The sequence below is a fragment of the Pan troglodytes genome, chromosome 21, assembly GCF_028858775.2.
Source record: "Pan troglodytes isolate AG18354 chromosome 21, NHGRI_mPanTro3-v2.0_pri, whole genome shotgun sequence".
Classification (NCBI taxonomy): domain Eukaryota; kingdom Metazoa; phylum Chordata; class Mammalia; order Primates; family Hominidae; genus Pan; species Pan troglodytes.
Window position 1 is genome coordinate 34,986,057 of NC_072419.2, and position 72,089 is coordinate 35,058,145.

A 72,089-nucleotide genomic window follows, 5' to 3' on the forward strand; every position below is an offset into this window, starting at 1 on the left:
CAAAAAATAACAAATGCTGGCAAGGATGTGAAGAAAGGGGAATGTTCATACACTGTTGGTGGAAATGTAAATTAGAGCAATTTCTACGGAAAACAATATAACTTCCAAAAACATTAAAAATAGACTTATCACATAATCCAGCAATCCCACTACTGGGTATATATTCAAAGAATATTAAATCGGTATGTCAAAGAGATTTCTGGACTCTCATGTTTATTACAGCACTATTCACAATAGCCAAGAATCAACCTAAGTGTCCAACAATGAATGAATGGATAAAGAAAATGTGGCATATATGCTGTATTTGGCCATTCTTGCATTGCTATAAAGAAATACCTGAGATTGGATAATTTAAAAGAAAAGAGACATAATTGGCTCCTGGTTCCATGGGCTGTACAGGGAGCATAGTGCCAACATCTGCTTGACTAGTCAGGAAGCTTGAGAACTCATTCACTATCATGAGGATAGCACCAAGTCATGAGGGATCCACCTCCATGACCTAAACACCCCCTACCAGGCCCCATTTCTAACAGTGGGGATTACAATATAACATGAGATATGGGTCAGGACAAATATCCAAACTATATCATATGCACATTTGGCCATAAAAAAGGATAAAATCGTGTCACTTGTGACAACATGAATGATCATAGAGGACATTGTGGTAAGTGAAATAAGCTAACCACGGTAAGACAAATATCACATGATCTCATTCATATGTGAAATCTAAAAACACTGATCTAATAGAGAGCAGAAGAGTGGTTACCAGACTGGGAAAGATAGGGAGGAGAGGTTTTAACAATGTGTCAGGTATCAAAATACCACATTGTACCCCATCAACATGTGAAATTATCATGTATCCACTTAATAAAAGAAAAGAAAAAAGAAAATGGAAGAGTCAAGATACTGGGGCACTGGAAGAGATAGAAGAGAAGGTGAGTTGGCAGTAAGGAAGAGAGAGTCTGAAAGAGCAGGTCACAGAGTGGAACATTAAAGTTTATAACATTAGAAATCAATTTTTAAGTTATTGAAAAGTTAAGTTTATAGCCATGAAAGTGAGTAGCTCAACTGAAGTGAAAGTCAATGAAAGATTAAATTAGAAAATATATTGCTTGGCGTTCAGTAGTTACTTCAGAAATATTAATAAATCTTAAGAAAATTAAGAACACCAAAGCATTCATAGTGGGCCATTATCATAATATGAATCTATGAGGTAATATTTTATTCTTTCCAGTGAAGGGAGTAATTCAACAGTCTTGATTATAGGTTAGAAAATGATTTCTCCAGGTGCGACCCACTGACCACATTCATTGTATTTGAATTGCTTGAGCAATTTGTTTCAGGAGAAAATGGAAAGATTTTAAGATGGACCAACGAAATTACCACTGAGTGTCTTTAATGGAAATCTCAGCCTTGTCTAGAATAACCTGGGTTATCTGTTTCTATAGGGTCTCTGTGTCTTTTGTTTTCCTTGTTATTTGCAATTGTGTTAGTCGTAGATTACTGATAGTAATGCAAATATTCTTGACTATAGACAGGCAAATGATTGATTTTGGTGGAAGTATAATTAATTTTCCTTTTTCCACCTTCCATCAAGAAGTCAGTTTTGAACCTATCAAGCAGATTTATTTCAGTGTTCCTTAGTGCCTAGATATGTGTGGCTCTTTTAATTTTCCATAAAGCTCAGTATAACATCTTACTGGCTCCCTAATTAAATAAATGAGTTAAACAAAAATCTTAGACAAGTGTTCATTTTATATTTGTAAGTTATAATTTACCCTATTTTAAGCAATTTTCCTTTATCATTCCTAAAAATACAGATTCCTATGCCCCATGCTAGACCTATTGAATCAAAATCTCAGGCCTAAGGCACAAGAATTTGCATTGTTAGTAGGCTTTACAAATGATTTTTAGGCATACTAAATTGTATTAACCATTACCATTCTAATTCTTTAAACTTGAATTATTGTATTTATGATTCCATCTTCATCAAAGTAAACTTTTGGTTAGCAAAAAGGGTAGAAACCCCCTTATTCAATCAGATTGGGACCAGTAATAAACAGATTAATCACAAATTTAAGTTAGATGGAGGAATCATAAGAAGTATTAGATGTAAGTCCTTAAAACTTAACTTTAATTTAAAAGACATGTGTAAATAAATTTGCCAGAATTTTGATGACAAGGTCAAAGATTTGCACGGAGTCAGAGTGGAGTTTCTTGTGGAAACTACGCCAATGATATGTTGTCATTGATTTCTTGTTCACTTTCTGTGAAGACAACTGGGGTAAAGCAATCTGAAATCCTAGATTACACAATTTTTCCCATTTGTTTCTAGTTGTCTTGCCAAGAACAGTTAAGCTGAGAGCAGCTGTTTGAGTTTCTCATTTTTCCAACAAATTTAGTTTATTTCTCAAAGAAACAACAATACTACTGTTGTTATACTCATTTTCTCAGTTTACATAATATTTATTTATTTATTTATTTATTTATTTATTTTGAGACGGAGTCTCGCTCTGTCACCCAGGCTGGAGTGCAGTGGTGCGATCTCTGCTCACTGCAAGCTCCACCTCCCGGGTTCATGCCATTCTCCCGCCTCAGCCTCCCCAGTAGCTGGGAGTACAGGCACCCGCCACCACACACAGCTAATTTTTTTGTATTTTCAGTAGTGACAGGGTTTCACCGAGTTAGCCAGGATGGTCTCGATCTCCTGACCTAGTGATCCACCCGTCTCAGCCTCTCAACATAATATCTAATTAAATCACATAACTACAAGAACAAGAACAAATGGTGTAAACATATTTAGGAATGAACACAACTTCCTCTTAGAAACTATACAATTTCTGTGATGGAAGGAGAAATGTACAGGCATTAAGAGTAGCTCAAAGGTTTTCAGTTTGCAGTGGACATCAGTCAATAAGTTGTACAGGGGTAGCAGAAAGTGCTGATTGCAAATCAGTTAAGTGGAAGTCAGTTAAGGCAGCATCCACTGTATCTTAATTTGTGAAGTGAATGTTCTAAAACTGGGTTCACTTTTGCTACAAAGGACCAGATGATAAATATTTTAGGCTTTGCAAACCATACGGTCTCTATGGCAACCATTCAACTCTACCATTGTAGCAGGAAAGCACCACAGATCCATGGATGTGCTCCAACAAAACTTTATTAAAACAGGCAGCTGGTCTGAGGGCCATGTATATACCTTGCTGTTTTCATACAATTTTCTAAGTTAGTAGTTCCCTGCCTTTTTAACAATCAAGGATTAATTTTTATCCTCTCCTCTGATTTTATGTTTCAAAAGCCTTAAGAAAAACCCACAAAATATATTTATTTTGTAATTTTGGGGGGGTTCTTATTTTACTAATAAGTAATCAATGATATATAAAGGATACCCACTAGGTCAGTATGAAATAATCAACATTATTAACTCTAATGAGTTAGTTCTGGATAGAAATAAAAAGTATTCAACTATATATATATATAACTTAAAACCTGTATAGCTTTTTCTGGTGTAAATATATAACTTTTTGAGATTTTTCAAGTATTAAGTACAACTTTTGGGAATCCTCACACCTGGCTCCCTATGATGACATTCAAGAATTCCTTAGGATTCTGGGTATCTTAGAATGAAAGTCACTGCTCTGTAGGAATGAATGAATGAATAAGAAAGGGAAGGAAGAAGAAAGAGCATGTTTACTAAATGTAAATTAATCATCAAGGAACGTTTATTTTATTAATAAATTTGTCAACTTTGGGTTGCCAAATCTAACAAGAGACCAACATGGCATTCATGGTGATCACACCTCTAGTCAAATTTTATTTTAGTTCATTGACTATAGATTAATATCCTGAAATACTCAAAAATTCTGTCCTAATTCTGTGAATAATTCACTTATTAATCACCCTATACACTACTTAATGAATGGAATGGTGCTTGGAATAAAGATAATTACAGGGCTAAAAGGGTTTTCTCTAGAGGCAGGTTATAGGATTTTGTTGTCTGGCTGGAATAAAACAAAATTAATCAATATTTTCTGCAACCGGTGGCTTTTGACTTAGTCGTCTATTAATATCTATCAATCACTATAACCTCATTCCTATTTCCTCCATTCTTCTTTTTGCTATCATAAAAACTTGTCCACTTTTTTCCTGTTAGATCTATATGTTTCTCCTCTTTTCTTTTCATCCAAACAACTGGACATCAACTTAGTACAGATAGTGAAATTGATCTGAACCCTGCAGAACTCACTGTTCCCATTTATATAACTTACATAACTGTCAAGCTGAAATCACTCTCAAATTTTTTTAATTCAAAATTTTAATTTCATTTAATCATGTTTATTTATTCATTAGTTAATTTATTTTGAAAATAATTTTAACTTGTATTTTACATTCAGGGGTACATGTGCCAGTTTGTTACATGGGTGTATCTCATAATGCTGACTTTTGGGGTATGAATGATTCCATCATCCAGATACTGATTTGGTATGTTTTGACTCTGTGTCCCCACCTAAATCTCATGTTGAATTGTAATTCCCAATGCAGGGGGAATGACCTGGTGGGAGGTGATTAGCTCATGAGGGCAGATTTTCCCCTTGCTGTTCTTAGATGGTAAGTGAGTTCTCATGAGATCTTATGGTTTAAACATATGGCACATCCCCCCTGGCTCACTTGGTCTCCTGCAGCCATGGTAGAACGTGCCTTGCTTCCCCCTTCACCTTCTGCCATGATTATAAGTTTCCTGAAGCCTCCCAGCCATGCTTCCTGTACAGCCTGTGGAACTGTGAGTCAGTTAAACCTCTTTTCTTCATAAATTACCCAGTCTCGGGTAGTTCTATACAACAGTGTGAGAACAGATTAATACATGAGCATAGTACCCAATAGTTAGTTCATCAAACCATGCCTTCCTCCTTCTCCCCTCTAGTAGTCCCGATGTTTATTCTTTCCATTTTTATGTCCATTAGTACCCAGTGTTTAGCTCCCACTTATAAGTGAGATCGTGTGGTATTTCGATTTGTATTCCTGCATTAATTTACTTAGGATAATGGCCTTCAGCTACATCCATGTTGCTTCAAAGGACATGATTTTGTTATTTTTATGGCTGCATAGTATTCCATGGTGTGTGAAATGGTTTGGAAGGTGGCCTCTATAAATCTCACGGTGAAATGTAATCCTCAGTGTTGGAGGTGGGGCCTGGTAGGAGGTGTTTGGGTCATGGGGGTGGATCTCTCATGGCCTGATACCGTCCTTGTGATAGCGAATTCTTTCAAGATCTGGTTGTGTAAGGGTGTGTGGTACTTAACCCCACTCCCATTCTCTCTTGCTCCTGCTCTGGCCATGTGATGTGCCTACTCCCTCTTTGCCTTCCATCATGAGTAAAAGCTCCCTGGAGACTCCACAACCTCCATGCAGATGCCGTCACCATGCTTCCTGTACAGCCTGCAGAGCTATGAGCCAATTAAATCTCTTTTACTTATAAATTACTCAGTCTCAGGTATTTCTTCATAGCAATGCAAGAAGGCCTAATAATACTGTGTGGATGTACCACATTTTATTGATCCAATCCACTGTTGATGGACACCTAGGCTGACTCCATGTCTTTGCTATTGTGAATAGTGCCGCGATGAACATGAAAATGCATATGTCTTTTTGGTAGAATAACTGACTTTCTTTGGGTCATATACCAGTAATGGAATTGTTGGCTTGAAAGGTAATTCTATTTTAAATTCTTTGAGAAATTTCCAAACTGCTTTCAACAGTGGCTGAACTAATTTACATTCACACCAATTATGTATTAATGTTCCCTTTTCGCCACAGCGTCCCAAGATCTGTTGTTTTTTGATTTTTTAATAGTAGCTCTTCTGACTGGTGTAGGATAGTATCTCGTTTTGGTTTTGACTTGCATTTCTCTCATGATTAGTGATGTTAAGCCTAATCTTTGCCACCAGAAAACTGGGAAAATACAGTGTTGCTTGTCAAAATAAATTGTTTTACTTTGCTTTAAAAATAATCAATTGAGTAGTATATTTCTTCCAGCAAAATTAAGAAGTAAACATTTAGAAATGTATAGTACCTTGCTGTTAAGTCTTCACACAAGTATACCAATCGAACATAAAGGCCATCTTAAACTTTCATTTGAAATGAAAGACAATTTTTAAGAGGTTAAGGGCTAGTAATTTGTTAAAGTCCTGAAGTTAAATTAGCTCAAGTAAATACAAAGACTTTCCTTTAATTAAAGCCTTTTAAATGAACACTTTAAAGCATAGTTGGTTTCTCCCTCAAATCTTGTCCAAAGCCACTGTTAACAACTCAGTATATCAAAGAAGGTTTCAGACATGATTATGAAGCTCCCTCAACTTACAATGTGCTATTTGCAACCTTAGATGGCTATCATTCTGGCTTTTCTACCTTTTAGCAACAATAAGCACACCCTTCCCATTTCTCCCCAACCCTGACTTACCCCTCTTTGCATTTAATATATAATTTTTTGCAGAGTGTTCTTACACATCTTTAACTGTAAATATGACAAAAGCACACCATATAGTACATGTGTCACACGTATAAATGTTGTATCTAGTCATACAATTTTCCTCTTAAAGAAGGAATATTTTATTTTCAAAAAGCAAAGACTCTAGGAATCTTTTCTAGCTGCCAGTCATAAAAACATAAATTCCTGGTTAGATTCCAAAATTTGCCTGACCATAAGAACCACTTGTGGTACTTGTCAAACACATGTATTCTGAGTCCCATCCGTGATCTTCTGAATCAGAATCAGCAGGTGAGAGGCCTGGGAATACACATTTTAAACAAACGTCCACAGTGATTACGATTAGTCAAGCTTGAAAAAAATTTCACTAGGATCTTTATGACTGAATAACCTCAGAAACGTAGGAAAGTTACTGGAGAAAAATATGAGCAGAATTTCAGAATTCTGCCTTTGCTGAAAGTGTTTGTTCCCTCCTCCTCTACTCATCAAGACCTGACTGCTTATGTAACTCCCCCAAACCATCAACACCTGGGAGGAGTTGAAAATGATTTTAATGAAGAAGAAAAGCTGATGTTTAATTTCAAAACTGACGGTGACAATAAAAGGGAGAGACATGAATTTATCTTGATTCTAACACAAAGCATTGTATTTGAGTCTACAAACGAAATTGGTTTCATTTTTATTTTTTGTAAGTTTTTGCCAAACTCTATGCGTATATAGAGGCTAGGCAAGAAAGAAAGAAATCCAGAAATATGGCATAAGCCATTCCTTATTATTTCCCCATGCAACCAGCCAACAGCTTCTTCACCTAGTCCCTGCTTCAAGCTGACTTTCTGTCTACTTCTCTATCGGAAATGGAGCTTCCCTAAAGACTGCCTCAATGTCAGTTACCCACCGGCCTTTTTTCCATCTTGTGCTCCTAAACTTCTATGATATTAAATGATATTACCCTTTCTAGAAATTCTCCTTAGCTTTGATTTTATACTTTTACTCTAACTCTGTTTCACTCCTTCTTTTATAGCCTTTCTTTTCTCTATCCCTTTACTGCAGACATGTTGTACGGCTTTGTTCTTGACCTTCTGATCTCTCCATATTCGTTCCCTCAGAGCATGTATCCATTTTCTTGGTGTCGGCCTTCCTGACTATCTGATTATTACCATCATATAACGATGTTGGTGATGAACATAGCTAACATATCCTAGGCATTTTCCATGTAGGTTATCATAAGCACCCTATATAATTCGTACCATTTAATTCTTCCACCCTAAATGATACTATTACTAACCACATTGTATGAGGTGAGGAAACTGAGATTTTCATCAAAACCGCGGAAAGCAAACGTGAGGAGCCCCTGTGTGTCTCCTTTGTTAATGCCTCTGGACATCATGGCATGTGGATTGCCCTGGAATGGGGATTAGGAAGTGCAGCACTGTGAAAACACCAGAAAACACGTTATGATAGCGGGTAAGGCCGCTCATCTCTGCACATTGAGATGGTTTTGTTTCTGAGTCAGGTTTGAGATGAGCCAATCCTGACTCCATGGTACCACCAGGGATCAAGAATTTAATAAGATCTTTGTGGATGCTTGGAACCCAACTGGTCTCTGTTTTCTACTTTAGGGAAAGAGCCACAGCTTGAGTGGAGAGGGGTGGTTTTGGTGTCACATACGCGATCAATAATACCCACCGTTTTGGTGTCACATACGCGATGAATAATACCCACCGCTGCAGAGGAATCACCGTGGACTACTCCTCGTTTCATCCCATGATCTTGCGATGGATCCCTCTCACCTGCTTACTGATTTCATTCAAATTCTTCAGCGAAAACAGGACCCCGACTTGCCTTCTCTATCCTGGTTCCCATCATTCTGCTTTACAGGCCTGGCCTGGTTGCGGCTCCTCACACCAGCGCTGCACGGCTCCCTCCACGCCTCCACCCTGTTTCCTCCATCAGACAGGACTAGCTTCCTCCATCTCTATCGGGCAAAAGCCTGCCCAGCGTTCAAGACCCTCCACAGATGCCGCCTCCACGATTAGCCTTCTTCCTGACCTCTGAGCTTGTAACACGCGCCACCATAACTCTCCACCTCAGCCCACATTCCCACAGCACTCGCGACGTCCGCGGCCCTCAACATGGTGCTTCATTCTATTTTAGGGTATTTCCTGCTTGTTTCCTACACACACAGTCGCACGAGGCACAGCCCCGAGTTACCCGCGCACGAGTGGCCCGCGCTTCCAGCCGCTCCGCCGCAGGCCAACGAGGGCAGCCTAAGCCGCTTCCCGCCCCCGCGGGGACCGTCGCCAGCCCGCAGCTCTAGTGGGAGGGCATTTCACAGCGCGCGCGGCAGCCCCGCCACCGCCAGCACCGGCGCCTCGGGCGGACTTTACTCCCCTCGGGGAGGCGCGAATCCTCAGGGGCTCCTCGAGAGGGAGCCAGGGAGCAGCTGCCTGCGGCACCTTTCGGCCCTCTGAGGCCGCCGTAGCTCCCCAGCAGAAACTCGGAAGTGGAAATCTCAGCCATTCAGCGTTTGGGTCAAGACGAAGGCGGGTTCTGGACAGACGTACCCTGTCAGGGAGTGTTTACTTTGCCTCCACTTCTGTTCCTCCCCGCCCTGGTGCTGCTCTGGGTCACATACTCGTCCTGAGCCGGCTTCAGCCTCTCCGCGCAGAAGTCTCCCGGAGCTGACTTCTGCGAGTCGAGTACTCTTATGTGAAGTCTACCAAGCTCGTGTTCAAGGGAACCAAGGCGAAGAGGTGGGTCCTGCAGCGCTGGCGGGAGTCTCCTCAGTTCTTTTCGGACGCACTCCACCCCCGCGAATCCGGTGGAACCCGTGGCGCGGAGAGCTGGCTTTGTGGCATCCCAGGCTTCGCCCTGGCGCCTGTCCGGGCTGGATGGAGGCCGGACCGCGGTTCCTGGCGCCTGTGCAGAGAGGGGCAGCCTCCCGCGCGGACGACCCTGGAAACAGGATAGATGGGCGGGTGACCCGTGGCCCCGTACCCACGAGTTTGGGTCCCCTGAGGCATCTCTCCAGGCCTCTGCCTGGTGGGTCTGCGTTAGTCTGATCTTGTAGCTCATGATGATAACTTCCTTTATTAGGGATTATTCTTTTCTCCATTGTCTCTTCCTGGAAAAGTTATTGATTAATTTTTTCTAAGCTAATATGTAGAGTGAAACCAGGATGAATCACACAGTGGTTGAGGTGTATATGGGCTTTGATAGGGATATGGGTTGGAACCTGCACTCTGTCATTTACTAATTTTGTAATTTGTAGCAAATTGGTTAATATGTCTGAACTTCCATTTACTCATTAAGAGATCAAATATCTTTGAACCTCCGTTTACACATTTATACTTTCAGACCATTTTTTATACCTTTAGAATACTGTGAGGATTAAATGAGAGAACATATATGCAGTAAATAAATGGAGCCAAATGTGAGGAGGAGGTCGTAGTGGTAATTTATTAGCTCTTTAGGAGAAAAATACCTGTGCACTCATATCCCCGCTTCTTTTTTAACTGGCAGATTTGCCCAAGGTTGACTGTACATACAAATATTGAGCATTTCCTCCTGGTCTCCATGATAAACAGAGGTATTGATATTTTTAGGCGAGATGGAAAGAAAGTATCAAGGAGTGAGCTGAAGCCACTGCCCTTGAGAACCCTCTCGAGGAGTCTGGCCTCATGAAGATGCCAGAATAAGTGGCAGGTATATCCTGAATGAATGTGAGATTTTTACTCTGTGAATTTGCTGTGAGGAGTGGTGAGTTATCTTCTGAACACTTTATGATGATAATGCAGACAAGAGTGTCTTAAGATTATCGTAATAATCATAATTAATGCTTGTATAGCACTTTCAGTGTGCCAAGAAATAGTTGTAGGCACTTTGCACATTAACTTTTTTCAAATCGCTCTTGGTTTTTTATTTTTTTATTACGATGTAATTCATAATTATAAAATTTACCCTTTTGTACGGTGGTTTTTAGTATATATTCAAGAGGTTCACCACTGTCTAGTTTCTCAGTGTTTTCGTCATCTCAGAAGGAAATCTCTTCCTACCCATTAAAGCAGTCACATCCCATCCTCCCCTTCTCCTAGTCCTTGGCAACCACTAGTCTGCTATCTATGTGAAATTGCCTATTCTGAATATTTCCTAAGAAATCATGCAACATGTGGCCTTTTGTATCTGGCTTCTTTCACTTATAGCATTCTTGAGGTCCATCATTGTTGTAGCACTTGTTCCTTTTTATGGCTGCGTAGTATTCCATTGTATGGATGTAACATTTTTTTCATCCATTCATCAGTTGATGAACATTTAGGTTGTTTACCCTTTTTGACTATTGTGACTAATGTTAGTGTGAATATTCTTATGTAAGTATTTTTGTGGGAGTATGTTTTCATTTCCCTTGGGTATACATACTTAGGAGTAAAATTGCTGGGTCATATGGTAACTCTTTAACTTTTTGAGGAACGCCAAACTGTTTCCTGTAGATGCTGCACCATTTTACATTTCCACCAGCAATGTGTGAAGATACATATTACCTCTTAATCCTCACAATAGCCTTAAGAGTTAAGTTATTATCCTAACTTTTTAAGTGGGGAAACTGACTCATAGAGAGATTCAGTACTTTTTCCAAAAATTGCAGAGCTAAGAAGTGACAGAATCAGGATTTAAAATCTGGAAGTGTGGCTCTACAATCTGCTTTGAACTTTAACATAATATGTACAAAGCCTGAAGCAAATTCTCAGCGCTGTATTTAAGAGAGCATAGCAATGTAAGTCTTCCTAAATCAATAATTTATAAATGAAACAGCTTAAAAGACTTCCAAGTTTCAATCTTATGATATTTATTTATCACACAAATCAATATACCTAAACTCATCTATATAAATTATGTCCTGTAGTAAGAAGAAAAAGAGAAAAGATAAGAAGAGAAAAAGAGAAGAAGATGAAGAAACCCAGCTTGATATGTTGGTGAGTCAGTTTTCAATGCTTTATTCTGAAAAAAAGTTAACATTTCTTGAGATCTCATTGAAAATATTTTCCTAGTTAGAAATTTATGATGTATTCATATTTGTCTTAAAGTGCTTAAATATTACCTACAGTTGCAAATTCCATTTATTCTTTAGCACAGTAGATGCTACTGATGCCTTTACTTCATTATCAGAACAGAGCACAGGAGAGAAGAATTACAACTCTCTGACTTAGTAGGCACCATTAGACTGCTTAATAGCCAGAGATTCTGATACATAATTTTAAAGGCTTAATGTAAATGTTATTCAACCAAATATATTTTACAAGTTATTTTCTTTGAACATGTATACATTTTAGTTGTAGAAGTCACTTGTCTCTTAAACGAAGTATCTTCACAGGAAAAATCATTATTTTGTGAACTCTGAAACGAATGAAAATTTTAAATACAATATCAGGGTAGCCTGTAAATGATACTGGAAATAAATTGACCCAAACACACTTAACCAGCCTGTTTTCCATTTAGCTGTTTCCATACTTTTTTTTTCTCTTTTAAAACTTGGTAAGTTGCATTTTGAATCTTCATAAATTATGGTAGCTTAAAAAATATATAAAATATGGAATGGTATAAAGCTAATATTCTGGAAGAATCATTGTTTTTGAAATGGCAAATCAACAATTCTAAAATTAGGGTAAATATCTAGGGTAGATATGTAGATGTGGAATTGCTGTGTCAAAGGATAGGTGAATGTTTAACTATATAAGAAACTGCCAAAAATTTTCTAAAGTGGTTGTGATATTTTACCCTCCCACCAAGAATGAATTATTTCTCCAGTTACATCCTTGCCAAGAGTTGATGGTGTTATCAGTCTTTTCTCCCAGTCTGAGTTTTTCCCAGTCTGCGTTTCTTAATGGTGGTTTTCAGATGGACACCTTTTTTTTTTTTTTTTTTTGAGATAGAGTCTCGCTCTGTCACCCAGGCTGGAGGGCAGTGGCGCGATCTCGGTTCACTGCAAGCTCCACCTCCCAGGTTCACGCCATTCTCCTGCCTCAGCCTCCCAAGTGGCTGGGACTACAGGCACCTCCCACAACGCCCAGCTAATTTTTTGTGTTTTTAGTAGTGACAGGGTTTCACCATGTTAGCCAGGATGGTCAGAAGCTTTTAATTTTTATAAATATTAGTTTATTTTTTTTCTTTTATGGTTACTGCCTTATCTCTTTGATCTAAGAGATCTTTGCTTACCTGAAAGTCAGGAAAATATTCTACATTGTCTTTTAGAGGCATCATAGTTTTAGTTTTTACATTAAATCTGTCATTAATCTCAAATTAATTTTTGGCATGGTGTGAGCTTGGTTTCAAGATTTACTTCTTTTTTTTCATTTAACATCTTGATAGCCATTTGTGCCAGCACCACTGGTGTTTCCTTTTTCCATTAATCCAGTTTCGTATCTTCATAAAAAATCAATTAACTTTCTATGTATTGGTCTATTTCTGGACTCTGTTCTATCGATTGTCTGTTTTTCTTTTGGTATATTTCTCTTGATTGCTATAATTTCATGAAGTCTTGAGATAAGGTAGTGTGTGTCCACCAACTTTGTACTTACTATTAGTTTATTAATTTCTACAGTGAAGCCTGTTGGATTTTCTCAGAGAATAGTATCGAGTCCAGATAATTTAGGGGAGAATCAACATCTTAATATTGGGCCTCAATATTTCATAATTTTCAATGTAGCAGTGTTGCATGCCTGTTTAAAAATTTATTCTTAAGTATTTTATAATTTTACACTACTGTCAGTAGAACTTTTGAATTTGATTTTCCAGTTGTTTGCTGTCAGTATGTAGATATACAATTGATTTTTGTATAGTGACTTTGTAGTCTGATAAGTCTGTTTCACTTCTTACTTCTAATGATTTGTTTATATAGAAAACTAAGAGATTTGCAATTATGTTTCCTGTGACTATCGTTTTACCTCTTTCTTCCTAATCCTTATGTCTTGTCTTGCTTTTTATTGGTTTATTATACTGTTCAGGACTTCCATAGTGTTGAACAGAAGTCACGAGAATGGGCATAATTGCATTGTTTCCAAGCTTAGACAGAAAACTTTTAGTAGTCCACCATATGGTATGATGTCTGTAGGATCTGCAGAGAAAACCTTTATCAAAATGAGGACATTCCTTTTAAACCTTGTTTCTTGGGAGTTTTTATCATAACGATGTTTAATGCTGTCCAGTGCCTCTTTCTGTATCTGTTGAGATGATTATACAACTGTCTTCATTCTGCCATTGAATAACATTGGTTTCATTTTCAACTTTTAAACTAACTTTACATCCCTGAGATAAACCCCACTTGGTTGTGGTGCGTTGTCTTTTGGGATATTGCTAGATTTGATTTCTAGGTGTTCGTTTTTCTTCTTTATAAGATTTCTATATTGGTGTTGATGGGAGATATTGGACTTTTGTATCCTTTTCTTGTAATGGCTTTATTTGATTTTGGTGTCAAGGTGATATTGGGTGTCATAAAATTAGATGGGAAGTGCTGTCTTCTTCCCTGTTTTTGGAAATAGCTGTGTAAGATCAGTATGATTTCTTCTTTACATGTTTGATAGGATTTACCAGTGAAGTCATCTGAACCTAGAGGGTTTTGTTTGGTTTGGTTTTAGTTTTTTTGTGGGAGAATTAAGATTTTTTAAGAGATATTTTCAGATTTTTCTGTTGTCAGTTTTGGTAATTTGTGTCTTTTAGGAAAATTTCATTTCATCCAAGTTGTTGGATTTATTGGCATAAAATTTTTCAGAATATTCCTTTAATATCCTTTTAATGTCTGTAGAATCTAATCTGTTTTGCAGTCTCTTCATATTGGTAATTTTTGTTTTTCCATTTTTTCCTGGATCAGTCAGTCTAGCTGGAGGTTTATCAATTCTTTATAAGATCATTTATTTTAGATCATTAATGATCTTTTAGTACAGGGGTATTCAATCTTTTAGCTTCCCTGGGCCACAATGGAAGGAGAATTGTCTTGGGCCACACATAGAATACACTAACGATAAGATGATGAGCCAAAAAAAAAAAAAAAAAAAAAAGGCAAAAAAGTCTCATAATGTGTCAAGAAAGTTTATGAATTTGTGTTCGGCTGCATTCAAAGCTGGCTTGGGCCACATGCAGCCCTCAGCTTGGACAAGCTTGTTTCAACATTACTTATTTTCTCTTTTTTTTCATGTTTTATTTCATTTATTTTCAGTCTTTTTTTTTTCCTCCCTTTAAGTTATTTTCAGTTTACTTTGCTCTTGTTTTATTGCTTCTTAAGAAGGGAGTTAGATCTCCTCATTCCAAGTTAGTTTTAGTTATAGTCAACACATTTTTTTTCATTTTCATTCCATTCAAAATATCATCTAGTTTTCCTTGTGACTTTTCTTTTCATGGACACTTGAGTTATTTAAAAGTGTACTGTTTTTAATTTCTACTACATAGAGATATTATAGGTATGATATTGTTGCTGATTTCTAATTCATTTATAGTATAGTTGGAGAACATACTTTCTTAGCGAATTTCCATGTACACTAGAAAAGGATGTGTATTCTGCAGATGTTGGTTCAGGGTTTTTTTGTTTGTTTGTTTGTTTGTTTGTTTTTGAGATGAAGTCTCGCTCTGTTGCCCAGCAGGCTGTAGTGCAGTGGCGCGATCTTGGCTCACTGCAGCCTCCACCTCCCAGTTTCAAGTGATTCTCCTGGCTCAGCCTCCGGAGGAGCTGGAATTACAGGCACCTGCCACCATGCCTGGCTAATTTTTTAAATATTTTTAATAGAGGCAGGATTTCAGCACGTTGGCCAAGCTGATCTGAAACTCCTTACCTCAGGGGATTCGCCCACCTCGGCCTCCCAAAGTGCTGGGATTACGGGCATGTGCTGTGGCGCCTGGTAGTGCAGTGTTTTTTAGATGTCAGTTATATCAGCTGGTGGAGCTTGTGACTATGGACATCTTCTGTGTCCTTACTGATTTTTCAGTCATCCTACAATGTATTGAGAGTTATGTTAAAATCTCCAGCTGTAATTCTAGATCTGTCTACTTGAGCAGTTTTTGCTTAAAGTATTTTGAGGCTGTCATGTGTACACATTTAGGATTGTTAAGTCTTCCTTATAAATTCAGTCTTTCATTTTCATAACATTTTAACCTTTATTTCTGTTAAATGTCTTGATGCCTAGTTAAATTATTTGACCACCCTTTTGCTCCTGTCAAGCCTGGGCCTTTGTTAGTTTGTGCTTATTTATTAGGTTTTTGCCTGTAGACTTAGACAGTGACTCTTACTCTAGGAAAGTTTCATCCTCATGGGCCTCAGCCACATGTTCTAGGTATATTTGGTGAGTTCTCTCCACTCTGCTATGTCCCAAATTTGTGTGATCTCTGGCATCTCCAGTCAGCCCTCAGAAGTGCCAGCCACTCTGCATGGGCCTTGTGGAGCCTGTCTACTGTATGCACTCCCCCCAGCCCTTGGCCCCAGACCTGCAGAGAACTTTTGCATACTCTTTTGAGGCCTCACCTGTATGTTGTTCCCTCTTCTCCAGCACCTTATTCTATAAACTCCAAACATGTTAGCACTGCAAGACTCTCAGCTTAGTGACAGTGACATTGCCTCATTTTTGGAGGTCTCTACCTCTCTCTGCATGGTCAAGAAACTGCCATTGGGCAGAAAACAGAAGTGTGTGTTAGATTTGCCTCCTGTGTTTTCCTGTTCTCAAATATCACAGTCCTGTTCTGCCTGTGTTCCAATCCCCAAAAACAGTTCTCTCAAATATTCTATCCAGTTTCAGTTTTCTCATTGGTCATGGTGGGAGGGGAAGTCCATCTTGGCTGGAAGAGGAAGTTCTGCATCTTTTTCTCTTTGTCCTTCCACCTTCTTTTGCATTGTGGATTTTCTAAACTCGCCGTAAAAATAAGCATGTGCCTATTTGTGAAGGGAAAGAAAAAACCTTTTAATTTTTTAAAGCTGTTCTGTTGGTTCCTCACAAGGATCTGAAAGGATTGGTAAACAGGATGAAAGAAATTCTGTTTTTCACATGGAGAATACCATGTGTGACATTAATAAAAATGAGCATGTCTGTAAGCAAATAGTTTCACTGAGCTCTGCTAGATTCAGAAGCAATTGACTTACAACATCGTAGTTTGCAAAACACAGATTTGATTTACCCAGGAACTAAAGCTAAGTAAGCTATGGGTTAATAGAAGGTCTGTGAAGGGTACTTAGACTACAGTAAGATTTGGGAATAAAATTCCATTTCCAAATCTAAGATATATCATTCCTTTGTGCCAAGCACATAATGAAGGTAGAGATTTAAGGGGGCCCTTAGCACAGAAGCACTGGGTTAATCAGAAGGTGAGGTGAGCTGTCTCACAGCCTTGATGCTAGAATGAGGGTGCCCTGGGAGTATCTTATCAGCCATGACACTGGTGCGTCGGGCCATTTTTTTTTTTTTTTTTTTTTTTGAGACAGGCTCTTGCTTTGTTGCTCAGGCTGGAGTGCAGTGACGTGATCATGGCTCAGTGCACCCTCGACCTTGTAGGCTCAAGCCATCCTCTCACCTCGCACTCCCGAGTAGCTGGGACCACAGGCTTGTACCACCATACCCAGCTAATTTCTTAATTTTTTGGTAGAGATAGGGGTCTCCTTTTGTTGCCTAGGCTGATTTTGAACTCCTGGGCTTAAGTGATTCTTCTGCTTCCACCTCTCAAAGTGCTGGATTACAGGCATGCCAGACGTATGGAAACATTCTCAACTATGTGAAAATATGTGAAAAGCTTTGTTATGCATTGTGAGACAACACAGCGGGAATGTTTCACTATCTGCCTAAGGTTTAAAAGGAAATAACTTTAAGCATGTGTCTAAATAGCAAGTAATGTTTTAGAGCGGATTCTCTTAAATTCAGCTTGGGCGTCTGCAGCATATACACAGCTTGAGCTGTAACCTGACATAGAGACAGGCAACTTCAGTGCCCACTGTTCTTAGGATCCACTGCTTTTTCACAGCTAAAACCCCCGAGTGGCACCGTTAAGTATTATGTTATGTTACTTTAGTCGTTAAACATATGAGCATACCTCCAAAGGTTGAATGTAGGCCACTTGCAGAAAGTAGGCAGAATGCTCACATTTAATTCTTGATGATACTGTGTTTAGCTTTCTTATTCTTTGAAATCTCATTGAGAAGAAATACTGGCATCTGCTCAAAGTAATTTCTTTTTCAGTTGACAATATTATAAGTAATGTTATTGTATCATTTTCCTACTTGGACAGAGGGTGAAAATTTTGAGGAGCTTCTCTGCCAGAAATTTCTTCTTCATTTGCAAAACATTAATGAGATATTATATTTAAATTATTGTATTTAATATTAAGTGTACTTGGTGAACGTGGCATAGAACATACAAAATAAAACTAATTTAAAATTATTAACTATTACATTTATAAGAAAGACTTGCTAATCATAACACTGTTCATAATGATTCTGAATAAAGCATTATTTCCTTTACTGAAAACAATTGTAGCTATAACTCAATCACCTAAATTGTCATTAGCTTTATTGCTTTCTAATCGTCTTTAGCTGAAATTTTAATTTTGATTAATTTTCTTTTTCTCCATTGGTTTTGTGTGTGTGTGGAGGTAAAATATACAGAATATAGAATTTGCCAATTTTTCTATTTTTACGTGTACACTTCAGTGGCATTTAAATACATGCACCATTTTACCTTCCCACCAGCATTGCAGAGGGTTTCAGTTTCTCCACATCCTGCCCAACATTTGTTTTTCTGGTTTTCTTGGTTTCTGTTTTCTGTTTGTTTTGATAATAGCATTCTAATGGGTGTGAAGTGGCATTGCATTATGGTTTTGATTTATATTTCCCTAGTGACTAGTGATGTTGAGCGTCTTTTTGAGTGCTTATTGACCATTTGTATATCATCTTTGGAGGAATGTCCGTGTATATCCTTTGCCCAGTTTTGAATTGTGATATTTGTCTTTTTGGAGTTCTCTATATAGTCTGAATATTAATTCCTTATAATGTATGTAGTTTACAAATATTGTCTCCATTCTCTGGGTTACCTTTTACTCTGTTGACATTGGTTCTTGATGCACAAAAGTTTTTAATTCTGATGAAGTCCAGTTTGTCTGTGTTTTCTTTTGTTGCCTGTGCCTTTGATGTTCTATATAAGAAATCATTGTCAAATTCATTGTCATGAAGCTTTTCCCATTTTCTTCTAAAAGTTTTCTAACTTTAGCTCTTACATTTAGGTCTTTGGTCTATGTTAAGTTACTTTTTGTATTTGGTGTTAGATAAGGGTCCAACTTCATTTTAGCTAAAGTTTTATGTATTTTAAAATTGATTATGAAAAGCATGAAATGTTTAGTTGAATAGAAAATTTTGTGCAGTGGAATTAACTGAATCTTTAAAACCTTTTTATTATGGAAATATCCAAACTAATCCATACATAGAAGAACATAATGAGTTCCCCATGTGCCCAGGCCCCAGCATTAATTATCAATATTTTGCCAGTCTCGTTTCATTTCATACACACTCCCACACACAATTTTTCCTAGAAAATTTTAAGTAAAATCACAGATATTACATCATTTGACCCATAAGCACATAAATGTACATTTCTTAACATGGTATGTCTTTCTCTCATCACCTGTTTTGTTCTTTACTTTTATACGTTATACTATATCATTATCAGACCTTGTAAAATTAACAAGAATTCCTTAATATGTCATATCCTGTTAATGATTGACTCATTTCTACTCTAGTTAAAGTACAATTAAGGAGGAGGTTTGAGGATATTTTTTAACATTAAGATATAAACTTTTATGACAACTGCTAAAATAATTGTTGCTAGAGTCTAACATTTCTATTGGCAAATTGGAAATTAGTATACATAGACATAGATTCTGCTCATTTTACTTTCAATCTAAAATTGTAGTTAAGATTACTGGCCAGGCGCGGTGGCTCACACCTGTAATCCTAGCACTTTGGGAGGCAGAGGCGGGTGGATCACGAGGTCAGGACTTCAAGACCAGCCTGGCCAATGTGGTGAAACCCCGTCTCTACTAAAAATACAAAAAAAATATTCGGGCATGGTGGCAGGCTCTTGTAACCCCAGCTACTCGGGAAGCTGAGGCAGAGAATTGTTTGAACCCAGGAGGCAGAGGTCGCAGTGAGCCAAGATCGTGTCACTGCACTCCAGCCTGGGCGACAGAGCGAGATTCCGTCTCAAAAAAAAAAAAAAAATTACTATGCTAGAAAGTCTTCCTGTAGAGGCATTTTTAAGAAGCATTATGATAGGCATTGCCTCTGGAAAGCAGGCATGAATAGATGGCTGGGGTCTATCATGAGAGAGACCATTCTCCATATATCACTTTGTACCTTCACATGTTGCCTTTTGTTTTGTTTTGGTCTTTTTTTGAGACAGGACCTTGTTCTGTCACTCAGGCTAGAGTGCAGTGGCGTGATCATAGCTCACTATAACCTTGAACTCCTGGGCTCAAGTGATCCTCTTTCCCAGCTCTCCGAGTAGCTGGGTTTACAGGCATGCACCCCCATGCCTGGCTGTATGTTGCTATTTTGTATTTTAAAAACCTAATCCTGACTGTGCTGGCAGTCGCATGAATATGTGCACATACATGCAAACAAGTACATGTAAAACTGGTGAAATCTGAATAAGTTTCATGGATTATATCAGTGTCAGTTTCCTGATTCTAACAATGTATGATACTTATGCAAGATGTCATCGAGAGAAAGAGAGTAAAGGATATGTGAGATCTGCGTATTGTTTCTTACGACTGCAAAATAAAAAGTTTTTAAAACTAAGTTATAATAAAAAAGAACTTATAATAAAATATAAAGTAGAAATATCAATTTTATTTTTTAGGAATCTGGTGGACAGTAACAAACTTTGGTGAAATTTCCGGAACCATAACCATTGAAATGGATGAGGAAACCTATATACATGCACTCGACAATGGTCTTTTTACCCTGGGAGCTCCACACAAAGAAGGTTTGTGTCTGGAAGGGAAGATCCTGCCACAAGTGTAGATTTTAGGACATTCATTCACTTAGGCCAGACTCTAACTAGTCTCAAACATTTCCCAATGAAATGGAACCATTGCATTTTACTCTTCCATTTTTTTTAATTCCTTAATATTTACCAGCCATTGGCAAGTCCCTCTTTCTAATATAAGCATTTGAAAACATTCTGTGTAGTTCCAGAAGAGTATCTTTGGAAATAAAAGAATATGAACAATTAAAATAGTAAGTCGAAGGAAAAAAGAAAACCTATTTGAGTCAAACATGTTTGAATTACTTTTTTATTCAGACCTATTACCAAAACTAACCTGGGTGCATTTAACAATTTGAAGTTTCCTCATTTTCTTTAGCCCATTAGAGGAAGCACTAATGAGATACGAAGTAATTAGAAGATAAAAAGTATCATTTGGTCAGCAAGGCCATCCATTGAATAAATGAAAGCATTTAGCTTTTTTAAATAAGTGCTTATTTATGACTGTATTTTAAAACATAAAGAGAAGCTATCTCGAGAGTTATTAAACATTATATCACCCTGTCTTACTCAGTGTATAAAATTAGCACTGTAGTTAAAAGAAGGTAAAATAGATCTTGATTCCAAAGATACAGTATTACAGTGACATCAGTATATCTGAATATTCTTACATTTAATTGCAGAAGAAAATAGCCACATTTTTAAAGCAAAATAATGTCTTTATATTTATAGCAAATGTCAAATTTATTTTCAAATGTTTTTTCTCCAATAGTTGATGAGGGCCCTAGTCCTCCAGAGCAGTTTTTGGCTGTCAAATTATCTGATTCCAGGTGAGCTTAAGTTGTAATATAATTAGTAAGCAGTGATTTTAAAAATTTAATGCATTCATTAAAAATTTTAGTATCTGTCTTAAGCCCAAGGTAATTTAGATATAAAAAATGAAATAGCTTTTTTGAGAAGTAGATTTTGTGATCTACTTTTAGTGGATTTCCTATCAATATATAATGCTAGGCTGGAAAAAAGATATGTAAGTTAAAAAATGAAGATTAATAATTTCACACACCAAATAAGATAGATTATAAAATATATCAAATAGTTCAAAACCTGGTTCACTGTTGGTATGATATTTAAACTCACTGTTTGGAAGTCTAAAGACAAACAGGAAGACTAAAGAAAGGAATATTGTTGAAACCAGCAGAGAATGTTACAGTATCATAATGACCAAAAGAATATTTTTACTCACTATTGTTACAGTCATTTTATAAAGTAACCTTTTTTATTCTCACCTTGTGCAGAAGTATAGAATGATTCTTTGGGTAAAAGATACTGAAAGTGAATTTACATATTTTAGTAATTGGTTACATCAACATGATAATGATTTCTGTTATACAATCATTAATGTATAAAGGAGTAAACGTCAATTCTGGCATCCGAGGAGATTCTTGGTAAGGTAAAAGAAATCATAATTTTAGAAAATCACATTAAGATGATTATTTCTACTCTTTCTTTGAAAGTCTGATAAGTAGGGTGAAAGACAAAGAATAAAAGCAGAGGAAGAAAAAATTCAATAGTTTTAAACTGCTTTACAATTATAAACAGAAAAGGAATATAAAGAAAATCAACTGACAAATGAGGAAAATATTTGCAACAATCTTAATAGGCAGTGAGTTCTTACTGTTCATATGTATCTTGTATAGAATTCATAGCACTGAAGACCCCAGTAGAAAAATTGCAAACAATCAGATCTGGATAGAAAAATGAAAAAGGGACATTACCAGATAATCTAAAAAGTAAAAAGAAAAGGAAAATAAAAACAATTGTTATTCTAGTTAACTACTAAAACGCAAATTAATTGGATACTGTTTTTTTCATATCAGGTTTTTGAGTATTTTTTCAGAGTCATAATGTTTAAAAAAAAATCCATGATACAAAACATACTCTGTTAATTTGAGGTAAGAATGTAAATGGAAGCAGCATTTTCTGGAAAACAGTTTGATGACATAGTTTTAGTAATTTATTATTGAAGTTTATAACTAAAGAGGTATAATTGAAGAATGATGAATTTTGAAAATATTTGTTATGTAATATATAAGGTACAATGTTTATATTAAAAAAGCAAAATATAAAACTAAATTTAAATCTGCAGTGTCCAATATGGCAACAACCAGTCACATGTAGCTTTTTTTTTTTTTTTTTTGAAGGCACATAGTCTCACTGTGTCACCCAGGCTGGAGGGCAATGGTGTGATCATAGCTCACTATAACCTCAAATTTCTGGGCTCAAGCACTTCTCCTGCATCAGCCTCCCAAGTAGCTGGTATTACATGTGCACACCACTATGCCCAGCTAACTTTTTAAATTTTTTGTAGAGATGGGGTCTCACTATGTTGTCCAGGCTGATCTCGAACTTCTTGCCCCAAGCAATTCTCCCATTGCCTTCCCAAAGCACAGAGATTACAGGAGTGAGTCACCACTCAGCCACATGCATCTTTTGAACACTTGAAATATGTCCAGTCTGAAATTTTATATATGTACACACCCACACACATACACATGTCCTGTTTTGATGCCCTATAATTAATTTTCTCTCAGTTTTTAACTTTTATCTATCTTATTAATGTACAGAATCACCCTGAAATCTGGCTATGGAAAATATCTTGTTATAAATTCAGATGAACTTCTGTTGGGCGTTCAGATGCAATTGGACCAAGAGAACAATGGGAACCAGTCTTTAAAAATGTAAGTGCTGTTATTGTTTATAAAAACTCCCTGTCAATTTAACAGAAAGTCTGTAACAGTCAATCATAATATATTTAAAAAGAAAAAGTAGGATGCAATAGTATAATACATTAAATAGGAATAAATCAGTGAGAACATAGAGCCTTAAAGAGATCTCAAAATATAGTGCAACAAAAATAGCATTAGTACTTTTGCCCACAATTATTTCTGTGTACCCTTAGTGCCTAGATATGGATCTCATTTCCATTGAAGAACCAGTCAATTTTAGGTCACAGAGTAGGAAAACAGAATTGTTCCTAAGTATCTTCTTTGTAGCAGAAATCATGGATGCTTTCAGAAACATTACAGACTCTAAGCGAACAGTGGAGCTAGCTAATACCAAGTTGTGACAATTTGTATATAAAATATAAATAATAATAGTTCATTGAAGTAAATTATCTCTAAAAGACTTTCAGTTCATAAGCTTAAAATAGTGTATGAAAAGATTTAATATAAGAAAAAAAGATAGTATACTAATTCTTAATTTTAGTAAGTAGTTGTAGTATATGGATGTTTTTTTGATACAGAATACATAATTTCCTTTTTCTGTGTGAGAAGTAAAGATTGAACAAAAATATGTGAGTGCTAAACTGTCTTTAAAAAGTAGATAACTATATCAAAAACAGTAAGGAACAGTGGGCACCACGTAGAACAAGCAAATAGAAGATAAGCTCAGCCTTTGAGTAGCAGCTTTGGTAGTATACAATAATGAACTGAAAATAGGAACTCAGCAGTGTTTTCTAAGATGACAGATTAAACAAACATCCCACCAGAAAGAGGTAATCACTTAGACTAATTTCCTCATCCCCTAGGATAAAATCTTAAGTCAGTGACTTGAAAACTATTTTGACCCAATCCATTGAGAAATGCATTTTTACCTTGCAGCCCAGCACACACATATGTATAACTGAAGCAAGAGTTGTACTTAACAATACTTACTTATCCATGTGTTATGCACTTTGATATTTCTTATTCTCTTTTACCCTTCCTCTGTGTGTCTGTGTGTTTTCCTTTTCCCCCCCATCCACCCAATACCATTCAGGAAACACTGCATTGATTTCATTACCTGCTAATGTGTTGCAACCCTTTGAGATGATCCTACTAGTTACGATGAGATGCTTCTAATAAAAGTTACACCAGTAGAAAATGCCAATATTTCATAAGGCCAGGATGATGACTTAGATAGTACTAATAATACAACACTTTAGGAAAGTTCATTTCATTTTATTTTTAGGAAGGACACTAAGTTTCAAAAATTTAAATTTAAATGAAAGAGGGTCTTAAAACTCTCTTGCAAAAAGGACTCAGCTGAATAATCTGTGACAGAGTTTTAAATCGCCTTGGACCCCACCACCATGTTCCAGGGCTCACCCGGAGCCATCCAGATGAGAGACCACCCAGCCCTTGTGACTTGACTAAGAAATTAAATCGATGTTATCAGCACGTTTTTAACTGGATGTGATATAAGGTTAACATATTTTGTAATCATTGTATTTATAACTATTTTGTCTAAATGTTATGGTATTCCAAGTTTTCCAAAAGAATCAACCAAATACAAGTTATAAATAAATGTTATATTTGTTACGGGAGTTAAGCTAACCAAATTTATAACCCAGATTTAGATACACAAGAAAATCAGTTTTTAAAGTTTTGTTTAATAGAAAGCAGTGTAATACATCAAACATTAAACAACTAAAAATGTATATGAATATTTATTTTCACACACAAAAGTCCCTCAGACATTGATTCTTAAATTAAAAACACCAAAGGCATTGTATATACCTTTTCATGCTTTCTAATTGTGAAGAAAATAAATTTTACTTAAAATGCTAATATTTGAATAAAGTATGCATTCATAATTATGTTCTCATCTTTAAAGTTAATTTTTCAAACAGAACTAAATCAGTTTTATCTTCAGTAGGTCTTTTAGAAAGGAAGCAATCCTACCTCATCTAATTAGAATAGTCCTACTAGGAAGATACGCTACAAATGTTTATTGTGGTAACCTTGAATAGTAAAATGAAAGGTGATTTTGGTTTCCTTTTCTATATGTTCTTGTATTATATTTTTCAGGTTTTTCTCTAAGTTCTTTTCTGTGATTTTTATATCAGGGAGGAAAAATTAATTCAGTGTAAACACTTAATGTTTCTTCTACAAGAAGTATCCTCATGGCTATTTTGTTATTTTGTTTCACTTAGGGGAAAATGGCTTTGTTGGCCTCAAATAGCTGCTTTATTAGATGCAGTGAAGCAGTGGACATAGAAGCAAAAAGTAAAACAGCTGGAGAAGAAGAAATGATCAAGGTAATGATGACATTTTATACAGATGACTGCGTTCACACATGCGATGTGACTGTATCTCTTTAAAATGTTAAGTCATCATTTACAGTCACTTTAAAGATTTAGTTAATGGCTTTTTATAATGTGGTGTTTCAAATAGAGTCATTTTAAATTATAAATCCCATAGTTGATGGCTTGTTTATACAATGTGGTAGAGAAATCAGTGCATCTAGGAGCTACCCTGCCATTATCTCCGTGGATTAGTATCTTTTTCTGGTATTTCCACGTGCTCTTTTTAAGCTTTCATTTTCTTGTTTTCTTGCTTGTACTTTAAAATCTAATTTTTAAAATAGATAACGTGTACACGCGGTCCAACATTTTTAAATAAAAGCATATGAAGATGAAGACATATGCCTGCCATGCATCTTGCTCACCTGTTTCCCACCTCCTTTTCCTCTTTCCCTTTGTTTTTTTATAGCCTCCTAAAATTTCTTTATAAACATATGAATATATTTATAATTTTCAACTGTTTTACACTAAAGGCAGCCTCCTCTATAGTCTTCTCGACTTTGATTTTTTTTCCTTAAAATTGTATCTTGGAGAGTTTTCTATATTAGTTTGAATGTAGAAAGTTTTCTCTTTTTCTTGCTTTTCCTCTCTTTCTCTCTCTCTCTTTTTTAACAGCCACATAATATTCCATTTTAGGGATGTACCTTAATTTATTTAGTCTTTTGTAGATGGAAATTTAGGCTGTTTCCAGTCTTTTGCTCTTATAAACAGTGCTGCAGTATATAATATTGAATATGCATCAATTTGTAGATGTGCGGGTGGACTTGAAGATAAATTTCCAGAAGCAGAATTACCAGGTCGGGGTATACACGTTTGTATTTATGTAATGCTTGAGCTTCTGTGATGATAATCACTCTATGAAACATAAAAAATCATAGCAGAACTACTGGGGCCTTAGCCCTTACATTTTAAATAATTTTTTTTAATAGTAACCATCTTCTTTGCATTAGGAGAAACATGAATCACATAAAACATGATTTTATTTTATTTTTAAAATTTGTGTGCATCACTAAGCTGGAAATAAAAGTTCCTTATTCCAGGCTGAATTCCCTCATCCGTAGTCAGACGCGTTAGCTATTGCACCAGTAGCCTGTGGCCTCCCTAATCCTACTCTTTGTTTTACATCATTTTAAAAGTTATACAGACATCTTCATTTCAAGGTGAAATTCTAAATAATACTGTTAATATAACCTAGATTAATCAGGTAGTTAACTGGAATGTGATGAAAACATTTAAGGCTTAATTTTTTAGACTTACAAAAGCCACTGATCTTTAATGATAAACATATACCAGGATGTGTCTAAAGAATAACTCCCCCCTTCTTGACACATGGCTTTTCTGTGTCTTGGCATTCCACCGCACTACTGAGCATCCTGAACCTTGCTTTGTTTGTCTCTGTTGGGAATCACAGGTTGCATCCAGTCTGACCCAGGTTTGCTCTGTAAGGCATTGTGGGGGCCAGAGTGGAAGGCTCTAAGATAGTGGACAAATGCCTTTTCTAAAATGCCTTCGTTCTTATAATTAGAGCATAAAAATTAATGTTACATTTTTCTCTACTACCAGTGTAATTTAAAAGCATCTATCAATTCTCTGTACGTGCTTCATGTTAGATTTCCGGTCATATGTTTGATTTTCTTTTTAGAATAGTCTTGATTTCAGATAATTTCAAATCTAAAGCTCAAATAATTTCAATCTAAAATGTAGGTTTTTCTTACAGTTAGAGAAGAGAAAGGTTATATTTTTTCGTTGCATGCATCGGGCACATGCGTTGTAGTCTTGAATTTCCATAAAGCTCCTGTGAGGTGGATGTGAGCTCAGCCTTACAGACAGGAAGACAGCCTCTGACCCTCCTTACATCCTCGTGGTTTTTGTCAGTCAGTTCATGGAAATCACAGTGATTTCAAGGTGTGGTAAGACAGGATGAGTACCCAGGCCCAGCTGACTCCAGAGGCCACTCTCAGTATTTCATAGCAAATTGCTTCTCAGGAAACAGGTCATTGAGGAAATGCAGATGGGTTTGTGATTACATTTAATTTTATTTATTTATATTTTATTGTATCATGTGTAAATTATTTTACATCTGGATATCATCACAAAAGTGTTATTGAAGGCAACAATTGCAAGTATATGTGCAGTGCTTTGCACTTATACAAAGATACAAAGATACACAAAGATTGAGTTTTTCACTATTTAAAGCAATTTTCAGATGAAATACAAAGTTTTCTGGGTCTCTTTGTTTAGTCAAGTACTTGGAAGCTCTGAACAGTGATTATTTAGGACTCTTTTCATACCATTTAATTGCAGGCTCTCCTAATCTCTGTCAGCCCTTCACCTTTATGACCTTGCCTTATCTACCAGAACACAGATCCCTCTTACTAAAGGTAGCATTGTGTTACAGGCCCTAGCAGGGAATGTTTTCAGGTCTGGGACCCCTCTAATCAAAACTGTCACAAAGATGTCATTGGCACAAACACGTTATTTGTCATCACTTTCTAAGCAGCCCTGGAACTGGACTCTGGCCACAGAGATCATTTAGGAGACATGAGTGCTTACCATTGCCAATTGCCTGTTCTGTGGGCAATCCTAATTGTTGAATGCAGATCAATTAACTAATGCTATGTGATAGTAAACATCTGTCCAAACTTAGGAGAATATAAGAAGCCAGTAAAAGAGGTGGGTTCCAATTAATTAAAAACAAGTTGTGTAGTGTTAAAAGTTTTAATACTTTGATAATAGTCTGTGCAATGTAAAATAGCTATTAAGCTTTCAGTCTGATCAAATGAACACTTGTCTACTAGGGATAATTTGATCCTAGTGTATTCACTTGGAGGACAAAATTAAATGAATGATTTCTTTATTGCCTAGCAGGATCTGATGTGTAAAATGTTTCTGAAATAATTTTGTCTGTAGTGTTTCTGACACAAGGGCTACGGAGGAAGCATGTGATAGCACTTACTCATATAGATTATATATATGAATTAAAAACACATAGCCAGAACCTGTCTTTTTCTGAATATAGTTGCTCAGTTAATTTTTTCTTCTGCATAAGAAATCATCTCGAATATTCTTATGTGATACGTAAAGTGGGGAAGGTGGAAGATAAACACATAACCCATTGGATTCTCTTTTCCAATATCTAGATTAGATCCTGTGCTGAAAGAGAAACCAAGAAAAAAGATGACATTCCAGAAGAAGACAAAGGAAATATAAAACAATATGAAATCAATTACGTGTGTGTATACTTTTCCTTTTAGACCTACAGATTTGACAGTGAAGTGCTTCTCAAAGTGCTTTCAAAATAAATTACCTAATTAGGTGGGGATGGTGGTGCATGCCTGTAGGCCCAGCTACTTGGGAGGCTGAGACAGGAGGATTGTTTGAGCCCAGGAGTTCAAGGCTGCGGTGAGCTCTGATCACCACTGCATTCCAGCCTGGGCGACAGGGCAAGATCCCGTCTGAAAAAATAAAAACTGATGGACAAGAAGAGGCAACACGATGTAGCCTCTAGGACAGAGCACTGAGCTAAATTCTTTTCTTTTCTTGAGGGTTCAGTTTTCCTAATCATCCTATCAGCTCCCAAAGGTACTCAGTCGGGTTAGTCAACCTCTCTATTCATTCATAGAATGGGCGTGATGCCAGTCAAAGGCTGTTCTCTGGCTAGGACACAGGGGACTCCAGCCAGCATGCCCTAATAGAAGTGGGGCCTTGTGCTACCCAGTCAATAAGTGGCCCTCCTCTTGAGATGTCAGAAAGTTCATCTTGTTGTTCAAAAGCTCCAGCTTATTTAAAAAAATATACAATTAGACTTTTTTTGTTCTCCCCCAAGACAGAGTCTCGCTCTGTCCCCCAGACTGGAGTGCAGTGCCATGATCTCAGCTCATCGCAACCTCCGCCTCCCAGGTTCATGTGATTCTCCTGCCTCAGCCTCCCGAGTAGCTGGGACTAAAGGCGCAAGCCACTGCCCTCGGCCAATTTTTGTATTTTTAGTAGAGACGGGGTTTCACCATGTTGGCCAGGCTATTCTCGAACTCCTGACCTCAAGTGATCTGCCTGCCTTGGCCTCCCAAAGTGCTGGGATTGCAGGCGTGAGCCACTGCACCTGGCCTACAATTAGACTTTTTTAATAAGTGAAAAAGAAATTAACAGTATTTATAAATTTAATAGTAAATATGTATAATCAGAGTTTGAGGTATTTTTCAATGAAGACATTTTCTTTGCAGAAAGAAATTTCAGAGCTTCCAAGACCACAAACTTAAAATAAGTAAAGAAGACAGTAAAATTCTTAAAAAGGCTCAGAAAGATGGATTTTTGCATGAAACGCTTCTGGACAGGTAGCTATTTACTTATTTTCACTATTTTTCAGTAGCCAATAGAAATGGCATGTAGAAAACCTATATTCTCTTAAATTACTGTAGTTTTCACATTTTTGTCTTTATTTATAATTTATGAGTGTGGCAATATTACCTAGAGAGGACATCATGAGTTTGGGAAAAGACTGTCAAGAAAGAATATCTAAAAATTATAACCGATTCTAAGTATATACTTTAAGAAATTCAGGTTTGACTGTATCTACTTCATAAATTTATCATTATCTTTTTATAACTATTAGAACCAGAGTTAGAAAGAAGCAGTTTGACTAATACAAAAATTATGTGGATTCTGTTAGAGTAGTTCAGGTTCCTTAAAATAAGCATATATCAACTAAAAAACTAAGTATAAAAGCTAAATAAGTGAAATTGAAGCAGTTTTATTGTAAGATTTGGAAGAGTGCAGGATGTTTATCATAGCACATTATTAATATTTATTACTCTTCCTATGTAGATAAGTGATGGCCTAGATTTACAACATAGAAAAACAGGTAGAGACGTTTAGCTGTGAGTGTACAAGTATAAATCAATTAAGTGCCAGATTTTGATAATCACCAGCTGCTCATTCAAGTCCTATGTTGCAAAGTTACTCTTACCCTTTTTTTACATTACTTGATAAAGGCAATGTTTAATTACGTATTTCCTGTTAACTAGCTGGTAGAGTTCATACCTAAAGTCAGTAAATTATGTTAAGAATTTTTTCCAGCTGAGCAAATGAATATGTGTCTAGTTGTAAGAAATCAAGAAGAGGATATAAAATATAATCAGGATATGGACTCTAAAACGGAATAAGCTCTATGTCCTGTAACTTTTTTCACTCGTAATAATACAGCATTCTCACCCTGTTAAATGGAAATTTAGAGCACCCTTAAATTCCAGAATAATTAAAATTGCTATTTGGATTGAAAAGCCCTTAGGCAACATTTACTGAATATTAGGAAATAACTTTTATAAGATTAGAATCCATTTTTTATGGAAACCAAATTTAAAAGTATACATGTTTTAATATAAGTGTTGTGGTAATACAATAACCAAAATTGAACACACAGTTTTAAAGCTTTTTATATTTAGTAGCAGTTGAATATATACGGCATGTTTTACATAGATTAATTTTACTATTTTTCTTTATTTAAAAAAGAGAACCAAATTGAAAGCCGACAGATACTGCAGATGACTGGGATTTTTGTTTCTGTCTTATCTTTTGGTGTTTTTTTTTCTGAATAAAATATTCAGAGGAAATGCTTTTACAGAGTTCTTGAGTTGTTGTGAAATTATTGTTTAGCTAGTAGCTAGTATAACCAGGATTAAACAAGTTTAATCAGGATTCTTCATGGATGTACTTTTTAGCTAACTACAGTTTTTCACATGGAAATGAAACTTACAGTACACATTTAACGTACCACAGAATTTTTTTCTGGATTTCCTGTCCTGAAGCATGAAGTGTACTAGAAACCAATTCTTCCTGCGCTACTTGTGGAATCTTTCTTAATGGATCATAATCTTACTTTACTTTAAACAATAGATGCTTAATCAGTGCCTTTCATAGGAAGTTAGAAACTCCCAATCAAATCAACAAGGCTTTGATTCTACCTCCTAAGTACTACCCAGATCACAGACAATCCAAATATCAGAACTAGGGGGCTGGACAGAGAGGACAAATCATCTATTAGGGAGTGGGACAGAAAGTGGAAACATTACAAAGGAGCAAGTAGGCTCAGAACAGAGGGGAGAGTAGTACTGGGGAAACTCCCTACTGAGGACAGGTTTGCCACAGTGGGTATGTATGTGATGCTTTTGTCCTCGTGGGCTGGAATGGAAGCTGATAAAGAAGTTCAGACGCTACGTGTTGCTTAGGTCTGCTTTGTTGAAGCCTGTCTCTTTCAGAGTTCCTAAACACAATATTCCCGTGGCATCTAATCCCAGTGAGTGCTCCAAATCCAGGCTGTGTATCAGATGCCACGGGAAATTCTGCCTCAGGACTGAGGTTGGTTCAAGCATCTGGATGATGTCAAAAGTCCACGTTGTGTGCTGGCCTAACCTGAAAGACCCTATCTAGTTCTAGCCTTAAATTCCTTCTGTCACCAAATCTAGAGTTACATGGCATCTGTACAAGCTAGGTAGCTGAGGCATGGGATCAGCCCTATAAAGGAGATTTTGGAGCTTTTTTTTGTAGGTCTAGCTTCAACTTGGCACTCCAGTTCCAATAGCTGGACTTTCTCTCATCGTGTGTTCTGATCCTTGGATTGGGAACAAAGTAACCCCTCTGATCCCACAAAGCAGTGGTTCCGGTTCCCAACTGGTGACTATTTTGCCTCCGAGGGGACATTTTTGGTTTTCACAACTGGAATACGGTGTTAGACAGTAGAGGCTAGGGATGCTGCGAAGCATGCGGCAGAATCCTGTTCCGCCCAGAATGCTAACAGTGTCAAGGTTATGAAGCCTTCCCACCCAAGGGCTTGTTCTATTCCTTGCTTTTGCCAGCTCCCTAACCCTTAAACACAACAGTTCAAATCTATATGCATAAGCATCTCCTAGGAACCTGCACGTTTCCAATATCGACTACTGAGACCCATCCGTAGAGATGCAGGCTTAGGAGGTCTAGGATTGGGCTCAAAATTTGCATTTTAACAAGTACTCCAGGTCATTCTGAGCAAGTGATACAAACCACAGAATGAGGAACACCGCCTTCAAGAGACTGAATCTTGCTTCACAACACTAGCTTGGTACCTGAGACCATCTGCCTGCTGACTGGCTTTCCTGGCACAAACATTCTGCATGTAGGCATAGTGTGTTCTTGGACTCTATGTCAACCCATTCACCCTCATGTTCCCTTGGTTCCTGTCCCCAGTCCAGCGAGCAGAACTGATTACAGATCTTGACAACAGAAGATACAGATTTAAAATAACTTGCCTGTTCCCGAGGACTTTATCCACTAGTGAAGCAGGACAAGTGGACAAGGGGAGAGGGTAGGTGTGGGCTCCTTCCCTCTTCCTCCCATTCCACTTTATACAAATCCCAGCTAGACCACTGGGAGAGCAACGGAGGTTAAGAATGACTGCATCTAAATATTGTCATCTGGTCCACTCTTCTTCCATCTTGTACACAAGGATATGAGTTTTGTTTAAAGCACTACTGAAACCAAGATAAACTCTGGCTTAGCATGCCCCTGACGGATCAGTCTAGTAACCTTATCAAAACCAAGATTACCTAAAAGCATTAACCAGAGGAAAAGCTCCCTCACCCCAACCTATGACTGCTCACATTTTTCAGATTGAATCATTTCAATTGTATTTTAAGGTTCATTGACTCTTTTCCACCTCCAAGCTGCTCCTGAACACAACTGATTATTATTTTTTAATTTTGAAAACTTTCTCACTTCTAGAATTTCCACTTGAGCCTGTTATTACTGTAGTTTCTTCTTCTCTGCTGTGATTTCCTATCCATTTATTTTAAAGGTTTTTGGGGTTTTGATTTTAGTAAGAATTACAATAACTAACTACTTTAAAAATCCACACTAATTCCAACATCTGGGTCATCTCGAGGTTAGTCTCTATTGATTGCCTTTTTCTTTGAATATGTTTTTTATATGTTTGATATAATGGGATTGAATTCTGAAGATTGTAAAACTAGATTTTGTTTTGTTCCTCTGAATATTTTGATAATTTTTTGTTGTATTTGTTGTATTTTGTTTGATTTTTTTTCTATTGTATACTTTACAATATATTTTCCTCCAATGGTTTTAACATTTCTATTTCTCAAAATATTTATGTTTATGTTAAAAATTATACAAAGTAGCTTGGTGCAGTGGCTTCCATCTGTAATCCCAGAACTTTTAGAGGCCAAGGCAGGAGGGTCACTCGAGCCCAGGAGCTGGAAACCAGCCTAGACAACAGGGCAAGACGCTTTCTCCACAAAAAATTATTAGGGTGGTGCAAAAAGTAATTGCGGGTTTTGCCATTACTTTCAGTGGCAAAACCCGCAATTACTCTTGCACCAACCTGCTAAAAAATAAGCTGGGTATGGTGGTGGCATGTGCCTGTGGTCTCAGCTATTTGGGAAGTAAAGGCAGAGGTGGGAGAATTGCTTGAGCCCAGGAGTTCCAGACCAGCTGGAGACACTGTCTCTATGAGAAAAAAAAAAAAATTAGCTGGGCCCATGTACCTGTGATACTAGCTACTTGGGAGGGAAAAGCAGAGGTGCCAGAATCACTTGAGCCCAGAAGTTCAAGGCTGCAGGGCACTGTGATTGTGCCACTGCACTCCAGCCTGGGTGATGGAGCACGACCCTGACTCCAAATAATAATAATAATTACAAAAAGGAAAGACCTAGAACACCAGGTTATGGTTAAGTATTCTAAAAATTAGCTGACTTACTCTGTTCTCTATAAAACAGGTTGCCACAGAAAATATAGCATGCCCAGTTAATTTGAAATTTCAGATAAACAAATACTTTTTTCAGTGTAAGTATATCCCATACAATATTTGGGACATGCTTATACTAAAATATTATTCCTTATTTATCTGAAATTGAAATTTAACTGGGTATTACATAATTAGAGCAGCCTGACCATAAAAGATATGTAGGCTGAGCAAAATTCTACTTTAAACTTGAAGCTTTATAATAAATGCATTATTCATCAAGAACTATTATTTACTGAGACCTGTGTAGATCCCCATATTTATCTTTTTAAATGTGGAACTAGGAAAGCTACATAAAGAACATTTATAGAAATAAATGACTGTTCTATAGCTGAAAGGAAAACTCTAGCTTTTATTTTTATCCCCATACTTAAGCTTTATTTTACATTTGTATAAACAATAAAATTACAGCTCAACTTTGGAAGCACAGATCATAATATAAAAATAAAGCAAAGATCCCAGAAACATTTAACAGGCAACAAATCTTTCACATCATCTTACTATAGCAACTAAACATATAATAACTTAGAATGATCCATTAATTATAAGTAAAGAATAAATTATTTTACAAAGCATAACTATTAATATTGACCATCATAAGAGCAAATATTTTAAGTAAAACACCATGAATACTTTACAGAAAGGAGCGAGTTGCAGATACAGTCATTCCTGGATTTCTTTCAACACCAGGCTTTCTTCCCTTTTGACCTGAACTGGGAGTTGAATATTTCCTCTCTGCCCTCTGACCCTCTAGTCTCTGAAGCATCTTTTGTACTAGAGGTATGTGCAGAGACTTCCTGGAAATTTGGATTTGTAAATTGTGCTGTTGTATCTTCTAGGCACTGCAGTGATCCAGATATAGAGCTGTTGCTCTTGCTTGTATAAGTGTAACATGTTGATTCAAAAAAGGAAGTAAAAGGAAGACAGTTGATTACATTTGGCTACTGACATTAATAATAATAAATAATAATTGTACTTGTAATATAAACATCTGAAAGTTTTAGTTATAAGAATGGCTGTCCACATAAGAAAATTATGTAAAAATAATTAATGTCTATTATAATTTATTTAACCAAAGAAAAAGTATAATTTAAAGATGACTCTTTAAGGATCAAATTGCAGCAATTGGTAAAATTAGATATTAGTCATATTTATTAAGTGACACACAGTGATACTGAAGGCACTTATTTCTCAAGAAACATCATTTTTTCCAAAAAAGAACATACTACATCCTAAACATGAAATGAAAATAAGCTTTAATTTTCACCACAGGAGGGCGACAATCAGAGAACTGAGGTAGTACAGATCCATTAGAGGACCATATCCATGAGTCTATCAGTCTCTACTGTAGGACAGAGCAAGAATTTTTAAAGAATCTCGGTGAAGGCTCCTTTTCAAAAAAATACAAAGATTAAAGCCTTTGAAATGTAAATTATTTTTTCCAGTTATTACATTGAGGACAAAGTTATATTGCAAAGTTAAGATTTTTATAACTATACCTAAAATTGATTCTCAGTGACTCCCTTGATCTACATATGTTAAGGAAAAAGTCAAGATGAAGATGTGCTAAATATTTTCCAGTTTTTAGTAATCAGTTTTAATATAAGGTATAACCAAATAATGGTTAATTAAATGACAATGAAAGTATGTTATAGCAGATGCTCACTCATCAACATGCCTTGAAATTAAAGGTTTATAAGGTGCATAAGGGCAAAGTTTTTGATGTTGCCATTACATTCACAAAAGTATCTGAGGCACGTACAGCATGAAGTTCACTAAGTGCTTGCAACATAACCAGCACTAAATTTTGTTGAATAAATACATGAATACTTTTGTATAGCATCTGTTCAAAATCTCTGATGTAAAAATGAAAATAATCTGAAAATATGCAAAATTGAAATTTCCCACATACAGCTGCCAATTCGTACAAACAATAAGATGAATTTCAAAATGAGAACATGACAATAAAATCAAGTTTCAAAATGCCTGGCCTTTTTTTTTTTTTTAGCAAAACCCATGTTCAAAAAAAGGAATAAGACATCAAATGTTTTGAGAACCAAAACTTTACTGCTGCTTTTCTAACACCCTGTTGTTAACCTGAGCACCCATCCTCTTACTGTCAATAACAGATTTTCATCATCAAATACAAGAAACAGGCAGGGCACAGTGGCTCACACCTGTAATCCCAGCACTTTGGGAGGCTGAGGCGGGTGGATCACATGAGGTCAGGAGTTTGAGACAAGCCTGGCCAACATGGTGAAACCTCATCTCTACTAAAAATACAAAAATTATCTGGGTGTGGTGGCAGGCGCCTGTAATCCCAGCTAATCAGGAGGCTGAGGCAGGAGAATCATTTGAACCTGGGAAGTGGAGGGTGCAGTGAACTGAGATCGAGCAACTGTACTCCAGCCTGGGCGACAGAGCAAGACTCTGCCTTAAAAAAAATAAATACACAACATAACAATCTCTGGGACACATTCAAAGCAGTGTGTAGAGGGAAATTTATAGCACTAAATGCCCACAAGAGAAAGCAAGAAAGATCCAAAATTGACAACCTAACATCACAATTAAAAGAACTAGATAAGCAAGAGCAAACACATTCAAAAGCTAGCAGAAGGCAAGAAATAACTAATATCAGAGAAGAACTGAAGGAAATAGAGATACAAAAAACCCTTCAAAAAATTAATGAATCCAGTAGCTGGTTTTTTGAAAAGATCAACAAAATCGATAGACCGCTAGCAAGACTAATAAAGAAGAGAGAAGAATCAAATAGGTGCAATAAAAAATGATAAAGGGGATATCACCACCAATCCCACAGAAATACAAACTACCATCAGAGAATACTACAAACACCTCTAGGCAAATAAACTAGAAAATCTAGAAGAAATGGATAAATTCCTCGACACATACACCCTCCCAAGACTAAACCAGAAAGAAGTTGAATCTCTGAATAGACCAATAACAGGCTCTGAAATTGTGGCAATAATCAATAGCTTACCATCCAAAAAAAGTCCAGGACCAGATGGATTCACAGCCGAATTCTACCAGAGGTACAAGGAGGAACTGGTACCATTCCCTCTGAAACTATTCCATTCAATAGAAAAAGAGGGAATCCTCTCTAACTCATTTTATGAGGCCAGCATCATCCTGATAACAAAGCCTGGTAGAGACACAACCAAAAAAGAGAATTTTAGACCAATATCCTTGATGAACATTGATGCAAAAATCCTCAATAAAATACTGGCAAACCAAATCTAGCAGCACATCAAAAAGCTTATCAACCATGATCAAGTGGGCTTCATCCCTGAGATGCAAGGCTGGTTCAACAGATGCAAATCAATAAATGTAATCCAGCATATAAACAGAACCAAAGACAAAAACCACATGATTATCTCAATAGATGCAGAAAAGGCCTTTGACAAAATTCAACAACATTCATGCTAAAAACTCTCAATAAATTAGGTATTGAAAGGACATATCTCATAATAATAAGAGCTATCTATGACAAACCCACAGCCAGTATCATACTGAATAGACAAAAACTGGAAGCATTCCCTTTGAAAACTGGCACAAGACAGGGATTCCCTCTCTCACCACTCCTATTCAACATAGTGTTGGAAGTTCTGGCCAGAGCAATCAGGAAGGAGAAGGGAATAAAAGGTATTCAATTAGGAAAAGAGGAAGTCAAACTGTCCCTGTTTGCAGATGACATGATTGTATATCTAGAAATCCCCATTATCTCAGCCCAAAATCTCCTTAAGCTGCTAAGCAACTTCAGCAAAGTCTCAGGATACAAAATCAATGTACAAAAATCACAAGCATTCTTATACACCAATAACAGACAAACAGAGAGCCAAATCATGAGGGAACTCCCATTCACAATTGCTTCAAAGAGAATAAAATACCTAGGAATCCAACTCACAAGGGATGTGAAGGACCTCTTCAAGGAGAACTACAAACCATTGCTCAATGAAATAAAAGAGGATACAAACAAATGGAAGAACATTCCTTGTTCATGGGTAGGAAGAATCAGTATCATGAAAATGGCCATACTGCCCAAGGTAATTTATAGATTCAATGCCATCCCCATCAAGATACCAATGACTTTCTTCACAGAATTGGAAAAAACTAGTTTAAAGTTCATGTGGAACCAAAAACAATCCCGCATCGCCAAGTCAATCCTAAGCCAAAAGAACAAAGCCGGAGGCATCACGCTGCCTGACTTCAAACTATACTACAAGGCTACAGTAACCAAAAGAGCATGGTACTGGTACCAAAACAGAGACATAGATCAGTGGAACAGAAAAGAGCCCTCAGAAATAATGCCACTTATCTACAACCATCTGATCTTTGACAAACATGACAAAAACAAGCAATGGGGAAAGGATTCCCTATTTAATAAATGGTGCTGGGAAAACTGGCTAGCCATATGTAGAAAGCTGAACCTGGACCCCTTCCTTCCACCTTATACAAAAATTAATTCAAGATGGATTAAAGACTTACATGTTAGACCTAAAATCATAAAAACCCTAGAAGAGAACCTAGGCAATACAATTCAAGACATAGGCATAGGCAAGGACTTCATGTCTAAAACACCAAAAGCAATGGTAACAAAAGCCAAAATTGACAAATGGGATCTGATTAAACTAAAGAGCTTCTGCACAGCAAAAGAAACTACCATCAGAGTGAACAGGCAACCTGCAGAATGGGAGAAAATTTTTGCAACCTACTCATCTGACAAAGGGCTAATATCCAGAATCTACAATGAACTCAAACAAATTGACAAAAAAACAAAAACAAAAACAAAAAAAATCAAAAAGTGGGCAAAGGATATGAACAGGCACTTCTCAAAAGAAGACATTTATGCAGCCAAAAAACACATGAAAAAATGCTCATCATCACTGGCCATCAGAGAAATGCAAATCAAAACCACAATGAGATATCATCTCACACTGGTTAAAATGGCGGTCATTAAAAATCAGGAAACAACAGGTGCTGGAGAGGATGTGGAGAAATAGGAACACTTTTACACTGTTGGTAGGACTGTAAACTAGTTCACCCATTGTGGAAGTCAGTGTGGTGATTCTTCAGGGATCTAGAACTAGAAATACCATTTGACCCAGCCATCCCATTACTGGGTATATACCCAAAGGACTATAAATCATGCTGCTATAAAGACACATGCACACATGTGTTTATTGTGGCACTATTCACAATAGCAAAGACTTGGAGCCAACCCAAATGTCCAAAAATGATAGACTGGATTAAGAAAATGTGGCACATGTACGCCATGGAATACTATGCAGCCATAAAAAATGATGAGTTCCTGTCCTTTGTAGGGACATGGATGAAGCTGGAAACCATCATTCTCAGCAAACCATCACAAGGACAAAAAACCAAACACCGCATTTTGTCACTCATAGGTGGGAATTGAACAATGAGAACACATGGACAAAGGAAGGGGAACATCACTCTCTGGGGACTGTTGTGGGGTGGGGGGAGGGGGGAGGAATAGCATTAGGAGATACACCTAATGCTAAATGACGAGTTAATGGGTGCAGGACACCAGCATGGCACGTGTATACATATGTAACAAACCTGCACGTTTTGCACGTGTACCCTAAAACTTAAACTATAATAAAAAAATAAAAAGTCAAGAAACAATAGATGCTGGCAAGGCTGTGGAGAAATAAACACTTTTACACTGTTGGTAGAAATGTTAATTAGTTCAATCATTGTGGAAGACAGTTTGGCAATTCTGCAAGGATCTAGAACCAGAAATACCATTTGACCCAGAAATCCCATTACTGGGTATATATCCAAAGGACTATAAATCATTCTATTATAAAGATGCATGCACGTGTATGTTTATAGCGGCACTATTCCCATTAGGAAAAACATGGAATCAATCCAAATGCCCATCAGTGATAGACTGGATAAAGAAAATGTGGTACATACACGCCATGCAATACTGTGCAGCCATAAAAAGGAATGAGATCATGCCTTTTGCACGGTCATGAATGAATCTGGAAACCATCATCTTCAGCAAACTAATACAGGAACAGAAGACCAAACACCACATGTTCTCACTCATAAGTGGGAGCTGAATAATGAGAACACCTGGACACAGGGAGGGGAAGAACACACACTGGGGTCTGTCAGTGGGGACGGGGAGGGAGAGCATCAGGATAAATAGCTAACGCATGTGGGGCTTAATACCTAGGCACCTAGGCGGTGGGTTGATAGGTATAGCAAATCATCATAGTGCACGTTTACCTACGTAACAAACCTGCATCTCCTGCACATGTATCCTGGAACTTAAAATAAAATTAAAAAAAAAAAACAAAAAGAAAACAGAAGAGTACTGAAAATTGGCTCACAGTTCCACAGCCTGTACAGCAAGCATGATGCTGACATCTGCTCAGCTTCTGGGGAGGACTCAGGAAACTTAACAATCATGGTGGAAGGGAAAGCAAGAGCAGGAGGAAGAGAGAAAGGGGGAAGGTCCTACACACTTTAAAAAACAAGATCTCATGAGAACTCTATCACAAGAGCAGCGCTAGGGGGATTATCCTTATCCATTAGAAACTGCTCCCATGGATCAGCCACCTCCCAGCAGGCCCCATCTCCGACAGTGGGAACCACTGGAGGCTGCTCCCATGGACCAGCCACCTTCCAGCAGGCCCCTTCTCCGACACTGGGAACCACTGGAAATTGCTCCCATGGACCAGCCACCTCCCAGCAGGCCCCATCTCCGACACTGGGGATTACATTTCTATAGAAGTTTCCAATAATTTTGGAACACATACTAATAATATATTTATAAAAATACAGTCCAAAGTACACCAAACACCATTCACTCTCCTATTTGAAAGTTTTCCCTCTTCTAATATCACAATCTCCAGCGTCATTAATCAGAATCCTGCATTTAAGGGCATCTATTAAATTTTATAGCTGATTATAAAACCATCATTTAAAGAGGACCAAAATGAGACAACAATTGTCTGTGGATGATAAAAACATTAAGGGTAGCCACAGTTAAACACACGAACAACAGCCTTTAAAGTAGAATTTGCTGTAGAGCCTATTATGAGGGAAATATTTTTAGTTATTACCTCTTTTATTCTAAACCATGGAAAAAGGGACTATCAAATTAAGTCCTTCTAGAAGAGTGAAGGGCTCCTGGCAATGTTTTCTTTAATCCATGATGTGGGATAAAGGGAGTTTTGACTGATTATGAGGCAATGTATATACCACTAAAGTTTCAACACCCTAAAAGGGAAAAAAGGGGGTGAGAGAAGTCCTGGAAGAACCAGATGGAGCCGTAGCAGAAGATGATTTCAATCCACTGACCCCTGAATTGTGGGCTGGTTGTGCTGCATCGCTCTGTGACTTATGGTTCTGCCGCAACAAAGATCTAATTCCCAGGGTTGTAGGAAAAGACACCTGCGGTACCCCTGAGGCACAGAGAAGGGATAAATCCAAACCTGACTTAAGTCTAGGGTTCTTAAACCACACAATCTGCTCACAAGGAGGACCTTAACTCTGAAGACACTGATTTGGGGCTGTTTCAAAGAAAGAAATTATAAATATGAGTGGGAAAGAGAACAACCTTCCCCGTATCCAGCGGCAAAAAAATGAGGGAAAGGGAAGGAAGGAAGTAAGGAGGGAAGGAAGGAGAGAGGGAAGGAAGGAAGGAAGCAGGGAGGGAGGTAGGGATGGAAGGAAGGAAGGAAGGAGAGAGGGAAGGAAGGAATGAAGGAAGGAAGGAGAGAGGAAAGGAGGGCAGGAAGGAAGGAAAGAAGGAAGAGAGGGAAGGAAGGAAGGAGGGAGGGAGGGCAGGAAGGAAGGAAAGAAGGAAGAGAGGGAAGGAAGGAAGGAGGGAGGGAGGGAAGGAAGGAGGGAAGGAAGAAAGGAAGGAAAGAGGGAAGGAGAAGGAAGCCAGGAAGGAAGGAAGGATGGAAAGAGGGAAGGAAGGAAATATGGAAAGAAGGAAGGAAGGAAGGAAGGGAAGGAACTTGGATATGCACAAAAACAAAATTTAAATTAAAACGGAAGTCTATCATCTGCCCTAATTGGACATGTACTATTTTCTAAAACAATTTATACAGTCCAAAGATAAAAGGGTGCTGATTGGTATTTGTAACTCTCCAGCATATATTCTGAATCAATTTTAACATCTGCTGAAATCTACCAATTGGCATACCTTCACAAACTTAATCAGTACTGGAGCTCAAACTTTGTTATACCTGAGATTTCACTAAATTTAAACATTGCATCCCCTAATCCTAGCAGAGTAACTGCATATAGAATAGAGGACACATAGTTATGCCTCACATTTTTTACCTTGACTAAATTTCCCGTAGTCGTAGAAGCCTTTGTCCATAGGGGACCTGGATGCTCTGACCTAATGAGTAACAAATTGATATTAAATCATTTGCACTTACACATTGACTTCACCAAATGTAACCTTACAGAACTCCCTCTCCTGTTTTTTTTTAAATTTGATTTATTTTTAATTTTTCATTTTTTTAGAGATGAGGTTTTGCTCCACTACCCCGGCTGAATGAAGTGTGGTGGCACAATCAGAGCTCACTGCTGCCTTGAACTCCTGGGCTCAAGCAATCCTCCCATTTTAGCTTTCCAAGTAGCTGGGATTACAGGCATGCACCAACACAGCCAATTAAAAAAAATTATAGAAGTGGAGTCTTGCTATGTTGCTTAGGCTGGTCTCTAACTTCTGGCCTCAAGCAATCCTCCTGCCTCTGCCTACCAAAGTGCTGGGATTACAGGTGTGGGCCATCGTGCCCAGCCTCCCCATCTTGATAAATTAGCAAATATGGTCCAACATAAATTACAACATGACTTCAAATAAATAAAACTTATTATATAAGACCTAATTAATTAGTGAAGGGGTGATAATTCTCATTGCTTCAACGTTTAGCAGTAGAATTTGGCCTTTTCTTAAACCTGCAAAGAATAAATGGTGTTTCACAGTGGATTGCTGTAATGTGACTGCAGTGCTCCCATCCATTAAGGCCCTCGTACCCAATGCCTAATATTGTGGGTTTTTTTTTAAAATTTCAATAGGTTTTTGGGGAATATGATGGTTTTTTTTTTATTTCAATAGGTTTTTGGGAAACAGGTGGTGTTTGGTTACAGGAATAAGTTCTTTAGTGGCGATTTCTGAGATTTGTGGTGCACCTATCACCCAAGCAGTGTACACTGTACCCGATGCGTAGTGTTTCATCCCTCACTGCACCCACCCCACCACTGCCAGCCTTTCCCTGAGTCCCCGAAGACCATTGTATCATTCTTATGCCTTTACATCCTCATAGCTTAGCTCTCACTTATGAATGAGAACACACAATGTTTGGTTTTCCATTCCTAAGTTGCTTCACTTAGAATAATGGTGTCCAGTTTCATCCAGGTTGCTATGAATGCATTATTTCATTCCATCTTATGGCTGAGTAGTATTCCATGTGGTAAATATTTATACCACATTTTATTTATCCACTTACTGATTGATGGGCATTTAGGCTGGTTTCAAATTCTTCCAATTGCATATTGTGCTGCTATAAACATGCGTGTGCAAGTATCTTTTTCATATAATGGTTTATTTTCCACTGAGTAGGTACCCAGGAGTGGAATTACTGGATGAAATGATAGATCTGCTTTTAGTTCTTTGGAAATCTCCTCACTGTTTTCCATAGCTGTTGTGCTAGCTTACATTCCCTCCAGAAAGTGTAAAAGTATTCCCTTTTTACCACATCCATGCCAACATCTATTAATTTTTGATTTTTTGATTATGACCATTCTTGCAGGAGTGAAGGGGTATCATATTGTATTGTGGTTTTGATTTGCATTTCCCAGATAATTAGTTATGTTGAGCATTTTTTCATGTGTTTGTTGGCCAGTTGCTTATCTTCTTTTGAGAATTGTCTGTTCATGTCCTTAGCCCACTTTTTGATGGGATGTTTTTCTTGCTGGTTTGTTTGAGTTCCTTGCAGATTCTGGGTATTAGCCCTTTAATCAGAAGTACAGATTGCGAAGATTTTCTCCCACTCTGTAGGTTATCTGTTTACTCTGCGGATTATTTCTCTTACTGCGCAGAAGCCTTTGAGTTTAATTAAGTCTCATCTATTTATCTTTGTTTTAGTTGCTTTTGCTTTTTGGGTTATTGATCATGAAGTCTTTGCCTAAGCCAATGTCTAGAAGGGTTTTTCCAATATTGTCTTCTAGAATTTTTATGGTTTCAGATATTAGATTTAAGTCCTTGATCCATCTTGAGTTGATTTTTGAATAGGGTGAGAAATGAGCATCCACTTTCATTCTTCTATGTGTGGCTTGCCATTTATCTCAGCACCATTTGTTGAATAGGGTATTCTTTCTCTGCTTTATGTTTTTGTTTGTTTTGTTGAAGATTAGATGACTGTAAGTATTTGGCTTTATTTCTGGGTTCTCTATTATGTTCCATTGATCTATATGGCTATTTTTATACCAGTACCATGCTGTTTTGGTGACTATGGCCTTCTAGTATAGTTTGAAGTCAGCTTCTAGATTTGTTCTTTTTGCTTAGTCTTGCTTTGGCTATACGGACTCTTTTTTGGTTCTAGGCTTTTACTACCTTAAGATATGTCCCTTCTATATCTTTTTTAGTTCCATGTGAATTTTTGTAGTTCTGTGAAGACTGATGTTGGTACTTTAATGGGGATTGCATTGAGTTTGTAGATTGCTTTTGGCAGTATGGTATTTTCACAATATTGATGTTACCCATCCGTAAGCATGGGATGTGTTTCCATTTGTTTGTTTCTATGATTTCTATCAGCAGTGTTTTGTAGTTTTCCTTGTAGAGGTCTTTTGTCTCTTTGGTTAAGTACTCTGGATATAATTAAGATTTTGTCTGCAAAGATTGCATGCAATTGACAATTATAGGAATATACTATTATAATTATAGGAATTATAATATTCCTAAGGTTTTTATTGCAGCTATTGTAAAAGGGGGTGAGTTTTTAATATAATTCTCAGCTTGTTCACTATTACTGTATAGCAGAGCCACTGACTTGTGTACATTAATTTTGTATCCTGAAACTTTGCTGAATTCATTTACCAGTTCTAGTAGCTTTTGGGATGAGTCTTTAGGGTTTTTTAGGTATACGATCATGTCATCAGCAAAGAGTGACCGTTCGATTTCCTCTTTACCGATTTGGATGCCCTTTATTTCTCTTATCTGATTGTTCTGGCGAGGACTTCTAGTACTGTGTTGAATAGAAGTGGTGAAAGTTGGCATCATTGTCTTGTTCCAGTTCTCAGGGGGAATGCTTTCAACTTTTCCCCATTCCATATAATGTTGGCTGTGTTTGTCATATATGGCTTTTATTACCTTAAGGTATGTCCCTTCGATGTTGATTTTGCTGAGGGTTTTAATCACAAAGGGATTCTGGATTTTGTCAAATGCTTTTTCTATGTCAGTTTTGCTGAGGGTTTTAGGCATAAAGGGATGCTGGATTTTGTCAAATCCTTTTTCTGCATGTATTGAGATGATCTTGTTATTTTTGTTTTTAATTCTATTTATATGGTGTATCACATTTATTGACTTGCAGATATTTAACCATCCTGCATCCCTGATTTGTCTTCAGATCGTATACATCTTTCGCCTTATGATGGTTAATTTTATTTGCCAAGTTGAGTTGCCTAGATATTTGGTTAAACACTCTGGATGTGTCTGTGAGGGTGTTCCTTGATGAGATGAACATTTGAATATGTAGACTTAGTAAAGTAGTTGCCCTCCCCAGTGTGAGTGGGCCTCATCCAATCCATTAAAACCCAAATAAAACACAAGGGTAGAGGAAGAGAGAATTCACGCTCTGATGATTTCAGAGCTGAGACGTAGATCTTCTCTCGCCTTTGAAGTAAGACGTGGACTGTAACTTACGCCATCAGCTTTCCTGGTTCTCAGGACTTTAGGCTTGGACTGGAACTCCAACATTGGCAGTCCTGTGTCTCCAGCTTGCTGACTGCAGGTCCTGGGACTTCTTAGCCTTCATAACCACATGAGCCAATTTCCTATAATAAACCTATATATATTCATGCAACTGATAAATATTTTGTTGTTACAGATTTGGCTACCATGTTCTTTTTGTGCCTATTTTAACAGAGTCTCAGTCATAGCCTGCCTTCATCTCTGAAGGGACCAGGCGACCCACGGAGTGCCTCGGCAGCCTTGTTATTGCATGCAATCTTCACAGACAAGATCTCACTGCAACCAGGTTTCTACAGGAGCACAGGTGTGACATTATACTGATGACATCATTCTCAGAGAAAATTCATTTTACGCACTAAGGACACACAGATACAAGGAGGCTTACACAAAGGGAATGGACCTTTCCACAACACAGATGTGCAAGGTCCTGCCACTTTGCTTCAATTCCTGAAAATTCCTTGGTAAACATGGAGCTGCTCTATTCCTGAAACTTTCAAGAAATAGTTATTGATCCTCTCAGCGTCCACAATGTTAATACAAGCCCAACATTCTTTAATTTGTGTTTTGTTTTTTGGAGGCACAGTCTTGCTCTGTCACCCAGGCTGGTATGAAGTGGCACGATTTCAGCTCACTGCAGCCTCGACCTCCTGAGCTCTAGCAATTCTCCCATCTCGGCCTTCCAAGTAGTTAGGACTGCAGGTGTGTGCCACCACACTCAGCTAATTTTGTTTATTTTTTTTGTAGAGAAAAGGTCTCGCTATGTTACCCAGACTGGTCTCAAACTCCTGGGCTGAAGCGATCCTCTTACCTCGGCCTCCCAAAGTTCTGGGATTACAGGTGTCAGCCACTGTTCCCAGCCCTTTAATTCTTTACTTGGGGTTCAGGTGACAACATATTTCTTATTTACAAATCTTACTTAATCTCACTGATGCTTTCTGTCATTAGCTAACTGATCCACCTTGAATGAAGCCTCCTCCAACAAGTCTGGAATCTGTCCGAATCTAAATTAACAGGTGCGCCTATGAATTCCCTCAGAGAACACACTGTGGATGCTTTAGCAACCTCTTACCATGCCTCCTGAAGTATCTGGATTGCATATGGTAGCCATAAGTAGTCCATGGGCTTCTGATGTGAAAAACAAACCTGCCCCTTTTCACTGTGTTCTGTACAGCATCAGGGCAGTGATTGCTGACCACATACTGGACCCTCTGGAAACAGAGGACTCTGCATCCATGTCCACAAGCCTTCATGCCCATCTGGCCATCAGGCCTTGGGAAGCAGCACCCCACAGCCTTGGCACAGCTGCAGAGACCTCCTTGCCTCAGGATGGAGTCAAACCTGGACCCCCTGCCATTCTCATCTGCAGGAAACACTGGCCTCCTTCATTCTCAGGCTGTGTTGTTGGAAGTCACCCGTCTCCGAGGTGACTCAGTGGAGCTCAGTGGGATGTTGTTGCGGTCTTCCCTCCCTTAGCCAGGATGTCCCTGATAAAGGATGACACCCAAGCCTCAGCACAATTGGCCAAACTTGAGGTGGTCATCTCAGCACTGATGCTGGGCCAACAATTAGCCCCATTTTTACATTTTTACAAATTTTTGGCAATTGCCAAGAATTCTCCACCTTCCCTCCCCATTGAATTAAAGAAACTTCTTGCCTCATGGATACTCAGAATACAATCAAGGTAACAGATGCCTTTTTTTTTTAACGAAGGACACAGTATGGATCTCACAGGGACACTCCTTATCCCCTGCAGAGTTCCTGACACTACTGATGGTGACCAAGGCAACATTTCATCAGAAAACACAGTGCTAGGCTTGTGAAAGTGTCTAATAGGGCTTCCACTGCCCCTATAAGCTGCAGGCAGCTGCTTTAGTTGAGAGATAGACTGAGCTTCTCAAAGAATTCCTATTTAAGTTACAAAGCAGCGAGTGGATGCCCTGCTGGGTTCCACTGTTGCCACAGGCTTTGATGACTCTAAGTTCATGCTTCTTAGGAAAGTGCACTTTTTACACCAATGCTACACAGTTCCCTCAGTTGCCTTTACTGGACATCAAGGAGTTCACATTTTTGACAACCATTCAGTCCTGGACTGTCCAACGGGTGGAGGTAGCTCCGTACAGGAAGCTGCCTGCTGCGTGTGGATCAGTAATATCAGACTTGCCCAACAACTCACTGGAGACATGAAAACCAATGCATGGGGGATGCATGACGTCACCCAAATAATTATGAACACTCTTGTGCTGCCAGAGACCCCAGATCTCTAAACCAATGCATGGAGAATGCATGACATCACCCAAATATTTACAAACACGCTTATTCTGCCAGAGACCCCAGATCACTTTTCCTGCCTCCTGCTAAATAAATGGGGGCAGTAGCTTTGCATCGGCTTCCACATTACATTACTCATAACTGTGGCCTTCCTAATCTCTCATGTCCCTAAACACTTATTACAATGTCTCAGCAGCTTTCGCTCAGCCTCTCAGAATATTAGTCATTACGAAAATAAATGTCTGATGTTAAAGCATCAGGGATCAATTGTATTGTGACACCTAAAATTTCATGCAGCACCCCACCATGTCCTCAGCCTAATGGCTTTCATGCCCCCACCAGACTGCAAAACTCTGAATTAGTCAAGCACATCCCTGCAGGGACGAGGGGTTACCCCACCCTCTGATTTCTACCAAGCCTGCCTCCCACACCCTCTGTTCTAGAGTGCAACCCTGGGTAGACCTGCATAAATACAGTGTCATCCCCCACTGGGCTGAATATGTGTGATGAGTAAATTACTGGGAATTTCGTCTGCTCAGTGTTTGTTTTGTCTGCAGCCATTCCCAGAATTCTAGGGCAAGACTAGCTTCTTCGCCAATGGGGTGAACAGGAAGGAACCCAAGTGGGAATTGCGTTTTAAAAAAAATCCCTTCCCACCCTCTTAATTATGTAATGCACGCATTTTTATAGCTTTTTTGCTCATTCCATTACCTGAGGTCAGCCACTGATATTTAACCCCTCCTTAGCCTCGGAGGAGGGCAGAGGAGCACTGGTCATATTGATTTTGCTAGCGGTGACATGATTTCCTCCTGTGCCACTCAAATTCTCTCCTTCTTTAACTTGATGCTCAGTAGGTTGTGTTTCACTCGTCTTTGCAGATTGTTAGGAAGATGAGAATCAGCTTTCATTTGTGGTGTTGCCATAGAGAAGACTCCATGGTAATCTCTTTGCACAGTCAACTTTTTCTTTTCCCCCAGAAATTGCAAATTCTTATGTCAGAGACAGCTTTCTGGAGTCTGCAAACATAGATTATCGTCTCTCTTTTGATGGTAAATTTCTTATATCCCCACCAACAATGAAATACTTACATATAATTTTGGCATGTCATATTGATTGCCAACTACACGTAAGAACATTCCTTGATTTTAAATCTAGACTAATTATGAAAATTAAGGTAGTCACAAAAAATTATTGTGTACAAATTTATAGACCTTAGGATTAAATGAGTTACTATTAACTAATATTTATTGTGCAGTCAGTGTATGGCAGAAGCTTACTATGTACTATTTCATTTTATACTTAAAACAATATTCTATGCAAAATGCTATAATTTCCCCATGCCTCCAATTTGGACATGATAAAACTGGGTCTCGTAAACTTTTCACCCCAGAGTTCTCTGCTTAGTAAGAAGTAGAAGTAAGTCTAAACCTAAGTTATCTGATTTCAGAGCCCATATAGTTAAATGCTCTAAATGCAGATTCCCATGGTGATGGTGACTATGACAGCCTGTCACATGATGTAGGACAGTGCTTCCCTGTAACATGTGCAAGATTCCTGTGATGATGGTGACTGTGAGAGCCTGTCAGATACGATGCAGGACAGTTCTTTCCTGTAACATGCACAAGATTCCCGTGATGATAGTGATTATGAGAGCCTGTCACATATGATGTAGGACAGTGCTTCCCTGTAACATGCGCAAGATTCCCCTGATGATGGTGACTATGAGAGTCTGTCAGATACGATGTAGGACAATGCTTCCCTGTAACATGCACAAGATTCCCATGATGATGGTGACAATGAGAGCCTGTCACATACGATGTTGGACAGTGCTTCCCTGTAACATGAGCAAGATTCCCATGACTATGGTCATAGGAATGGTGACTATGACAGCCTGTCACATATGATGTTCGACAGTGCTTCCCTGTAACATGCGCAAGATTTCCATGATGATAGTGACTATGAGAGCCTGTCACATATGATGTAGGACAGTGCTTCCTTGTAACATGCCCAAGATTCCTGTGATGATGGTGACTGTGAAAGCCTGTCACATATGATGTTGGACAGTGCTTCCCTGTAACATGCACAAGATTCCCATGATGATGGTGACTATGAGAGCCTGTCAGATACTATGTAGGACGGTGCTTCCCTGTAACATGCACAAGATTTCCATGATGATGATGACTATTTGAGCCTTTCACATATGATGTAGGACAGTGCTTCCCTGTAACATGCACAAGATTCACCCTGGAATCTTATTAAAATGCAAACTCATAGACCACACTTTGACTAGCTAAGACAAGAGCATTTAAATGGATGTCCAGGTGACAGTGCTAAGATCCTACTGTTCATGTGGGCACTGGCTCACCATATGAATGAAACTTAGGACCTCCAGTTCCTGCTGGAAAAGAAATACAGATACATAGGATGTGACTGTGCATATGGAATATCTGTTGTGTTCTCGACATTGTACTAGACACTAGAGATAAAAAGTCAAATATCCCTTGCCTCTTTCTGAAAGGAGCTTCCTACACAGTGGCTTCTGACTGCAGTGTATATTTTCTCTTCTGTCCTGGGTGGGTGAGCTCTATCTCAATGTTGGTAACTGAACACTGCCCAGTGGGTTTGACGGGGGAGACCATAGCTGGCTGCGCTCCCACATAGCTATGACCATAGCATAGCTCATGATGCCATTTCCGCCTTGTCAAAAGGCTCCCTCCAGTATCATACACACTCTTCATGATTATAAATTCTTCCTCCTTCCACTAAATGTTCCCAAATCTTGCAAAGATAAAAACATAAACCACATTCTTGTCATATTAGTTATATATTAATGATGAAAGTTCCTTACTTTTCTTTCTTTCTTTTTTTTTTTGCGACGGAGTCTCGCTCTGTCCCCAGGCTGGAGTGAAGTGGCCAGATCTCTGCTCACTGCAAGCTCCGCCTCCCGGGTTCATGCCATTCTCCTGCCTCAGCCTCCCGAGTAGCTGGGACTACAGGGACCCACCACCACACCTGGCTAATTTTTTTGTATTTTTAGTGGAGACGGGGTTTCACCATGTTAGCCAGGATGGTCTTGATCTCCTGACCTTGTGATCCGCAAGCCTCGGCCTCCCAAAGTGCTGGGATTACAGGCATGAACCACCACACCCAGCCCAAGTTCCTTACTTTTCATGTGTTTAATATTTTTTCCCAATTTATAGAATATATTGATTAAGAATAAATTTTAGCCATGCACATCTATTACAAACTTCACGATATACTTTGCTATTTTTATATTTCTTATACTCTTATAAAATGTGTGTTCTGGACTCACGTTGGCTTCCATTTCTTCCCTCTGGCTTCTATTACTTTAGGTTATGAGCAGAGATGGACGAGGTGGCTACTGTAATGGATCAAGGCTATGAGCAGAGATGGATGAGGCATCGGCTGTAATGGATTAAGGCTATGAGCATCTTGTGAAATAGGATGTTAAATCTATAAATGTCAGAATGAATCCAAACTTACCAATTCAAAATTGGATTGTAAAACAGCTCAAAAAAGACTGAAAACACAGCTCTACACTTCAGGAGGCTGAGGCAGGCAGATTGCTTAAGTTCAAGAGTTGGAGACAAGTCTAGGAAACATGGAAAAACCGTCTCTACAAAATATATATATATATTTAATGAGCTGGGTATGATGGTATGAGCCTGTGGTCCCAGCTTTTCAGGAGTCTGAGGTGAGAGGATTGCTTGAGCCCAGAAGGTAGAGGCTGCAGTGAGCTCTGATCACGCCACTGCATTCCAGCCTAGGTGACAGAGTGAGACCCGTCTCAAAAACAAACAAACAAAAATAACAAACAAAAACAGCTCTAAACGAAAGTGGCTAGAAAAGTAGCTCAAGTTGTTCCTGTCTGGTTAAATAGAAACATAAATGAATTACTTATTTGCCCCAGTGGCTTCATAATGCTGAGAGCAAAGTCAATTATTCTAGCAGGTTCTAGAAAACTTTATCATATCATGGGGTTCAATGAAAATATCAAATCATAAATATAATAATCAAATCTGAAAGTGAATCTAGTTTCAAAGACCTCAAAAGCCAGTGTTTAGGAAGCTCTTTTCAGATAGAGACAAGGGATTATTTGACTTCTTATCTCTGTTGTCTAGCACAATGTCCAGAACACAACAGATATTCCATATGCACAGTCACATCCTATGTATGTGTATTTCTTTTCCAGCAAAGACTAGAGGTCCTAAGCTTTGTTTATATGGTGAGCCAGTGCCCAAATGAGCAGGAGAATCTTAGCACAGTCACCTACACACTCATTTCAATGCTCTGGCCCCTTATCCAAGCTAGTCGAAGTGTGGTCTATGGTTTTTCATTGCAAGGGATCCCCGGGTGAATCTTGTGTCTGTCAAAGGAGGAGAAGCACTGCCCTCAAAATATAGAAAAGGTGAACTAATTTATTCAGGCAGCCTGGCTATTTATTTATGTATTTATTTATCTTGTTGATGGGAAGATTCAAATTGACATACACAATCACCCTCATAAGGATTTCAGGTAAAAAACAAACAAAGATTTAGATATCAGATGTGTTTTACAATTACCGCACCATTCTTTTTACTACAGAATCTAGTAGCATATTTCCAATAGATCTAGGTGAAAATTTCTATCTCATGACCCTTCTGTCAGTATTTTTAAAATTGGATACTCTATTAGTGGCCAAATTGAATCTCTTACAGACATCTCACTCAAACTGCAGTCATACTTTCCAATAGGCCCTGTAAAAATCCTTCTTCTGGAGCAACCTAATATATTTATCCACCTCTTTAGACACTTAGGTAAGTATAATAATACAAGTTTTGTGTGTGTGTGTGTGTATTGTGTACCTTGTGGCCTTTTGTCCAGTTTCTGCAACACCTGACGCTGAGGCAAGTTTAATGTAAATAACGTCCAGCAATGTTAGAAATGTTGACTTTTATTTGCCCATCAGGGAAAAAAAAGGTGAATGTTAATGTAGAGGAAATTTTCATTCTGGAAAAAATGCCTACTGTTTGAATATTACTTTCATGCTTTCCACAGATATTATACACAGATATTATATTGCAAGGATTATGTTTCAAAGTCATCAAAAATAGAAAATACATTTTATATTTCTAGTTGAAAATAATAACAGTAATTAGCCTACCTTTGAGGAAATGTGATAAAAATACTAATGACCATCACAACTCATTAAAAGCATAAAATGTGCAATGATTTAAACTACATGTTCTTTCTATGAATCTGCGTAGAAATGTAGACACATTTGATAAATGCTATTTAAAGTCTGAGTGCTTTGGTTAATGATTCATCTATAAGTTGAAGGGATTACTTTTATCTGCCTTCACAGTGAGAATTAGATTTCTGTTCTTTATAAAGCAGGGAATACAGATTGTGCATGGAGTAAAAACATTCAATCCTTAATAATGATGGTAGCTGCGCTGCAGAAAAGAAAGCCTGTCAGAGTAACGTGTTCAGTTTTACATCATAATCAGAGTGTGTCCATCTCTGTTGAAAGCAGAATTAAAAACGACTTCAACATTTTTAAAATAATAGACGAAAAACATCTCAAAGTCACTTTTAAAATTTGAATTGACGATTCCACATAACAGGAAAAGGACCAGGAACATCTTAAATACTTCTCGATGGAAGTGATGTTTTAAGTGTAATTTCATCAAGGAGAAGTTTTTCCAGAAAGTCTTTTGACCTCAGTAAGAAGCTTATTTACTCTGGTAAATAGTTTCTAGTAAGATGAGAAAGACTTGATTTTTTAAAAAACAATTAAAAATTTACATTGTTTATTCTAATGTTGTGATTTCGAAAGTACTACCTTTGCCCTTATAGTTACGCATGTATATTTATATGCATTTTCTTGGTTCATTCAAATGCCAATAAAATACTTTACTATCCAGGCCCCTTGAAAACCAAATTAATTTCTAAAAGTGAGGATTGAATGTATGCTGTGAGGTGTGCGCAGGTGTATGCATGTGATGTGTATGTATGGTGTGTGTATGTGGTCTGTGTGTGTAGTAGGTTCATGGGGTATGTATGTGTGTGGTGTGTATTGTGGGTGTTATGTATGTATACTGTGTGTAGTTTGTGGGTGGTGCATGGTGTGTATATGTGCTGTGTTTGTGGTGTATGTGTGTGTGGTGTGTGTATACTATGTGTGGTGTGGTGTGCGTGTGATGTGTGTGTGTGCAGTGTGTGGTGTATGTGACGTGTGTGTATTTATGGTGCTGGGTGTGTGTGCACTGTAGTGTTTGATGTGTGATGAGTGTAGAATGTGTGGTGTGTGTGTGCACAGTGTGTGTGTTGTGTGTATGTGATGTGTGTGCTCTGTGTGTGTGGTGCTATATATACGTGTGCAGTGTGTGGGGAGTATGTGTGGGGTGTGTGTTTGATGTGTGTGGGGAGTATGGGGTGTGTGTGGTGCTGTATGTGTAAGTTGTGTGTGTGGTGTAGTGTGTGCAGTGTGTGTGGGGTATGCGTGTGTGCACGTTGTGCAGTGTGTGGTGTGGGGATGTGCGTGCGTGTGCACATGGTGTGTGTGCAGTGTGAGTGGTGTCTGGGGTGTGTGTGTGCACATGGTGTGGTGTGTGTGGTGTATCTGGGGTGTGTGTATGTGCACCTGGTCTGTGTGCAGTGTGTGGTGTGTGTGTGTGTGTGTGCACATGGTGTGTGTGCAATATGTGGTGTCTGTGGTGTGTGTGCATGTGCACGTGGTGTGTGTGCAGTGTGTGTGGTGTGTGGGTGTGTGTGCATGTATACATGGTGTGTGTGCAGTGTGTGTGATGTCTGTGTGTGGTGTGTGTCCGTGTGCACATGGTGTGTGTGCAGTGTGTGTGGTGTGGGCGTGTGTGTGCGTGTATGCATGGTGTGCTGTGTGCAGTGTGTGTGGTGTCTGTGTGGTGTATGTGTGGGGCATGTGTGCTTGTGTACACGGTGTGTGTGGCATGTATGTGGTGTGCACATGTACACATGGTGTGGCATGTGCAGTGTGGTGGGGTGTGTGTGCAGTGTGCGGTGTCTGTGTGTGGGATGTGTGTACACATGGCGTGGTGTGTGTGGTGTGTGGTGTCTGTGGGGTGTGTGCGTGTGCACATGATGTGTGTGTGCAGTGTGGTGTCTGTGTGGGGTGTGTATGCGTGCACATGGTGTGTGTGCAGTGTGTGTGTGGTGTGTGTGCCCATGGTGTGTGTGCAGTGTGTGGTGTCTGTGGTGTGTGCATGTGCACATGTGTGTGCAATGTGTGGAGTGTTTGTGCACATGGTGTGTGTGCAGTGTGTGGTGTCTGTGTGATATGTGTTCATGTGCTCATGGTGTATGTGCAGTGTGTATGGTGTCTGGGTTGTGTGTGTGTGCACATGGTGTGGTGTGTGCAGTGGGTGTGGTGTGTGCAGTGGGTATGGTGTCTGTGTGGTGTGTGTATGTGCATTGTGTGTGGTGTCTGTATGGGGTGTGTGCTGTGCACATGGTGTGGTGTGTGCAGTGGGTGTGGTGTCTGGGGTGTGTGCATGTGCAGATGGTTATGTGCAGTGTGTGTGGTGTCTGTGTGTGGTGTATGTGTGCGCACATGGTGTGTGTGCAGTGTGTGTGGTGTCTGGTGTGTGTGTGTGCACATGGTGTGGTGTGTGCAGTGTGGGGTGTGTGCATGTGCACATGGTGTGTGTGGAGTGGGTGTGGTGTGTGTGGGGTGTGCTTGTGCACAGGGTGTGTGTACAGTGTGCGTGGTGTCTGATGTGTGCATGTGCACATGGTGTGTGCAGTATGTGGTGTCTGGGGTGTGTGCGTGTGCACATGGAGTGTGCAGTGGGTGTGGTGTGTGTGCAGTGCGGGGGGTGTGTGTGCATGTGCACATGGTGTGTGTGCAGTGTGTGTGGTGCCTGGGGTGTGTGTGCCTGTGTGTGGTGTTTGTGTTTGGGAAATGTATGCGTGTGTGGGGGGAAAAGAAAGAAATCAGACTGTTACTGTGTCTATGTAGAAAGAAGTAGACATAAGAGACTCCATTTTGTTCTGTACTAAGAAAAATTCTTCTGCCTTGAGAGGCTGTTAATCTGTAATCCTACCCCTAACCCTGTGCTCACAGAAACATGTGCTGTGTCAAGTCAAGGTTAAATGGATTAAGGGCTGTGCAGGATGTGCTTTGTTAAACAAATGCTTGAAGGCAGCATGCTTGTTAAGAGTCATCACCACTCCCTACTCTCAAGTACCCAGAGAGTAGGGTACAAAACACTGCGGAAGGCCACAGGGACCTCTGCCTAGGAAAGCCAGGTATTGTGTTATGCCCAGACCGTTAGTTCCCCAAAGAAGACCACCAGAGTCCAGAGTCAAAGCCAAGCGGCAAGGATCTTTACTACAAGTTCGAACCTGGTCCCTCCATTCCACAGCATACAAGAGGGCCCTGAACAATGCGAGTCTTTGCTTTTTATAGCCTGAAAGTTACAGGGGAACAAAGGAATTCTTTTGGTTCCCGCTCTTTCAGTAAAACTTTGAACGGCTGTCCCCTTATCGGAGACTTTCCTGGTGGTGTTTGTACTGGGCTCAGGAAGTTTGAGAGATATATGGCGATATGTGGTGGGATGGGAGGATGGGATGTGTTCGTACTGGGCTTGTATGTTTTGAGCCCGGGGCTGAGGAATGTGCCCGGCTCCCTTCATTCTCCCCCTTTCTTTTCAGGTATTTTTTAGAGCCAATCTTGGGTCTTATAAGTCTGATTCTGTTTCAGCGTTTACAGGTTGGTATTGGGCTCTGAGGACCATGAGTTGTACAGTGTTGAACCTTTCTTTAACGAACCACAAAATTCTGTTAACAACACAAGGTCCTACGGTAAGCAGAAATAGTAGACTCAGCAGGGGTCCAAGGAAGGGGGTTAACAGAGGAAACATAGATGAGTTCCACCATTGGTCTGCAGCTGAAGCAAACTGCCGTGTTCTTACTTCTGTGCTTAACTTGCGTAACTGTTGGACCCAGTCTTCTACAAGCCCTGATTCATTTATGTAGAAACAACAGTCTTCCTTTAGAAACATACACGTTCCCCCTTTTTCAGCAGTGAGTAGGTCTAAGGCCCTCCGGTTCTGCAAGGTTACCTGTGCTAGGGACATGAGCTGCCGCTGGAGGGAGGCAAGGGACTCAGCTGACTCCTCCATAGCAATGGCAAATTGTTGGTACAGCTTGTTACTTTCTATGAGGGTGTGACCTAGGGCTCCCCCAGCCAGTCCAGCCGCCATGAAGGATGCGGTGAGGGAGATTCCTGCAATGAGGGGGAGAAATATGGCTCGTGCAGGTCTCGGTCTAGGGTCTGGGTGAATAACAGCACTAGTCCAGTTACCGGTATACCCTAGGAACTCGCCGGCAGTAAGTAGAGTTAACCGGGGAACTAATGTGACAGGAAGACACAGTAGGTTGGTAACAGAGGGGCTTGATAGGTTTTTAGATAATGTTCCATTACACCAGAAGAATATGCCTGACGGAGCCCTTAAGGTGATATTAGGGGGTGTTGCAGTGATGCTGCAGAGGCTGGAATTAGTTCCTGAGAAACAGTAGGGAAACTTTTCTTGACTGGGGTTTAGGAATGGTGGCACGTTAGGGATAGGGGCATATGAGAGGTTTTGGTGGTTGTTAGCTTGGGCAGAGGTGGAGGATCCCCATGGCAGGGGGACAGCCGTTAGCGGTGGACGCCCTAGAGTGGCACACAGAAAGCAGCCAGACAGGCTGTGAAGTCCTGTAAGGTTAGCAAGTTCTAATCCTTCTTGCAATAATTTTAACCAGGAAAAAGGACGTAAATCTTGTGTCAGGCGGTTTTCTTGTCGCTGGATATTTCCATGGACCAGGGGCCATACCTGCACTAGACCCCGTCACAGATAGAGGTGACTGCTAGGCCATGTGGAGGCGGAGGAGTAGTATACAGCCCCATGTTGAGGCGTGGTCCAGCGGGAGTTCCAGGGGTCTCTAACTATCCATGTATATGAAAGGTCTCTATCTCGTCTGTGATGGAAGGGCCATCTGGGATCTATCTGTTCTTTTCCACCCCACCATTGGTATTTATGGATGTTACAATAGTTATAAGGGCAGCCGGCACTTTGGTGCCACCAATAGTGCTTACAATTGTATTTAGTCTGATCATACTCGAAGCATATTATTGGTGCCACTGGTTTGGCTACTGGGAAATCGGTAAAATTTAGTAAAATTGGGCTATTGCACCCTGAGGAGGGGCAATCTGCACTGGCCACTAATTTCCCAGGCTTATGAGGTTGCACAGGGTGGGTTTGGTTTTCATAAAGCCAGAATCTCCAGACAAAGGGATTAGGAGCTGGCTTTATGTTTTCCCCAGCGGCCACTAGGGCGACTAATGTTAGAGTTAGACTACCTAACTGCATGTTTGCAGTGAGCTATGCTGCCGGCGCAGGGTGAGTTTTAAGGGGTTGTTCTTAGCTCTGTCCACAGTCCACGTGTCCGGTGCTTCAGCCGCCGCCGTGATTGGCCCCAGAAGGTCGGAGGTTGGGTCCACTGGCTTGACGTGGGTGTAGTGGATCCACGACGCAATGCTTTCTACTTTCAGGGCGGTGGGTGTGGTCAGGAGTACTTGGAGTGGTCCTTTCCACCTGGGCTCTAGGGTCTCTTGTCAGTGTCGCTTAACCAGGACCCAGTCTCCCGGCTGGTACGGATGGGGTGTCGGTGGGGGACTGGTCTCATATAGCTCTTTCAGCTTGGGCCAGATTTCTTGGTGAATTTTCTGTAAGGCTTGTAGGGAAAATAAGAATTCAGAGACATTTTCTGTTTCAGACTTAAGCAGATCATCTTTTAAGCTAGGAACCAGGGGTGGAGGTCTGCCATACATGATTTCGTAAGGGGTAAGGCCCAGTTTGTAAGGGGTATTACGGGACCGGAACAGAGCATAGGAGAGAAGGACTACCCAATTAGCGCCAGTCTCTATAGTCAATTTAGTTAAGGTCTCTTTTAAGGTCCGATTCATCCTTTCTACCTGTCCTGAACTCTGGGGCCTGTAAGCGCAATGTAGTTTCCAATTTGCCCCAAGGATGGAAGCCAAGTCCTGACTTACCTTAGCGACGAAAGCGAGCCCATTATCTGACCCTATCTGGACGGGGAAGCCATACCTGGGAAGGATATCTTCCAGAATTTTCTTTGCTATGACCTGAGCAGTTTCTCTTTTGGTTGGGAATGCTTCAGTCCACCCTGAAAAAGTATCTACAAAGACAAGTAAGTGCCGGTACCCGTACTTTCCTGGCTTTATTTCAGTAAAATCTACTTCCCAGTAGATACCGGGCCTGGTTCCCCTGAGCCTTGTTCCTGTTGCAGCTTGAGATTGGGGGTATGCGTTGTTAAGCTGGCAGACTTTGCAACTTGTCACGATACTGCTGGCCGTCTCAGCTATATGTCTGATTTTGAGCTTGGAGCGTCTGATCAGGTCTATCATCCGCCGGGCCCCCAGGTGGATGGTTCGGTGGATGTGTTCTAACACCTGTTGTCCTAATTTTTCTGGTAGGATGGTTTGGTCATTAGTATCAGTCCACCACCCATTCTGGATTTGTTTCAGGGGAAGTTTGTCAATCCACTGGAGATCTTGTTCTGAATATTCAGGGAAATATGGCAAGTCCCGGGGGCCCGGGTCAGGGAGCTGGAGTGCAAGGAGTTGGCTGGGAGCCTTCGCCACATTCCTTGCAGTTTGGTCTGCCAGAAAGTTGCCTTGAGCAGTTGGAGTAGTTAGTTTCTGATGCTCTGGGCAATGTACAATGGCTAATTTTTCTGGCCTCCATAGGGCTGTTAGCAGGGCTAGGATCTCTTGCTTGTTTTTTATCTCTTTTCCTTCAGCCATCAGTAACCCTCGCTCCCTGTAAATGGCCCCATGTATATGCGCCGTTGCAAAAGCATATCGGCTGTCTGTATATACTGTCAGCTTTTTCCCCGCCCCTAAGGTAAGACCTTGGGTGAGCGCTATCAGTTCGGCCTTCTGGGCCGATGTCCCCGGGGGCAGGGGTTCCGCCCAGATTACCTCAGTCTCTGAAGTTACTGCCACTCCAGCGTACCTCTGGCCTTGATGCATGAAGCTGCTCCCATCAGTGAACCAGACGAGGTCGGCGTCACGAAGTGGGCGGTCCTGCAGGTCTTCTCGAACTCCGTGCACCTGAGCTAGTATCTTGGTGCACTCATGGAGTGGGGCGTCCAGGTCTGGGTTGGGCAGCAGCGAGGCAGGGTTTAAGGTCGTTGGGGGCAGGAAAATTATCCTGAGAGGATTTAGTAGTAGTCCTTGGTAGTGGGTGAGCCGGGCGTTACTCATCCATCGATTAGGTGGCTGTTTGAGTACACCTTCGATGGCATGTGGAGTAACGACCCGCAATTCTTGCCCCATGACAAGTTTATCAGCATCTTGCACTATCAGAGCCGTGGCCGCAATCATTCGGAGACAAGGGGGCCACCTGGGAGCTACTGGGTCTAACTTCTTTGACAGGTAGGCAACTGGCCTCTGCCAGGGGCCTAAGTTCTGAGTTATTACCGCCTTGGCGACACCCTTATTCTCATCCACGTATAAGTGGAAGGGCTTGGTAACATCAGGTAGTCCTAGTGCAGGCGCGGAGAGTAGGGCGGTTTTAATCTGTTGGAAAGCTAACTCGGCTTCGTCTGTCCAATTAAATGGCTGTTGCCCCCATGTTGCCTGATACAAGGGTTTAGCCAGTTCTGCGAACCCAGGTATCCATAGTCTGCAAAATCCTGCCGACCCCAGGAATTCTCTCACTTGTCGGGTGGATTGTGGCCTGGGGATCTGCAGAACAGTTTGTTTCCAGGCGTCTGTTAGCCAGCGCTGCCCTCCCTTAGGCAGGTACCCTAGATATGTTACCTCTGGCTTACAGATTTGAGCTTTCTTTGCCGAGGCTCAGTAGCCTAGATTCCCCAGAGCTTGTAAGAGACCCTTGGTCCCTTGGATGCAAGCTTCTTGGGTCTCAGCAGCAATTAGGAGGTCATCAACATACTGTAGTAAAATTATTTCAGGGTGTTTACGTCGGTACTCACCCAGGTCTTCATGGAGGGCCTCATCGAACAGGGTAGGAGAGTTTTTGAATCCCTGCGGCAGCCTGGTCCATGTTAGTTGGCCACTTATGCCCCATTAGGGTCATTCCACTCGAAGGCGAAGAGCTTTTGGCTCTGAGGGGCTAAAGGCAAACTGAAGAAAGCATCTTTCAAATCTAAAACAGTGTACCATTGATGTTTAGGGTTTAAGGTACTTAGGAGGGTATACGGGTTAGGTACAGTTGGATGTATGTCCACAACCCTCTTGTTGATTTCTCTTAAGTCTTGTACAGGTCTGTATTCTCCACTATTAGGTGTTCGTACCGGCAACAATGGAGTATTCCAGGGTGAGTGACATGGGCGAAGGACCCCTTGGTCAAGGAGCCAGCGGATATGCGGGGCAATCCCTTTCTTGGCCTCTAGGGGCATCGGGTATTGGCGTACCCGCACAGGGTCTGTCCCAGGCTTAAGTTCAATAAATAAGGCAGGATGGTGTTTTGCTAGACCTAAGCCCCCCATTTCCACCCACGCCTCTGGATATTGCTGGAGCCAGGTTGCTATGTCCTGGTCAGGGGCCGCTTTCTCCTGGTGGAGCCGGTACTCATCTTCTAGGTTTATAGTCAGGACGGACACAGGTCGATTGTGGGAGTTGGTCACGATGGGCCCCTCAGGGAGGAAATGGATCTGTGCTCCCATTTTAGTTAGCAGGTCTCTCCCCAATAGGGGACAGGGGCTCTCAGGGATGACCAGGAAAGAAAGGGTTACATTCTTGGCTCCGAGGTTTACTGTTCTTTGTGTTGTCCATGGGTATTTCTTAACTCCTGTGGCCGCTTGTACCCACGAGGATTTGGAGGATAATTTCCCATTAGTTTTAACTAAGACCGAGTGCTGTGCTCCCGTATCGACCAAGAACTGGACTGGGGACCCCTCCACTTGCAAAGTTACCCTAGGTTCGGGGAGGGGGTCCGAACCCCATCTTCCCTGGTCTTCGTCTTGAGTGACTAGTATGGGTGTAGACCTAGGGGGTCCCTGTCCTCATTGTTTCTTTTTGGGGCAGTCTCTTACCCAGTGGCCAGCCCCCTTACAGTAGGCACATTGGTCTTTGCTCAGATTATCATGCCGGGGGGGCCACCTAGGTTGGGTGTACTCTGGCTGTAGATACTCTTTCTGTACCACTGCTGCCAGGACCTTGGTCATTTTTTCAGTGGCCTTAAATTGCTTTTCCTCTGGAGTATCTCTGTTATTGTAAACCCGCTGGGCTATCTGAAGGAGGTCCTGAATCCGCTTTCCCTCCAAGTCTTCTAATTTCTAGAGTTTTCTCTTAATATCTGGGGCTGCCTGATTTAAGAAAGACATTACAACAGCTGCCTGACTTCCTGGAGCCTCTGGATCCATGGGGGTGTACTGTCTAAAAGCTTCCATTAATCTTTCTAAGTAGGTAGCTGGGCTCTCTGTCTTTCCCTGCAGAATAGAATATACTTTAGCCAAATTAGTGGGCTTGCGAGCAGCTGCCCGGAGACCTGCCATTAGAGTCTGGCGATAAAGGTGTAGCCGTCCCCTACCTTCTGCCGTGTTGTAGTCCCACGCCGGCCTGGTCAGAGGAAAGGTTGCGTTTATGAGGTCGGGGTGGCAGTCGGTTGACCGTCGTCCCCCGGGACCAGCTTTCTAGCTTCTATCTGTATTCTCTCTTGCTCTTCCGTGGTGAACAAGATTCGGAGGAGCTGCTGACAATCATCCCAAGTGGGCTGGTGGGTGAACATGACACTATCCAGTAAAGCCAGTAAATCTTTGGGGTTGTCTGAAAACCGAGCACTCTGAGTCTTCCAGTTATACAGATCACTGGTGAAGAATGGCCAGTACTGGAGCCTGGGGATTCCTGTGTCATCTGGGGGTCCTATTTCCCGAAGGGGTAAAGCCACCGTGGAGTCAGGCAGCTGAGGGGGGCTGGTCCGTGAAGTGCGCCCTCGAGTCCGCCCCGCCGGCCCTTCAAAGTTACTTTCCCTTTCAGCGGGCCCATGTGTGCCGGCCGCCTCCCGTCCACCTGCTCCCTCCCGCAGCTCAGCCAGGTGGGCTGGGGCCTGGGGCCCGGAGGGGTACGGAGGGGGTTCTGTGAACAGTGGGTCCCCGCTGTCAGGTAGAACAGGATGGGGGGGGGCAGTTGGTTGCTTGGATTTTAGGGGTCGAGCAACCAGTGCCTTACAGGGTTCAGAGGCTAATTGGAAAGGGGACAGCCAAGGAGGCGGGTTCTCAACAAGGTCCTGCCATATGAGGATATATGGGATTTGATCTAAGTAGCCCGCATGCCCAGGTAGGAAAATCTTGGACTTTACCCTAGTGATGACAGCAAGTCGGAAGGTCCCTTCGGGTGGCCACCCCACATCAAAGGCAGGCCATTCGGAGCGACACAGAGTAATTAGCTTTCCTTTCCTGATTTCTATACCAAGATCATGGCCCCTTGCTCTAACTTCTTTGAAATTTCTCGTAAGGAGAGATAGAGGAGTGCTCTGGGTATTACCCATCCTGTAATAATTTGTAGTCTCTTCCTGTAAAGGAATGTGGGTTAGAATCCCTGTAAAGGAAATCTGATCTGGCTTATTAATGATATCTAATCGCAGGCGCACTTTGGCAGCCCTGGTCAGAGTTAGCTGCCTGGATCACGATCGCACTGGGGCAGCCCAGATCAGAGACAGCTGCTGCCCGCCAAACCGGGGCAGTTCAGATTGCAAGCACGCACCGGAAGCCCGGGTCAGAGTTAGCTGCCTGGATCGCGATCGCGCTGGGGCAGCCCAGATCAGAGATAGCTGCTGCCCGCCAAACTGGGGCAGTTCAGATTGCAAGCGCGCACCGGAAGCCCGGGTCAGAGTTAGCTGCCTGGATCGCGATCGCGCTGGGGCAGCCCAGATCAGAGATAGCTGCTGCCTGCCAAACCAGGGCAGTTCAGATTGCAATTTAGATCAGATGAGAGCCAGGGGACGTCTCCTACTGGTCTCCGCTGGCTGTCCTATAGCGCGTCCGTCAGGACTGTGCCAGCTCCAGTTTCAGACCTCGCGAGTCACAGATTCAGATTCAGAACAGACACAGACAGACAAATGGAGATGAGCCAGCTCACCTATCAGTAGATCGATCCTAGCAGATCCGTTGACCAGGGGTCTGGTGGGCTTGGGGAATCCCGGATGAACCCCCAGATGTTATGCCCAGACCGTTAGTTCCCCAAAGAAGACCACCAGAGTCCAGAGTCAAAGCCAAGCGGCAAGGATCTTTACTACAAGTTCGAACCTGGTCCCTCCATTCCACAGCATACGAGAGGGCCCTGAACAATGCGAGTCTTTGCTTTTTATAGCCTGAAAGTTACAGGGGAACAAAGGAATTCTTTTGGTTCCCACTCTTTCAGTAAAACTTTGAACGGCTGTCTCCTTATCGGAGACTTTCCTGGTGGTGTTTGTACTGGGCTCAGGAAGTTTGAGAGATATATGGCGATATGTGGTGGGATGGGAGGATGGGATGTGTTTGTACTGGGCTTGTTTGTTTTGAGCCCGGGGCTGAGGAATGTGCCTGGCTCCTTTCATTCTCCAAGGTTTCTCCCCATGTGATAGTCTGAAATATGGCCTCGTGGGAAGGGAAAGACCTGACTGTCCCCCAGCCTGACACCGATAAAAGTTCTGTTCTGGGGAGGATTAGTAAAAGAGGAAGGCCTCTTTGCAGTTGAGATAAGAGGAAGGCATCTGTCTCCTGCTCCTGCCTGGGCAATGGAATGTCTGGGTGTAAAGCCCAATTGTATATTCCATCTACTGAGATAGGGGAAAACCGCCTTAGGGCTGGAGGTGGGACATGCTGGCAACAATACTGCTCTTTAAGGCATTGAGATGTTTATGTATATGAACATCAAAAGCACAGCACTTTTTTCTTTACCTTGTTTATGATGCAGAGACGTTTGTTCATGTTTTCCTGCTGACCCTCTCTCCACTATTACCCTATTGTCCTGCCACATCCCCCTCTCAGAGAAATGCCCGATAATGATCAATAAATACTAAGGAAACTCAGAGACTGGTGCTGGCATGGGTCCTCCTTATGCTGAGCGCGGTTCCCCTGGGCCCACTTTTCTTTCTCTATACTTTGTCTCTGTGTCTCTTTCTTTTCTCAAGTGTCTTGTTCCACCCGATGAGAAACACCCACAAGTGTGGAGGGGCAGGCCACCCCTTCACGTGTGCACATGGTGTGTGTGCTGTTTGTGTGGTTTCTGTGTGTGTGGGGTGTGTGCGTGTGCACATGGTGTGGTGTGTGCGGTGTGTGCAGTGTGTATGTTATGAGTGACTGCTTCTCTTAGCATGTGGACATCAGTCTTCCAGACCAGCTTGCTCCATGTGTCTGGGAACATAAGAAACAAGTTTCTGCAATAATTGTTACACAGCTTTTCCAGAGAGGGACCAAATCTCTGTCGTGAGTGGGTATCTGCGTCTTTGCAGGAGGGAATGTGATGTCCTGGTTTGGCTCACACCCTCTGAGGGCTTAGGGAGTTTTCCTGCTGAATCCCTCACTGTGGCCAGAGAGGGAGGGCTCTGTTTCACCACAGGGAACCAGAAGAGGACTGGTGCGTGGGAAGACCAGGTAACCATAATGGTATTAATAATAGTGGTAATAATACTGTTTTATACATTGTATATGTCATAAGGATTTTAACTTTCACGTAACATAATTGTAAAAATGTCCCCAGTTTGTTTTGTGCTATTTGCGTGGTGTTGAAATGTGTAAGAATTTACATTTTAGGTACATTAGGTTTATTCCTTTTTATATGGTTTCTGTTTGAAATTTTGATTTTAGAAGACATTCATTCTCAAGGTCATAAAACACACACACATCTAATTTTCTTTTGTCTCTCTCTCTCTTTTTTTTACATTTAATACTGGAATTAACTTTTATGTAAGGTGTGGGACAATGATTCAATTCTGTCATTTTATATTCTCAAATCATTACCCAATATTTTAATACCATAAATGGAACAATTGCTCTGTTTTGTGGGTTTAAAATGTTACCCTGTTACTAGATAAGATTACACTCAATTTCTGTGTTTTTAATGCTCTTTCATTAATGTGTTTATTTTTGTGCCATTTCAAATTTAATTTTGAATAGTGATAATAATCTAAAATATCTTATAGTAAATTTTATAATATTGGCTCTCATTTTGTGTATGTTCAATATATGGATTTAAAATCACATGTTCTTGTTCAAAAATATTTTTCTTGGAATTTTTATTGGAATTTGAGCATATTTTTAAATGATTTACAGCAAACTAAAGAGCTAATATTATTGAGTCCTCTCATCCAGAATGTGACATGCAAATTCCTCAAACCTCCCTTAATGCCATTTAGTCAGAATTAATATGTTAAATCAATATAAATTAGTATAAATGAGTATAACTAATGATTAAAATAAATTAATGTGTTTGGCTCCACGTTTCTGTCTTCTGCCTTCTATCACTGATGTTTTGTTCCTATCTTTGTTGTTTTCTATAGTTTCTTTTATTATGTCTTTTCCTGTCTTGTGATGTGAAAACTATATGACACATTGTAATGTTTTAATTTTTCTAATTTTTTGCTTTTAATTTTAACTAATTTTATTTTTTCGAGAAGTGCAGATTCACAGCTAAAAGGAGCAGAGAATACAGACTTCCCATATGTCCCTTTCTCCACACACAGCCTCCCCACTACAGCTTCCTGCCTCACAGGAGCACACCTGTGACAACCAGGAACCTACCTTGACCCTTCATTATCACTCAAAGCTTACAGTGCACATTCACGTTTACCCTTCACGTTGTACGTTCTGAGTCTTGACAAAAGCATAATGGCAACGGGATATTATTCACTGCTAACAGGAGATGAACTATCAAGCCACAAAAAAATACATGGAGGAAACTTAAATGCATATTGCTAAAAGAAGAAGCCAATCTGAAAAGTCTACGTACTGTTCGATTCCAATTTTATGATGTTCTGGAAACGGTGAAACTATGGGAACAGTAGAAAGATCAGTGGTTGCCATGGACCAAGGGGAAGGAAGAGATGGATACACAGAGCACAGAGAATCTTCACGGCAGTAAAAACATTCTGTATGATACTGTAATGGTAGACATATACATTTGTAAAAATCTATCTTAACTTTTAATCTTTTAAATTACTTTTTTTTTTTGATGGAATCTTGCTCTGTCGCAAGGCGGGAGAGCAGTGGCATGATCTCGGCTTACTGCAACTTCCGCCTCCTGGGTTCAAGCGATTCTCCTGCCTCAGCCTCCCGAGTAGCTGGGACTACAGGTGCCCGCCACTGCACCCGGCTAATTTTTCTATTTTTAGTAGAGACTGGGTTCACCATCTTGGTCAGGCTGGTCTCGAACTCCTGACATTGTGATCCACCTGCCTTGGCCTCCCAAAGTGCTGGGATTATAGGCGTCAGACACCGCACCTGGCTGTTTTTGTTTTAAGAACTGCAGACAAGCTGGGTGCAGTGGCTCGAGCCTGTAATGGCTGCACTTTGGGAGGCTGAAGTGGCTGGATTGCTTAAGCCCCGGAGTTCAAGACGAGCTGGGCAACATAGTGAGATCCCATCTCCACAAAAAAAGTATTAAAAAAAATAGCCAGGCATAGTGCTGCATGCCTGTAGTCCCAGCTACTCAGGAGGCTGTGGTAGAAAAATTACTTGACCCAGCAGTTGGAGGCTGCAGTGAGCTTTGATCATGCCACTGCACTCTGGCCTGGGCGACAGAGCGAAACCCCATCTCAAAAAAAAGAACAACCAAAAACCTACAAGCATACTCAGAGATATTGTGGGTTTGGTTCCAGACAACTGCAACAAGGGAAATGTTACAACCAAAAACCTACAAGCACACCTCAGAGATAGTGTGGGTTTGGTTCCAGACCACTACAATAAGGCAAATGTTACAACCAAAAACCTACAAGCACACCTCAGAGATAGTGTGGGTTTGGTTCCAGACCACTGCAATAAGGCAAATGTTACAATCAAGTTAGTTGCATAAACATTTTGTTTCCCAGTGCTTATAAAAGTTATGCTTAAAACTATATTGTAGTCTAATGAGCATTTAATAATTAATAATTAGTAATTAATAGCATGTCTAAAAAACTGTACATACCTTAAGTTAAAATACGTCAGTGCTAAAAAATGCTAATGAATATCTGAGCCTTACTAAGTCATAATCTTTTTGCTGGTGAGGGTCTTGCCTCTATATTGATGACTGCTGGCTAATCAGTGTGGGGGGGCTGCTGAAAGTTGGATACCTGTGTCAATTTCTTCAAACAATGAAGTTTGTTCCTTTCACAAAAGATTTCCCTGTAGCATGTGATGCTGTTTGGCACCGTTTTATCAACAGTAGAACTTCTTTCAAAATTGGAGTAAACTCTCTCAAACCCTGCTGCTGCTTTATCAACTAGGTTTATAGAATATTCTAAATCCTTTGTTGTCATTTTAACAATGTTTATAGCATCTCCACCTGGATAATATTCCATCTCAAGAAAATATTTTCTTTGCTCGTCCATAAGAAGCAACTCCCTATTTGTTCAAGTTTCATCATGAGTTTACAGCAATTTCATCTCACCTTAAGGCACTAATTCTAATTCTAGCTGTCTTGCGATTTCTACCACATCTGCAGGGACTTCCTCCACTGACATCCTGAGCCTTCAAAGTCATCCATGAGGGCTGGAATCAACTTCTTCCAAACTCCTGTTAATGTTAATATTTCAACCTCCTCCCATCAATTACAAATGTCCTTAATGGCACTTAAGGATTGCTATTAAGGACATTTGTGATTCACGGGAGGAGGTTCAAATATCATGAAAGGATTAACAGTGAATCCTTTCCAAAAGGTTTTCAATTCAGTTTATCCAGATTCATCAAAGAAATCACTATCTATGACAGCTATACCTTTACAAAATGCATTTATTAATTAATAAAAACACTTGAAAGCCAAAACCACTCCTTGATCCACAGGCTGAAGGTAAATATTGTATTAGCAGTCATGAAAATAACATTAATTTCCAAGTACCTCTCCATCTAAGCTTCTGAGTAGCTAGGTGAATTGTCAATAAGCAGCAATCTTTTTTCCTTTTTCTTTTTCTTTACTTTTATTTTTTCTTTTTCTTTTCTTCTTCTTCTTTTTTTTTGTTTGAAGTAGTTTCGCTCTTGTTGCCCAGGCTTGAGTGCAGTGGTGCGGTCTCGGCTCATTGCAACCTCCGTCTCCAGGGTTCAAGCCATTCTTCTGCCTCAGCCTCCCGAGTGGCTGAAATTACAGATACTACCACCATGCCTGGCTAATGTTTTTGTATTTTTAGTAGAGATGGGGTTTCATCATTTTGGCCAGGCTAATCTTGAACTCCTGACTTCAGGTGATCCTCGGCCTCCCAAAGTGCAGGGATTACAGGTGTGAGCCACTATGCCTGGCCAAGCAACAGTCTTTTTAAAGGAATCTTTTTTTTTTTTTCTGAGCAGTAGGTCTCAATAGTGGGATTAATATATTCAGTGAACCATGCTATTAACAGATGTGCTGTCACCCAGACAGTGATGTTCCATTTCTAGAGCACAGAAAGAACAGATTTTGCATAATTCTTAAGGGTCCTGAGATTTTCAGAGTGGTCAATGAGCACTGGCTGTAACTTAAAGTCACCAGCTGCAGTGGTCCTCAAAGAAGTTTTGAAGCCAAGCATTGACTTCTCTCTAGCTATGAAAATTCTACATCTTCACTAAGCTTAATCATTTCTAGCTCTGGACTTAAAGTGAGAGACGTGCAAGTCTTCCTTTCATTTGAGTTCTTAGAAGCCACTGTGGTTACTAATTAGCACCCCCGGTGGGTGTCACCCTCCTCCCTCCTCTATCGAGTTCACCCACACCGGGGCGTGGGGAACCGCGCTTCCCGCACCCCACATGTCCTGCGCGCCTGGGGCTCTCCCACAGGGGGCTTTCGTGAGCCAGGCAGCAAGGGCCATCCCGCTGCTCCAACCAAGCCAGGCTGCGCAGGCAGAAGGACTCTCCCAACCTGCCCGGGCAGGCGGGGCTTTGTGTTCGCTGCCCTGGCTCCTCCGGAATTGGGGCTCTCCCATCCTCAGACTCCCTGGTAATCTCCGCACCCCAACAAATGACAGGAAGACCAGAACCCGCAGCGCGACATCCTTCTGGGCGCGTGCTCAGTGGGACAGCTTGGGCCCCCTCAAGCTGAGTCACAGGGGCAAGGTGTGCTTGCGCCACCCATGTCCCACCGGAGTCCGTGGTGGGGCTGGAGCGCCAGGGCGGCGTGGGAACCCGAAGACGGGGCACCTCCACCTCCGGAGCTCGCGACCCCGGAGGCCTCCGCGTCAAGCACAGATGCCAGCCATCCAGGCGCCTCCCAACAGCTCCAGGAGCCGGGGCTCTCGTCTGCACTCACCTCCAGCCTGTTAGATGAGCTCCTGTCAACCCCAAAGTTTCAGCAAACGGCTCAATCTTTCCTAGATCCGGCGCCACTGGGGGAGCTGAAGGACGTGGAAGAGCACGTTTTGCTGGAACCACTCCTCAGCCAGGAAGAACACAGGGCTCTTCTGGAGGAGCAGGTTGGAGTGGGGATGGGGAGGGGTGGGGGCAGGGCGGCGGCCTCTCTTTCGTGGTGAACCTCAGGCTTGGTATGGAGAGGCGTGTCTTCCCTTCCAGCTGACCTGCCTAGGATCCCTGAGTTCCAGGTCCAGCGAGAGACTCCGCACAGAGGAGAGCTGTCAAGAATGACAAGAAAGAATTCCTGAGCATCCCGGGGATCCCAGGGCCGGTCCAGGTACCGGGAGGTGGGCTGTCTACTGCGCATGCGAGGGTTTCCAGGCAGCCTGGGTTTTCTGACTAGCCCAGGCGGAGCTCTCATCCCTTTTTCCCCGCGTTCTTCAGTCGGGTTGGCGGAGACCTCAGTCCGCGAAATACCGGGCCGGGGCAGAAGCCAGGCCAGTTCTCCTTTCTGCGGCTCGACTCCTCTGCCTCTTCGCTCACCATCACTTGCCAACCCCTGTCCCATCAGCCTCCTTGCCAGCACCATGGAGGGCCTTGCAACTAAATGTAGACCTGAGACCCCGTGCAAACCGGGGTGCTGCCCATTCCAGGCAAAAGGGAAGGCAGGCAGAGATGAGGACAGGAACGGAGAGAGAGTGAGATGGAAGGATGGAGCTAGGAGAGGACGGGTGGAAGGAGGGACCCCGGAAGGGAGAGAAAGAGGGAGGGAGAAAGGGAGGAAAAACCCGGGGGAGGGAGGGAAGAACAGAGGGAAGGATGGACCGAGGGACAAAAGGAGCAAGAAACAGAGAACGGAAGGCAGAGACAAAAACGGTCTTATGCCTCCAGAGCCAACAGGACCCAGCACTCCAGGAAAATGTTGGGTTCCCATTGCGGGCTAA

General features: G+C 40.4%; 1 pseudogene; it reads left to right on the top strand.

Moving 5' to 3' along the window:
* The first annotated feature begins 8,972 nt into the window (after window positions 1-8,972).
* LOC129135412 (protein FRG1-like) lies at window positions 8,973-54,572 on the top strand (annotated as a pseudogene).
* The last annotated feature ends 17,517 nt before the right edge of the window (window positions 54,573-72,089 follow it).